This window comes from Colias croceus, chromosome 12 (assembly GCF_905220415.1).
Source record: "Colias croceus chromosome 12, ilColCroc2.1".
Classification (NCBI taxonomy): Eukaryota; Metazoa; Arthropoda; class Insecta; order Lepidoptera; family Pieridae; genus Colias; species Colias croceus.
In genome coordinates this window covers 950547-1005956 of record NC_059548.1, presented here as the reverse complement: position 1 = coordinate 1005956, position 55410 = coordinate 950547, and the positions used below count along the sequence as shown (strand labels likewise).

The window sequence follows — 55410 nt, the reverse complement described above, 5'->3', positions numbered from 1 at the left end:
CATTGATGCAGAAACAAATAAAGCTATATTACTCAATCAATCATATATATTTTTATATTATGTTTAAATAAAACAATTCGGTGAAATAATTTCCAAGTAAATTATAATAATTTAGATATAACCAAGCAAACAAAGGAAACATTAATTCGAGAAAATTAACCTAAGATTGCATGCGCCAGACAAATTAACGTGATACGGCAAGTACACGTTAATCTTACAGTCTGTATGACTGGAAATTATTCCAGTTAGGTACATATTATCCACTAAATTAAATTAGTAGATATTAATATACTAGGTATTTAATTTAGTGTAGCCTGAAATTATACATTAAAATCTAATAGAACTGATTAGTATATTAATACAAATTTAATTAAGTGTAGCGTGAAATTAGATAATAAAAATATAATGGAACTAATTTATAAGTTGCATGCATAAGTAAGTATACAAACTTAAAGTAAGTAAGTTTATGTGAAAATTAAGAATTTCATTACTTAAAAATTACTATCACAATTTAACAAAAATATTTTTTTTATGTATGTAGATAACAACAAAATAATAATACATGAAAAGCAGACCAATTTATTTTCTGTTTAATATTTAAATACTTTAACTTAAGTAATAACTAAGATTAATTGACATAGAATTAATAATAGATTCCAAATTTTTACAAGTAGACACAAAAAGAATAGCCTAGTTCAGCATAGTATTTTCAAGTGTTTGATTTTACGCAAGTATTATACATTTAGAAATTAAAGACTTTTAACGGATTTTAAAGTCGATTTATTCATTATATTATTTTCCCGACGTCTCCCCGTGACCACGCTCGCCGTAAAGTGTTCGACGAAACGTCGGGAAAATAATATAATTAATAAATCGCGTTTACAATCCGTTAAAAAGTCTTTAATTTCTTATCTAGTTCAGGTAAAAAAAAATTAATAGAAATTACACAACCTGGATAGTTTTATTTTTCTTTCATCGCAGTAATTAACGTTACAAATCCAAAGCACTTTGCCACTTTATAAAGTGCACCAATCAATTGCAAGACTCAATTTTTCACAGCGTATGTGGAAGTATCAATTAGAGAAAATTCTTTCACACAGTAAAGTAGTTAATAACGACATTTCTCTGTAAGGATTTAATTTCTAAGTCTTATGATATTATGCCCTTTAGGCAATGCATTTTTATTTTCAACTAGTGTTGATAAATATGACTAGCATAATATATTTTTAGAAATCTTGTATTACATCTATACCTACATATAATAAATCTGTAGAAGGGTCAATTCTGTACATTGAAAATATTGAAAAAATAAATACCAGGGGGTGTTACTGGATCGATACCAAACCCAAATATGTGATTAAAAAATTTTTTGTCTGTCTGTCTGTCTGTATGTGAAGGCATCACGTGAAAACTAACGGTTCGATTTCGATGAAACTTGGTATAATTATACCTTATTATCCTGGGCGTAAAATAGGATACTTTTTATGCTGGAAAAATACGGAGAAAAAAATTAATCTTAATTTTTCAGTTTTATCCATAGACGTTGTTCTGTAGAACCGCGAACACACGTTGCGTATTATTATAGGCCTAGCCTTGGCCTAGCCGTATTTGGGTCCAATAGATATTTATAAGATGTCATTGTCAGAGTTACTCAAAATGGAGAAATAAACCATCCACGCGAAGACCAACATCCGCGCGGACGGAGTCGCGGGCGGAAGCTAGTAAATAACATATTTTCATCATATTATAATAGTATCATACCACAGAACCAATCTAAAGACTACACCATATAAATAGATTCATTTATTACTTATGTATTTATTATATTAATTATATAGCATATAAAGATATGTACAAACATCATGGATAACCATAAATTTTTATTATATCTATTCCTTTCCTCACGATCTTTTCACACTCATATATTAATTTCGAAAGCTTAACTTTGAAAATACTAAACAGACTTTATTCATAGTATTTTTCTCAGTTTAGATCCCAAGATAAAGATGCAAGTAGAAAATATAGCATTCACTATGGACCGAGTAAATTTAAAGTTAGTGTTTGCGCCGTGAAAAATTATTTTCTAAAGTGAGAAAAATTGTGTTGTTGCTTAAAAGAAATTGTTTCATTTTTTCAATTTCATTTTTATAATTTAATTTATTTTATGGTTTGTTAGTTTTTTGATTTGATTAATACTTTTCTCTTATCAATAAACTACTAAACGAATTTCAGTGAAATTCCATGTACTAATCATATATTAAAATTCCAGCCCAAAGTAAGTTCGTAAGACCAAATCAATTATTGTATCAGAATTCTGAACTTTTCTTTTTAACATTATTAAAGATTAATCTTTAACTTATACGTACGTTTATAAAAAGAAGAAAGTTTTAAAAGAAGATATTATTTGATCATGTTTTTTAAACACCATTTTTTAACCATCGCATGAAATTGAAGAGATCCCGGGGAAAAAGCTAGTTCATAAAAGCATCCATTGGTTTGGAAAAAGGCTTTTTCGCTTCCCTTTTTATAAGTATTGAGGGATGATATAATTTATTCGGAAAGAGATAGGACGTGACAGGCTATCCATCTTGAATAATTGAAAATAGCGTCTATTGAAGACAGCTACTAAGGGTACAAAATGCAAGTATGTTTGTGTGTTAGATTTGGAAATAACGTTAGGTACACCTATAAATTTTGAAATGAAACTTCTTTAGGCGCGTTGAGAGTAAAATTTCAAGGTCGCGTCATGGCAATACCGTCACGTCATGGAGTAAGGCCACGATTTGGTATCTTTCAATCTTGCCAAAGAAGTTTCACTTCTGACACGTGTGCAATATGTAGTGAAATGAAATGGTTTTATAGTTGATGAAACCTAAATTAGTTTTATTTCTATTATACCTAGGTATAAAGAACCATGAATATTACAAAAAAAAAAACAATTGGCTTGTATCTAATAATAATTCAGTTTTAATTGAAATCTAAATAAACTAAAAATATAAATTGGTTACAAGCAAAGTATCATATTCTTGTTATTTTCAACTAAGATTAAAAACTTAAATATTGTCTTAGCCAAGAATTTATTTTTAAACTAGAACTTTTTTTTTTGCTAATTAGTAAAGAAACGTTCTTTGCGGCGACAGTATCAAAATAAAACTGCATTAATAATTTCAAGATGGCGCAGGGAATATTGTGATGAAGTCACAATCTAGATTATTTCTGTAATTAATTTTTATTATAAGAGTAGGTAGGTACATACTAATATTAATTACAGACTGTACATACAATAACTGAAGTACAATATAATATTTTGGAGGTAAATCATTGATGCCCACTAGAATGCTAAAATTGATGTTTTTATAGTTATGTTTATAAATAAACTGTATTTGGTAAGTACCAAATTAAGTATCTTTTAAAAAAACCCGAGAATTATAATATCACGAGTCTTATTATCGTAGAAAAATATCGATTCACAAACTTTATTACGATTTGGTTTCTTATAGATAAATTAATTTGTTTTACCGATTTGCTCATATTTTAATCAAGGGTTAAAAATAAAAAAAAAAACACATTCACTCGATCTATTTCTATCTGATTTCGTTCTTAACTTCTTATACCATCAATTTCATTGAAATCTTTCATTTCCAACAATAAGAGGGTATTATCACAGAAATATAGGAAAGAATAAATTATCTCAAACATCGGAATTTCATTAGAGCTAAAAGGGTAGCCGTGGGCATTCAAAGCGTTTAATTTTTTAACGGCACTCCATAAAACGCATGTGGTAAATGTTGCTTAACATTTTATGTAGGCGCATAAATTTGTATCATGATTTACAGGTTGAAAATCATGATACACGTGGCAGACATTTTGCAAAATACGCTTTTTGCTCAATCTAAAATCTATAGGATAAAAGATTCGGTTGTTTTAAGATTAATGTTCTGTCTTTTATTTTTAACCGACGTTCCAAGAAAAGAGGTTCATATTTTTCAATTCGTAGCGTATTTTTAATGCAGTGACTAAAATGATAAAGCACAATGCATTATCTTTTATTAGTTTAATTATCAACAAGAAGAAAAATCGTATTACCTAGAATAAAAGATCTGATATATTTCCACTGTAAGTAGATGCATTTAAATTGAATAAAGTATTTTAAGAATCAAATAAAAGTGAAACAACAAGTCTTCACAAAAACAGTTTTACTGCAAAATAAAATATTATCTAGATACATAAGGTCTTAAAACCACCAAGAGAACAACACATTTTTTAACCATCGCGATTAAATTTGACTCGGCTAATCTAAAATTGAATCTTTTATACTTCAAGTGTTTTCATTGGGTCTTAAAACAAGAATTACCTCATTTGAATTTAACTTCTCAGACTTGGATAATGAGATAGCGTGTGTAAGGTATCGGAGGATATTGAACTTTCCCTTTTTTTATAGTGGGGAAATCTTCCAAAGATACCCACGGCCCCCGGGGAAGGAGCCGTGGGTTATGTCGGATTCTTACCGACTAAAACCCCACTGTGTTCCGTCGAGCCGCTTTAATGAGGGGGCCGCGGGTATTTGTTAGAATTCTTCCGCAACCATATTGAACTTTTCCTACTAATTTGATGTTTTATTTTTATAGCATTCAAATGCTTTATTAAGTATAATATACATTTTTAACCAGCCAACATTTTTTTCGTTAACATTTTTCTCGGCCACCCATGATCCCCTCAGAGCAATTCGATTGCTCGGTGATACGGGTGGCCGAGAGGTAATATGGGTTCGAATCCCGCCTCCAGATCGAATTTTTTCTATTGTTTAAAAATGTATATCCCTACCCATATTTTTATAAAAGCGAAAGTCTGTCCGTCTGCGTGTCTCGCGTAAGCCACTTAATCGATTTTAATTTAATTTGATACAAATCTATTTCAGGACCTGAGAAAGGACAGGATAATTTTTATCGTAAATCCTACAGGAACAGGATCGATGCGAATTTCCTTTGGCGAAGACAAAGGGCAAAGCTGCGGGAGGATAGCTAGTAATAAAATTAGTCGTCTATTCATATTATGATTTAAACTCCCAATAGGGAGAGGAAAATAAATATATTTTAAAAACATTCAGAAGGATCTTGAACTAGTTTAATTTCGTCTAGATGTATTTATAAACTCTATTTTCACAGTGATGAACAATGAACATAGGGCAAAATAAACATTGCTATAATTAGCATTCAACAAATGAGAGGATTTTGAACTTACGACGTTAATTTTTGACTGTCAGGTGTATTTATAAACGCTCTTCTATATTATGTACTAGCGGTCCGCCCCAGCTTCTCCCGTGGTACATATTTCGCAATAAAAGGTAGCCTATGTTCTTTCTCAGGGTCTAAAGATTGTCTGTGACAAATTTCATCAAAATCGGTCCAATTGTTTATGCGTGAAAATCATAATTTACAAACCTTTCCTCTTTATAATATTAGTATAGATACGGCAGTACTAGGTATATTGTAATATCAACGTTAATTTTGTTTCGGTTATACAATTCTTTTTTGCTCTTTTTGTCAGAGGCCAAGACTCACTTAGGGTCCCTGCGCCACTCTAGTAAGTAAGTATACAATATTTTGTTATTTAAAGCCGGCTATTCACGTACCTGCAGGGGCAATTGGAAGAATCTCGCTTGCACGTCGCGGCGCGGGCGCGGGCGGTCGGACCAATTTCAGCTGTTCTCTAAATTGCCCCTACTTAGGGTGCAATTCCAATATTGCCCCTGCAGGTGCGTGAGTAGCTGGCTTAATAAAGGCAGTATTTGATATATTTATAGTAATGATGTGGATTTTTATCATAACTGATTTTTCACACTTTCAATTTTACGACATTAGTCGTCGTTTACCGTATATTTACACGCTGAAACACCATATCTTTTTAGCATATCTTATATTTCACAATATTTTCTTTTATTGCATTTGTTATAAAATAACTAAAGATACCAAAAGATAATTGTTATGAATAATTAAATAAACAAACATAAAACACCATATTATGCGCATTGATTTACGCAACATTGTTTTATTATATTTGTTTTATTCTTAAATTGGATTTATCACTGCGTCTGTCTATCTGTTTATTTATTTTGTGCTAAATATTTTTTTTTGAGATAAGTTATTGCTTCCTTATTTATTTTCCTTATAAATATATTTAAGCTACTTCTCTCCAAAATAATTCTTATTATTTATCTCTTTTATTTACACAATGTGCAAATAAAATCAAAAAGTCAAATCTTTCAATAAATATACCTATTGTTTAACGTAAACATAAAGATAATAAATTAGGGAATAATAAACAAATTTTTAAAATAAATAAAATAAACTTTATTGTAAGTATTAAGAGGAACATAGTTTACAATTATCTAAAAGCAAAAACAAATATTTTAAAATCTATTCACTAAACAATCTAAACTCTAAACTACTACTAAACTCTTACCTACTAAAAGGTGAGGTCCCGTGTCCCCGAGTGGGGTAAGTGGCAGATGCATTATGCATATATCTGTTTCACTGACCGATTTTCTTTTAGGGACAAGAAGGTGATCAGCCTTCTGTGTCCTGCCAGACCGAGACATTTTTTTTCTTCGTCTCTATCGGGAATCGAACCCAGCGTCAGTTTTACGCTCACGTGTTAACCACTGTACCAAAGATGCGATCAAACTCTTAATAAACTATAACATAACTCAAGCTACTATCACAGTAAGAACTAATTCCACATTTAACTTAACGTAAACTAACCTACACACAACATTTAACAACTATAATTTCTAGAACAATCTATTTCTTTTCTAATTCCTTGTCCTTCATCATTCTTTCCATTTCTGGTAGATCTTTTTCTTCCTCAGGTTCATTCCAGTCTGCGAGTTCTCCAGTGCCCATGATGACGTAAGCAGCATTTGTTGAAAAGTAAATAATCGCTGCCAGGTAGAACACTTTTCGCCATAGATATTCGTCAGTCTGAAACAATTATTGTAAAACATAATATTATGAAAATAGATCACACAAGAAATGAGACCTCATTATTTAATATGGTAAGTTCTATAGGTTATTCGTGTGAAGAAACGAAAGCCAAAACCAAAACGAAAAAGAAAATCTCACAATTTCAACAGAATCAAAATTAAAAAATTCGATCCTGACCTCTCCGCTACCCATGATTGGTACAAATCACCGGACAAAGATGCAGGTTCGAATCCTGCCTCATTTTTGAATTGATTCTAATTTTTTTAAATATCTCATTTACATAGCAAATGAATGCTACCAAATTTAATTAAATACATATACCACATCTGTTAGAATGAAGCCAGCAACCATAGGTGCGATTGAACCGAAGCAATTCGCCATAAAGTTTGTCATACCCATCATAGTGCCAGAAAAGTTGGGAGATATATCAATGTGATTCACCTAGAAATAAAACATTATAAAGAACAAGTTCAACGTTAATCTGAAATATTTACTTTTAAGCTATTGCATAGCTTCTATCGCGGGCCTTGAGCGCGGGGACCGAGTCGAGAAATTCCGTCACGAAAAATCCTCACGCTCCCCAGTCTACATTCCGACGGGCTCGGAGGTGTGGCTTAAAGGCTTGCTATGCAATAGCTTTACCGCGGCAGTTTCTGAGTGCCACACGTCTTTTTTTAAACTCTATTGTACCACAATAATTACACTATACCATAAAATACGAAGTCAGAGAGAAACAAAATGGTAAAAGTGTTAAAATCTCTGCCAGGTAATCTTTAAGTATAAGACGAGGAAATAAAAATAATAACACCAAAAATACATTACATTAATAAAACAATTTTTTACAAGAAATAACTGATCGGAATTTAAACACAAAGGTGCACAAAGGTCTTTTCAATAAAGGTGCGTTTAATAAATGTGAATACCTACTACTTAAATAAATAAAAAATTAACTATTTAAAGGAACTTACTTGAAAACCAACTGAACAAGCAATTTTGAAAGCGCATATAATACACAGCAATGTCTCTACAATATAAATGTTCCTAGATGTATGCGCCAATATTATAAAAAATATTGATGCTGGTATTGCTCCTGAAAATAAATTATAATAAAACAAAAAAAAAATAGGTAACTATATACGTTAAAAGGCTATCCTATGTCCATAAATGCAATACTGGTTTATTTAAAATTTAAATAGATCATCTATATTTTATGGATTAAAATTTGTAATTATATTTACCTGTAGAATTGGCAAGTTTTCTGGCCACAGTAACGCTAAAAACTTTTCTAACAATAAGCATGTCAGACAGCCAGCTAAAGAAGAAGCTGGCGAACCACATTATGAGAAATGGAAGAGCAGACAGCAAACCATTCTATAAGAAATTTATCAAAATTAGGAATTAGATAATTGCACAAAGGTATTTATTTATCTAAAAGTAATAAAATTCATCTAATGGGTAATTTGTTGTGTTTAGGGATATGATAGAATATATTTTTTATATTCTATCAGTTTTTGAGTAATGGTATCTTTATATTGATTTATTCCCCGACGACAACTTCAAATATTTTTATTTTTAATGCCATGCCCTTAAGATGTTTAATAATAATATGAGTTTATAATTACCGCTTTCACATTAACTCCCATAACTTTGTCCATATAAGCCGGGACTTCCGCGAATAGGGTTACTTGACACCAAGTTTGACCTATATGGGCTAGCATAATAGCATAAAGACCACGACACCGTAAAATCTTTACCCATGGAACAGCTTGCTTTTTCTAAAAAAAAAATCACTATTATAATCGCTATTGCATAGCTTCTATCGCGGGCCTTGAACGCGGGGACTGAATCCAGAAATTCCGTAACGAAAAAACCTCACGCTCCCCACTCCGACGGGTACGGGTGTGGCTAGAAGGCATTCTATGCAATAGCTTTACCGCGGCAGTCCCCGAGTGCCACACGTCTTTTTTTTACGATTTCATTACACCAATTTTATTTTAATACGTCATGCCTACTTATGTTTAATAATTACTTCATTGAAAATAGTATTGAGATTTTTCCAAGTAGTTCTCCATCAAATCAGGAGAGAAAAGTAAGAATCATGCCGATTCTTCTAAAATGACCAGAAATTTCATTAAGTATCTCACCTTTCCCGCATCACCTACTTGACCCAAGGAGGACTCAATGTAATATCTCTCCGCAGCGGATATGTATTTATGCTGAGCTGGACTGTCTGCACTTAGCCACCAGAGAAAACCTCCAACTAGAGTCAGAAGGACACCATAGAAACGGAATATCCCAGGCCAACCCAGGAAACTGGAAGAGATAAATCCCGCAACAGGAAATCCCAATACTGCTCCTAGAGCTTGTCCTAAAATTAAAAAAGGAAATAAACTGTTACTATTCTATATTATCTATCTTCAATCCCGATATGTACGATGTCTATTCTCTTCGAAAAAGCTCTTGCAGTTGTTAAATCTTCATAGTATAAGTATATCTAAGCTTGGGAATGGATCTTGTTATTAACTACCTTACTATTATAAAGAGGAAATATATTTATTTCTTTTTTTCACGAATGAACTGAAAAGATTTGACCATTTGAAAGCTACATTTACATCGAGTATTAGACTATATTTTTTTTATCAAAAACCAGACGCGGAAGATTCAGGGTAACAGTTAGTAAAATATAATAAATAAATATTATTCAATGATTACCATACCACTATATGCAAAAGCAGTCATTCTTCCTCTTTCTTCTAGTGGCGCCCATTTGCCAAACATAGTGTGCATTCCTGGTATTATACAGGCTTGGGCCAGTCCTTGCACAAATCTAAAAATTCCAGTTAATATCCATCCTCCCTGAGAAAATAATGTTTAAATTAAGCTGAAATTTTCTGTTACTTTAAACATTAAATTAAAAACATCACTATATGATTTAATGGATATATTTTCATAGTACTTTTAATTTACGAAATTAATTAATTATCGTACACAAAGGTAAAGATTAAATATAAAAAATATAGAGGAATGTCAATTGGAATTAAATACAAATGGTACTAAGCACCCTTAACAAGAATCAGAATCGTTAAAAATTCCACTTATTTGTGTTTTAATTAAGAAATAATTATTATAATAGTGTTATAACTTTTTAACACAATATGCACTCACATAAGACGATGCCCATGGCAAACAAAAGGATAAAACACCGTTGATCAGCATGGCTCCAGTCAACAAATATTTGGCGCCAAAATGATGGGCAATGGTGCCTGCGGGAATCTGAGTGAGCATGTAGCCCCAGAAGAAAGAGGACTGCACGGTGTCCTGGATCTTCTTGTTCCATTTGAAGGTTGGGTACTGAAAGATAATATGATACATAGGTATGCGTAGGAAAAGCTTTATGACTAGTTGAAAATTAACATGACATTATCAATTGAAAATGATGACTTGGGGGATCAGTATGTGGGACATGCCATGTCTTATTATTAATTAAAATCCACCACAACTACGACACAAGTAGAATTAAAGTTAATTTTCAAAGTATTAAAGAATATACATTTTCGAAAATTATCCATACTTAATATTATAAGTGCGAAAGTAACTCTGTCTGTCTGTCTGTTACTCAATCACGCCTTAACTACTGAACCAATTTGCATGAAATTTGGTATAGAAATATTTTGATACCCGAGAAAGGTTATAGGCTACTTTTTACCCCGGGACATGGGATAGGTTTTATTCCGGAAATCCCACGGAACGGGAACTATGTGGGTTTTTCTTTGACTGCGCGGACGATTCCGCGGGTGGAAAGCTAGTAAATTATAAATTTAAAATATTGGAAACGAAAAATGCGTTTCCAATTATATTCTAATTGTGTAAATAAGACCGCGGTAGAAAAACAAATTAATCCTCAACACATATTACTTACCGGAGGTATCAAAAGTAGACTATGTAAAAAGCTGGTTTCATTTACAACTCCAACATTGGTGTCATTAATCTCGTAATCTAAATTGCTTGTATTTAAATTAAGCATTGAAATATTACTGTCATTTATACTACGTTTTAAAGCAGAAGTATTAGATGTATTGATAGGTTCTATGTCCGTCATGACCACTAGAGCCATACCCATGCATGTCCTCATGCTGTAAGCACTTGTTAAAGCCAAAAATAGTAGAATGCATTGTTTATGTCTGTATCCCCAATCTGAAACTATTTTGAAAAAAAAAAACAATTTTATTACCCTTAAAGTAATACCAAGAAATACACAGAAATCATCAATACTTTACAATCCATACTAATATTATAAATGCGAAAGTAACTCTGTCTGTCTGTCTGTTACTCAATCACGCCTAAACTACTGAACCAATTTTCATGAAATTTGGTATGGAGATATTTTGATACCCGAGATAGGACATAGGCTATTTTTTATCCCGGGAAAATAACGCAATCCCGGAAATCCCACGGGAACGGGAACTTTGCGGGTTTTTCTTTGACTGCGCGGGCGAAGCCGCGGGCGGAAAGCTAGTACTTAATAAAATTGGTTCCTTTTGACTTCGTATCTCATGGGAATCTCATTAAAACTATAGCTATTGTTTTTTTTTTATCAGATAAATAAACAATAATAAACACAAGTTCAGTAAGATTATTAGATAAGATAATATCATTCATTAACACTGATTTACACATACAAAATATTGTTTTAAGGATAAAAATGCGGTTGAAAGCGTGTATTTGTGTGATTCCTGGTGCATAATTAGTTCAGGATACATCGCCCATTTTTGCAAGTGACTACTATCAAGCTAATTTTCCGTTTGTAGCTTTATTTTGATGAGACGCCCGATAATTTCGTGTACGAAAGTCTCGATTGTGGTAGCTAACAGAGATAACAAGGATAAAAATTTTTGATTTGATGGTTCTCAAAAATGGGCGATGTATCCTGAACTATTTATCTTTATGATGTCGCAAAATCTGACAAAAGGACATTTCCAGAAGGCGGGCTGCATCATTTTCCTTGCCATTACCAACCAAACAAGGTTTGATTAGTTCAGAAGAAGAAGAACCTTCAAAAAAAATAACACCACTAGTTGTCCCACCTCCAGATTAAAACTTATGCTTATCTTCGGTCATATTTTTTTGTTTGTATGACTGTGTAGATTTCTGCCCTAATAACAAAGAATGCAGTAATCGACATTTTTGGGATTTTTACTTTTTGCAAGAAATGGGATCCCAAGGGGTTTATTAACATGAAAAAAAAAAATAATTTCATAAAAAAAGTACCCGGAAGTATGTTTTTTAGCGAACGATTTTTGCAGTACTTACATGAAAACTATATCAATGATAAGAAAAAGCGCCGTATTAAACATATTGTGCTAAAAAATAATGCAGTTCTTGTTAAGATACCCTAAAACAAAGTGCAGTAATAGCCATTACTGTAGCATTTTATTCTAGTGTCTGTAGACCAATTGCTACGTCAAAACGCAGTTCTCCACATTACTGCATTTGTGTGTAGTAAAAGCACAGGTAAAAGTTCGCGAGATCGTAACCGTACGATACAGTGCTGCGTTTTGTTGAAGCAAATCTCTGCGTCGTCGTCGTTCGGTGAAGTGAGACGTGCGGCACGTGTGCTGCTCCTGCGCGCTGTTTGTTTTTTAAGTCATGTACATGTCAGTTTAACTGATGTTAAAATAAATGTTGTCTTAATAAAACTTAATTTTCTTCTACAAATTGTTTAATTTTAATATCCCCGCAGTAGGTTTCAACCGTAGAACATTTTTTTTAAATCTGTGTAAAAGTGAGAAGATATTATGTGTACATCTACTTAGCCCCGGACATTAAAAACCTGTATCAAATACTAAAAAATAACGCAGTAATCAACATGCGCTAGAACATAATGCAGTAATGAGCGCAAGTACTGTATTTAGACTTAGTGTCCTGTGATTTTCACATGGCCTGATGCTAAACCTCAACGCAATAATACGCATTATTAATGGATATACTAATTTATGAAATATAAGATAATTATCTTTGTAAAGCTTGTATTTTTTCCAATTTTATTGATAGATTTCAAGGGCTATAAAATATAAACATCTTCCTCAAATATGTAAAAATGTCTTTCCCGCGTTTATCTCAAAACCGCCATTTTGCGATTACTGCATTCTTAGTTATCGCGGCAGATTTATTTATTGCCCTATAGATTTTTGCTTGAACATTCTCTCACAGTTCAATAAAAACTTACCTTTACAGTCGTCAATTATAATTTCACTTTTATCTTGCACTGATTCCATGTTATCTTTTCCGTTTTGCATTTTGATATTACATGAAACTAATTATTTAGAATATACGCTGATAACTGATGCGAAACAATATAAAGACTTCTTGTTATCTTGGACAAACAGCTTTTATTTTATTGTTTTAGGACTTGGGCCATTAAGGCCGTAAGGCCATTTTGATTTGTGAATAGTTAAGCGGTTTTGACGTTATTATAATCAATGTTTGGAACATTGTAAAGCTATAAATTACAACACTTCTTCAAACAAGGCGTTTTATCGGCAAAAATTTATTTAAATGAAATTACTATAGCTAATTTAATTAAATTAAAACATCCAACATGCACATTATATTATTTTTATCAGTCAGTAATAGAGAAAAGGGCCAACAAGCAACAGAAGAGAAGTAAAAGAAAGTCTTTTAGAAGTCAAGTGCAATAGGTGATCGAATTCCTACTACATGTTATCAGTTCTTTCTCGGCCAGTATTCATGATGCATCTCATTTTTTGAGGAATACAGAGTTGCAAACACATTGTATTATGCTAAGACCCGGTGGATAACAATCCTATCTATCTATCTTTCTTTGCAAGTCAACGGCTCCCATTCCCAACCTAATCTAAATAATTACACCATGAGCCTATTTCAAAATTTAATGGCTTCCCATCGAAAAATTAAAATCTCATATAGGTAATTAAATGCGTGAAATGTGAACAATCACAATTTTTCGACGAATTGCAATTTGCAATCATGCAAGACAGTTTATTAAAGTGAAACTTTTATTACATCGTCTCAAACTTTTTGGTCTGTGTAGCGCACGTCGCGTGACGCACGATACGTACGATAATTATCGTACAAATACGATAATTTTTAGTTAAATGTCTATAGTGTGAAAAAAAGTTTCACTTTTGCCGTGGTTTCATAAAACCACACAACATTTTTTATCTAATGGTGTTTCATTGACATTGACAAGAAATGAAAGCGCCTACCTGTATTTTATCAAAACCATCTTAAAAGTTAGGATCTGAGTAACTTTATCAGAATAAAATTTTCAACTCTCCTCGTATATTATTATGTCGTATTAGGTATGTAAATTGAACGTAATTTGTTCTGTTATTTGAGCGTATAAATGAGAAAACAACAAGCTATATTGACAGATCAGACTGATCATTATCCATACCTTATACTTAATATTATAAATGCGAAAGTAACTCTGTCTGTTTGTCTGTTACTCAATCACGCCTTAACTACGGAACCAATTTGCATGAAATTTGGTATAGAGATATTTTGATACCCAAGAAAGGACATAGGATACGTTTTATCCCGGAAATCCCACGGGAACGGGAATTATGCGGGTTTCTCTTTGACCGCGCGGGCGATGCCGCGGGTGGAAAGCTAGTATCTTATAAATAATAATAGGTCAGAAATGAAAGTCAAAATTTAATATAAGAAATATACTATACTCATAAAATTGTATAATACACCAAGTTTATTCAGAGCAATCTAAGGAACATTTGTATTATTAAAAATCTAGTACTAACACTACTATCACAGCAAGAACTAAGTTTCTATAATTCTTACATCATTACAGACAAACATACATCTACTACTAACAATAAATATTTTATTTCATACAGAACAATCTATTTCAGAAATTATTAAGGAATAGAAAAAAAACAATCACGAGGCCGGATTCAAATTTGTGTTTCGCAGAACCGTGGCAAAAGTTGTCTACCCAAAATCCAACAAAGCAATCGAATCTCTTCTACCCTTTCGGTTCTATGTACCTAAGGCACACTCCTACCTATTCCTTATCTAATTCCTTTTCCTTCATCATTCTTTCCATTTCTGGTAGATCTTTTTCTTCCTCAGGTTCATTCCATTCTGCGAGTTCTCCAGTGCCCATGATGACGTAAGCAGCATTTGTTGAAAAATAAATAATCGCTGCCAGGTAGAATACTTTTCTCCATAAATATTCGTCAGTCTGAAATAAAGGTGTATTTGTATTATAATTAAATTAGGTAACGAAGTTAGTGCCTTGTCACTACATAGTATAAAACAAAGTCGCTTTCTCTGTCCCTATTTCCCTTTGTCCCAAGCGGCCCGATGGGTTCCAGACACAATAAATTTTCTATTATGTCTGTGGATCCGGGGCCTGAGTTCTCTTAGGTATCTTTAAAACTACGCAACGGATTTTGATGCGGTTTTTTTTTATAGATAGAGTGATTCAAGAGGAAGGTTTTAGTATATAATTTATTAGATTTTAGATAAAGCGGGCGAAGCCGCGGGCGGTAAGCTAGTCTTCTTATAAAGTAGTTCCTTTGGTGTCACAGAATATAAATTATAGAGACTGTGAATTAATAGTAAGAAAGAAATAATGATTTCTTTAAGCACAATTATTACTATTATTTTCATTCCATCACAACTTAAAAAGTGGCAGTTAAAATATTTGATATGGAACAAATATTATATCGAAAGAAAATGAAAGCAACATACCACATCTGTCAAGATGAAGCCAGCTACCAACGGTGCAACTGAACCAAATAAATTTGCAACAAAATTTGTCATGCCCATCATCGTTCCCGAAAAGTTGGGAGATATATCAATATGATTCACCTGAAAATAGCATGCTCATCATTAATTTGAAATATTTCATCATCATCATCACCCCATATTATATAATATTTCCACTGAAAGAACATGAAACTCCTATGAGGGTTAATATTATTTACTATTATTATAAAAGAAAAAAGAAATTATTAAATATAAACCATAGTTTATCGATAGGTTAAGTGTCGTTAGATTTTTTCTAACTAAGTAATAGTTACTTACTTGAAATCCAACTGTGCAAGCAATTTTGAATGAGCAGATGATACACAATAACGCCTCTACAGCATAAATGTCCTTTGAAGAATGCGCTAATAACACAAAACATATTGACGCTGGTATTGCTCCTAAAATAAATACACATTTGGATACAATAAAATCATCAGTATACAAGGGGAACGCCTTGCATTTGAACAATTCAAAATATTATGTAAATATTATGTAAGTAAGACAGACTGATCAAGTGATCAAGGAAATTGTAATTACCTGTACAATTAGCGACTTTCCTGGCAACAGTAACGCTAAAAACTTTTTTGACGATAAGCATATCAGACAACCAGCTAAAGAAAAAGTTGGTGAACCACATAAGTAGGAATGGTAAAGCAGAGAGTAATCCATTCTGAAAATAATAATGCATAATATTATAAATCATGAGTTGGATAATTACGAAAAGGCAATTCTTTTAGCTTTTTCCTACTTTAATTTGTTTAAAGTTTCAACTCATTTTAATCCTGTACGTTTTATTGAGCGATTGATTTTATGATAAATAAAAGCATTTGATTTCTTATTAGTCTTTATTCACTTTGCTATGAATGTCCTAGCGTTGTTACATCACACGTCTAACATTTGAAGTGTTACATAATAATGATTATAATCTATAATTACCGCTTTTATATTGACTCCCATAACTTTGTCCATGTAAGCCGGAACTTCTGTAAAAAGTGTTAACTGACACCAAGTCTGACCAATATGGGCTAGCATAATCGCATAAAGACCACGACAGCGTAGAATCTTCGACCATGGAACCGCTTGCTTTTTCTGAAAACATAAATAAGCAATATTTACGTAACTTACATAAAAAAGCCTTCTCGAAGCAGTTCTATGTAAATTCACAAGATTCTAAAGACTTTTCTAAAGATTCTAAGGACTCGAAAAAGATCTACGTAAGTCCTTATATTTCAATTGTTCCACATAACAACAATAATTAATGATCTAACCTTTCCCGCATCTCCAACTTGGCCCAAAGACGTTTCTATATAATGCCTCTCTGCAGCAGATATATATTTATGTTTAGCTGGACTATCAGCTCCGAGCCACCAAAGCAAACCTCCAACCAAACCCACAAGCAATCCATAAAAACGGAAAATACCAGGCCAACCGAGAAAAGTGGATGAAATAAAACCGGTAACAGGGAATCCTAATACTGCTCCCAGCGCTTGACCTAAAATTCGAAAGCCAGTCATAATAGTGATATTAATAAGTTGAGCAATGTATTTAAAATATTTTTATTGTCTACTAGATTACCCGTGGTTTTTACTCGAGTGGTTCAAGACGGTTAAGCCTCCTAGTTTCCTTCAGAAACTAAAATCATAACATAAAATTACGTTACAAAGTACAAAATGAGACAAACACACTTTCGGATCTATAATATCACTAATTGTCTCTCCTAGTTTTTAAGTTTTCATAGAACAAGCTTTTCTTGACTTAGAAGTGGATCGCGTAACGTCGTCAAACTGTAGTGAAATTTAATATTGTAATAACATACCGCCATAAGCAAAAGCAGCCATTCTTCCTCTCTCTTCAAGAGGCGCCCATTTACCGAACATTGTATGCATTCCTGGTATTATGCAGGCTTGGCTAAGTCCTTGCACAAATCTAAAAATTCCTGTTAAGACCCATCCTCCCTGAAATATAGTGTTAAAAGTACAAATAAACAAAAACACTATCTAGTGATTTGTCCTTATAGAAATTAAGAAACTACGTAACAATTCGTAAATTGTAAGGAAAATAAAATAAGAGGTAGCTTGTTTAGGGTCTCATAATTGACTCAGGGCTATTTATGTATTTGAATCATTAAAAGGTTTCAAAATTGAATACCAGATTCATTAAATTCTTGTTTGAAGGAAACTATGTTTAATTCAAAAAAAAAAAAAAAAAAAACTAGTAACTTTGCTGGGCTAAATCACAAGAAAGTAATACACATCTTATGCATACTGAGATGGGAAAATTAAATGCACCATAGACTTACATAAAGCGCTGCCCACGGCAAACAAAACGATATAACACCATTTATCAATAAAGCTGCAGTCAACAAATATTTGGCGCCAAAATGATGAGCAAGTGTGCCAGCAGGTATCTGAGTGAGCATGTAACCCCAGAAGAACGAGGACTGTACGGTGTCCTGGATCTTCTTGTTCCATTGGAAGGTTGGGTACTGAAAGGTAATAGAGAAACTTATGAGTAAACTGAAGTTTTCTTTGACACGCCATCTATTCAAAATTTTAGGCATATTATCATTTAGTAAAATTAAATTTAACATCTATAAGACTAGGCATTGCTCCGGTTTGGTTATCGTGATCAAACTTTTTCTATTCTTTAAAAATTTATAGAAATGTAAATGTTGGTTTTTTGAATCAACAAATATTTAAAATTCCAAGATAACGCAACTTCTGAGTATGTAATAATATAAACAAACAAAATTTTTGTAAAGGTTAGTAATTATGTTAATATTTATAATAATAATATAAAAATACAAAAGAACCCATCAAATTTTCAGATAAAGATACATTGAATGAAATAATTGAATGACTACTGAATTAACATTGTATAAATAAAACGTTATCAAAATTATCTGATAACATTCGTGGTAATTTAAACTAGGCAACATGGTACTTAATTTAAAACATCTGCTTAATATGATTCATAATAAATTATTAACAGCTATACTTACTGGTGGTATTAGTAGTAGACTATGCAAAAAGCCATTTCCTTTACCATTTTCAACATTTGTGTCATTAATTGTAGAATCTATGTCACTTATATTTAATATTGCACCAACACTGTCATTAATACTTCGTTTTGAAGCTGAAGAATTAGATATATTAGGAGGTTCTATGTCTGTCATAACCACAAGAGCCATGCCCATACATGCCCTCATGCTGTAAGCAGTTGTTAAAGCCAAGAAAAGTAGAATGCATTGCTTATGCCTGTATCCCCAATCTGAAACTGAAATAATATCAAATATGTTACATCTTAAAAAGGAAGTAGAAGAAATAGATGACGATAAAGAGGGACACAGGCATATAGATATGGTGTAAACTAATAACAATAATCTTTTAATAGAATCTTTATTGATCTTTTAATAGAGTCTCTATTAATTTTGAGGCATATGGGAGGTTTATTAATACAAACATAATGACGTTTCTTTATCAGATATTAAAAAGGTTTAGTGAGAATAAAGATAAGATAATAATATTTAATTCTTTACAAACCTTGTCGTTCTAAGAATAAAAATTCTACTAAGCATCTGATCTCAATCATATTAAACGTTATGTATCAAAATAACTATGCATCATTTTAGTCATGACGTTTCACTGTGGGCTTCGGGTTTCATAGATTTAGAGATTTAAAATTTTGACGATCGTTTTTTGTTTGAAATCGCTTATGCTAACAATAACTTATATGACACGCAAATTGATTTTGTATAAAAATGAACGACTCAGAATTTTTTCTCGAAAAATTTGTATGTTGGTGACAAGTAAGTTTCGATTATCTTTGGAACCGCAAAAAGGGCCGTAATAATATTATCCTAATTGATAGTTATAGTACTAATTTTTCTTGATTTATTTATGTACTTCACGTAACTGTACCATTAGTAGATTTAAATCTACTATCTATTAGGATCGTTATCTTGGGTATTTCTACATGGCATTCCTTAATTGCTTAGCTGCCTTTAGTTAAAATTTAATTTATGAGTTGATTCTCACTGTAAGAAACTTTTTAGAAATTATTACTGCTTGTAAAGTACACAAAATTGACACCCCTGAAGAATTCAGGAAAGTAGGCTAAATGCAATTAAAATTCCTATATAAATAAAAACTGACCTTTAAATTTAGAGTCCTCAACTATAAATTCACCTTTCTCTTGCACTGATTTCGGTTCCTCTTTTGCAGTTTGCATTTTAGGTTTATTTGAAACTAATCATTTAGAATATGCGTTGATAAGTAATGCGACAGAATTTAAAGACATCCTCTTATCTTGGACAAACAGCTGCCGTTTATTTTATTGTTTTAGTACTAAGGGTAACGTAAACGTAGTCAAAGTTTTGATTAATAATTTTTTTTTATACTGCGTTGTATTTTGTACATTGCGTCAAAAAAGGACAATCTGTTTAAAGTAAATAATGAAATCTAGTATTTATTAATAATAATAGAATTAGTATTATGTATTTTTTGAAATAGGTAAAAACAATTAAACAGCTTGTTTCTCTTGAAACTCCTTTAAAAATGTTGTAGAAGATATTTACTCATCTGTTTAATATGTATTTTGATTTTGAGTTTGGACAAATGTACACATAAGTTTCTGTTAGATCTCGAATCACATGAGCATACAAATCGATTTGAAAAGGGCCGAGACAAACGTCAAAACGCAAAGGAATAGAATCTGCTATCGATACAAATTGACATAAGCATATTATGAAGTTTTGCTAAGGGTTTGTTCATCCTAAATTTTCATCGAATCGATAATTAAGATGGTTCACAATATCTAAGACACCTACCATGAGTCAGTGTTTTTCTTGCGTTCACTTACTGCAATAGATAGCTATTAAACGAGGTTCGAATAGTATTAGCTAAAACCATATTACGAGATATTATATGCATTAGTTTCCATCTCTTTATAAATAAGTTTGAAGAAAGTTTACCTACCTATTACATGCCCCTAAAGAAAGGCAATCAGTGAAACACTCCTTACAAAGCATGGGACTAGTATGCTATTTCAAATTGAATACATTTATTTCCAGTTTCAGAGTGAACTTTTAAAGAATGGAATTGTAAATTTCAATGTCCATTTGACTTATCGACTTTTCCATTAAGGAATACAGTAAGAATACATCGTCAGCATTAATTTAAAATTCTAAAAGCAATTCAGGTACTGAAATAGTTCTCTCCAAGGTTTTCTCGAATGCATAACAAAATATCGTAGGGAAATTGACATTTGATATTGGTTTAGATTAGGATGAAAATTTGATTATAGCTTGACTAGCTTTCCACCCGCGGCATCGCCTGCGCAGTCAAAGAAAAACCCGCATTATTTCCGTTCCCGTGGAATTTCCGGGATAAAACCTATCCTTTCTCGGGTATCAAAATATCTCTATACCAAATTTCATGCAAATTAGTTCAGTTTCTTTCGCATTTATAATATTAGTATGGATTATATCTAAACTGGCGAATGTTTCTGAGATTATTACGAATCTACATTTTTCTGTTCTTATGAATATTAAAAGTGTATTTAATTACTGTGTCAAAACTTTCTAGTGGATTGGAAATAAACGGGCATTTTATTTTTATTTTATTTATTTATTAACATACATAATTGAATTTTAACATCGTCCTGAGTAAAATGTATGTGTACTGATTTGAAAAGTATAATGACATAAAATAACAATGAATTTGTTTTCTTGTTCCATATTCCTAATAAACTTATTACCATACTAGCTTTCCGCCCGCGGCATCACCCGCGTTTTCAAAGGAAACCCGCATAGTTCCTTCTTGTGTTAATCCAAGTTACCCTCTATATTTGTGCTAAATTTCATTGTAATTGGTTCAGTAGCTTGTGCGTCAAAACCGTATACACGTTATACATGCATACAAACCTTTCCTCTTTATAATAATAGTATATATTATAGAAGTATTGATTATAATATTATATTTCATATCTTAGGAAATAGCACTGGCTCAAAATTAATTGCTAATATTATAAAGCTAAAGAGTATAATTATATAGGCTATATATTATCATCACCCTATGACCAACAGAAGCGGAGCAATGCGGGTGAAACCGCGGGGCACAGCTAGTTATTAATAAACACATAAATTATTACACACGGCGAAGTTTATTTATATTAAGGTTAATTGTAGGTGTAAGGCTATTGGTAGAATGAAACAAAAATTAAATATTTACAGATATATATTTTCCTAATTACTTAAAACTATTTAACTAAAGTTTTCAGTCCATCCTTTTCTGTTTGCAGTTTAATTTCTTCCGGTTCTGAAAATAATCATTTGTATTGTAAATAAGTATAAAATAATATTATTATAAGACGGGCGAGAAGTTTTCTACGAAGTAAAAAATGGAATTGAATTTGATCTAGCTCAAGAAGCTTATACCTATCTAATAGGTACACTGGAGATTGCACTATGAACGTTGACTTGTCACGGGAAGGTCCCTTTCACACCAACTTGCCAAGTTAGGTGTGAAAGGGACAAAAAACAACCAGGCGTCATTCAAGGTCATACATACCTTCCCGTGACAAGTCAACGTTCATAGTGCAATCTCCAGTGTATTAGATATAAGCTTCTTGATCTAGCTCACAAGAAGTAAAAAAAAGACATGTGGCACTCGGGGACTGCCGCGGTAAAGCTATTGCATGCGCCTTCAAGCCACACCTCTGCCCGTCGGAGTGGGGAGCGTGAGGTTTTTTCGTTACGGAATTTCTCGATTCGGTCCCCGCGCTCAAGGCCCGCGATAGAAGCTATGCAATAGCTTAATAATATTATTATAAGGTGGTAAGCGAGAAGTTTTCTACGAAGTAAAAAATGGAAGAATTAATGTTATATTGTGTATTGTCAAAACAAGTAAAAAAATTACAAAAATATCCACCCACTCCACCTCTGAGTAGGTATGTAAAGAATCGTATCATAGCAATTGAGAAAAATACTAATTTTTACCCGCGCTTTGCTCACCCTCTCAACAAATTATGTTTTATTTTTAAACCCTAACTAGTCTATGTCGTGCTTTATTTCTGTTCAAAGTTTTATCAAAATCGTTTCAGTATGAAAGAGAAGTTAACATTCATATAGATAAAAGTTTATCGCGCATATGTACCTACTTATTAATATAAATAAGGGTTTTTTACACTTAATTTACCTTTATTATGGTCATCATTCCATGGCTGTACGTCAGTTGATGAAAATAAGAAAAATATCGTATTGCCAAGCAAGTTGAAACCGGCCATGATAAACATCATCATCCTCCATTGAACTGCGTCTGTCTGTGAACATAAAATAAATAATAATTAAATAAAAATTCCAAAATATTTTTAACATAATTTCACATAAGTAAATCCCTGGTGAACCCACTAAGTAAATCTTTATAATTGTGTATCCATACCTAATATGTATTATAAATGCGAAAGTAACTCTGTCTGTCTGTCTGTTACTCAATCACGCCTAAACTACGGAACCAATTTTCATGAAATTTGGTATGGAGATTTGATACCCGAGAAAGGACATAGGCTACTTTTTATCCCGAGAAAATGACGCAATCCCGGAAATCCCCCGGGAACGGGAACTATGCGGGTATGCTTTGACTGCGCGGGCGAAGCCGCGGGCGGGAACCTAGTCTACTATAAACAGAAAGTTTTGTTGAAAAACAGTCTATGAAATAATTAGAAAGAATGGAGCTTCCTCACGAGGGAGTGTTTTCAAAATCGGTTCAGTAGTTTTGGGGCTTATTAAGTAATAGACTAACGGGAGCAGTCGCCTTTATCTGGATTAGGTTAGGTAACAAAATCTAATATTAAGGATTTAAGTACCTATGTACTGGTGAATTTTTTTTAGAAATAGCTTATGGCGAAACTTTAAGCTCCAAAGGTTAAAAAAACTAACATCCTCTTAATTATATTCATAAAATAAAATAAAAATCGTTTATTTGGAAACAATTCATAAATACAAAACAATTTAGACACGACGATCGCCTCAACTAGGAATATACCCGTGCTAGAGACGATAGAAGCCTTCCTCTCCAGACTTATCCATATTGTTTAGTTATCTTATATATTATATACTAGTTATTACATATACTAATTACTAGCTCACCGCCCGCGGCTTCGCCCGCTTTGTCTAAAACCTAATAAATTATATACTTAAACCTTCCTCTTGAATTACTCTATCTATTAAAATAACCGCATCAAAATCCGTAGTTTGAAAGATTTAAGCATACAAAGGGACATAGGGACAGAGAAAGTGACTTTGCTTTATACTATATAGTGATAAGGAACAAATTGAGTGATTTTAAATAAGGTTAATAATAACATTTTGGGCATGCAGTTTGTGTGGGTGTGTGTGTGTGTAAGTGTGGTATTAGTTTAGATTAATAAAAATGTTCTAATCTACTTACCACATCTTTCACTATAAAGGAGATAAAAGTAGATAGCACCAACACGAATCCGTTGCCCATCCCGTTTCCTATCGCCATCAGAACACCACTGTAGTTTGGTGACAGGTCTATGTAATTTACCTAAAAATAAAACGTTCATAGTTCTTAATTTACTTGTATTACTTACAAAGGGTATTAAAACAGAGTCTTAAGGCTTTTTTTTGTAACAATTTTTCGGAGTATCGTGATTGTATTTTTCAATCAATTATATTTTAATTACATTACATCTTTCGGTGAATTATTAATCTAATGGGCTATAGACCATCAATTTTGTTAAAATATAATGTAATAATTTTCCTGATAATAATATATTTTTCATAAAATCCACTTATTTCGACAAGCTTCATTGTTGAATATCATTCCATCTTTGTTTTTTCTCTATTTAAAAATTGATTAGCCAATTATGTATGGCACTGAATATTTACCCTCCTTTCTTCTAGTTTCTTTATTTTACCAATTTTAAATAAATTATTTGTCAACTTACCACCCAACCGCTATGTACAGCAGCATGGCTTCCCACGGCGGTCACAAAGCATATAACAGCAACTGTTACATTGGTTGTATATGATACTAGACCTAGGCATATAGCTGGGACCACTGAACCTGAAAACATTAAAATATATATGTAAGATATTTGTAAAGACAACACATATAAATTTATAAAGAATAGAAAAAAATCGATCACGAGGCGGGACTCGAATGCAGATCCTTTCGAGCCAATCCGGGGCGGACGCTTGACCAACTCAGCCACTCGTGACCCGCCAGAGCGATCGAATTTATTCTATTCTTTCAGTTTTATGTGTCTAAGTGACTAAGTTTATATTTATAAAGCATTTAAATGCCATAAAACCAAAAAATATCAAATTCAAGACACCACATACTTTTGCTTTTATAATTAACAACTTCTTGAACTATGTGAAATTATTTTTGATCATTTTTTTTGTATACAAATGCATGAACGCTATAATCAAGCGTGGGTATATTTTTGTAGGAATTAAAAATACTAATAAGAAATGTTGTAGCTTACCAATACTATTTGAAAATCGTCTCGCATTCCTCATGCTTATTAAATTTCTATTTATTAAAAAGTCACTCAAAAATCCAAAGAAGATACAAGAGAAAAATGCGAACACATACGGTAGAGATGAGAATAGACCACTCTGAAAGAAAACAAAATTGGAGTAAGTACTTAAACAATTTGCAAAATTTTATTTTAATCGTAGACTACCAAATTTAATTCAAAATATTGGGACGTATTTGAAGCTATCTAATACGAAATAGATATTGCAATACCGTTTATCGTCAAAACACAAAACATTTTTTTTGCTATATTAAAGTTTCGTATAAGAAATGTATAAAACATTCAACCTGACCGGTTGGCTTGGTTGGTAGTGGTCCAAGCCAGAGGTCGTGGGTTCGATTCCCACCCAGGGAAAATATTTGTGTGATGAACATAGATGTTTGCTCTGTGTCTGGGTGTTAATTATCAATATGTATTTATTTAAAATTATATATGTATGTTTATCAGCTATCTATCTGGTTTCCATAACACATGCGAAAGCTTAGTATGGGATCACATCGTGACGTGTGTGAAAATTGTCATAAAACATTAATTAGCAAAAATACTTACATTTTTAATATTCACTTTCAATATCGCATACAAATATGTGGGTACTTGTATAAAGAAGAACACATACGTAGAAGCGCTACTTATGTGCGTGATAAACGTTGCCCATGTGTGTTTTGATGTCATGATCGCTTTCCATGGCACTCTTGGTTGCTGTAAAAATATACAACAGTATTAGTCACCGCGCAATGTATATTACTTTGATGATTACCTCAATTTTAAGGGGTCTATATGCTTAAAAAGGTTAACAATGTATAAAAGGCGGCCTTATCGCTGGACCTATCTCTACCAGGCAACCCAGAAATGACGAAGAAAATAATAAATCATGGTACCTAGTGCATAGTAATTGTTGACGATGATGATTTTATTTAAAAATGTCTTTCCGCACGCGGCTTTGCCCGCTTGTCTACAACTTAACAATTTTATGTCTTAGAATTTTTTTAGAAAAAACTCTTTGTATTAAAAAAATGCATTAAAATATTTTGCGTAGTTCAAATGATTTGAGAATATAATATCTATATATATAGGGACAGATAGAAGGGACTTTATTTTCTACTGTGTAGTGATAAACTATTGTGGTAAAATAAATATAGAAATAATAATATTAAAGTGACTTGTTTAATTTATTATCGATAGCAAATTTCTAAAGACAACAATTTTGTCCAATTAAGAAACAAATACAATAGGTATCCTCTCTTGGGATTATCCTAGATTACGAATCTAGATTATTTGTCGCTTAATTAATGTCGTTAGAGATTTATTATAAACCGATTAATTACTTATAATGAAGTAATAAATCTGTTGAGGAACAATAATTTATAAATATAGTTATGTAAGTAATCCTACTAATATTATAAATGCGAATGTTTGTGAGGATGTGTGTATGTGTGTTTGTTACTCTTTCACGCAAATACTACTGAACCGATTACAATGAAATTTAGCACACTAAACTATGCGGGTTTTCCTTTGAAAACGCGGGCGAAGCCGCGGGCGGAAATCTAGTAATTTATAACAGTAATAATGAAAGTATTAAATCGATAGACGGAAAAGTTAGTTTGCGGTGACTCAGTTGTAAGAAGGTCAGATATTTTAAAAGTTTGAGGGTTCCAATCGTAATTTTCACAATATTAAAATAACTACTGTTCAAATCGTTAACACAAATCATTGTGAGGTAACAGTACGACATGTGACATTTTCTAACCCGCACGAACCCAGTGTGATGGTAAGATATGTTATAAGTTGTTAAGTGTATAAGTTGGTATGGATGTTATGCCCCATACATACATACAAGCCTTTATCCCTGCTGTGGGAACAAATATAGACTGAAGATATTGTAATGTAAACCTGAATGAGTAAGAACACATATCCATACTAATATTAAAAATGCGAAAGTAACTCTGTCTGTCTGTCTGTTACTCAATTTTCATGAAATTCGCTATGGAGATATTTTGATACCCGAGAAAGGACATAGGATACTTTTTATCCCGGGACAATGACGCAATCCCGGAAATCCCACAGGAACGGGAACTATGCGGGTTTTTCTTTGACTGCGCGGGCGAAGCCGCGGGCGGAATCCTAGTAGGCTATAATAATAACAATATACATAGGATTATAATAATAACAAAATGTAGGTGAATCTAACAATTTGTCACTTACCGTATGTGTTCCTTCCCCAGAAGCTCCAATGATAAACAATTTATCACTTACCGTATGTGTTCCTTCCCCAGAAGCTCCAATAATATAATCTTTTTCAGCCTGTGATATCGTCTTATGATCATCTGGTGTGGCAGCACCAAATACGGTGACCAGGACAAAACCAACCAGGCAAAAGATGCCAACCCCCCAGAACGGCGATGGCCAGCCCAGACTGCTGGTGGCAAGGACACCACTGAATTGGAAACCTACAACTGTACCGAAGCCTGAACCTGTGGAATTGTAATATTTTTGAGTAAGTAATTAAATACTAAAAAATATATTATAAAATGTGGAGGAAGGAAGGTGGAATTCCTCCACCGAAAAAGGGTGGATCCTTGATCAGTCTACTCGACTGGCCAGCCGTTAAGGCCCCGATGGATGATGTCGGAAAGTTGCTTAAATTATGCTCTGTAACGAAAACATTTCGCTTGCGCGATTCAGAGCAAGGTGTCGCTACAAAAATACTAAAAATGTGAAAATCTCATTCGTCGACAAAAGGCATTGTGGTCACAGTAAAAGAACCACAACACGAAATTCATGTTGTAGCTCTATCGAAAACGCCTAAAACGTCTTATGGCAATAAACATATGCCATGCAGCGTTCTTCATGCGTATTTTTTGCAAAAAAAATCATCACGCAAAAGCGCTTATTTTAACATGAATACTTCTATCTTTTCCTTCGTTCTTATCTATACAAATTTATAACTAGCATTGCTATAATTATAATTTATTTTTAATTTGATACTAGTTTACACGTGAACGTAACCTCGTTGAAGTTAGTAAGCATTTGACGGTGCATTTACATCAAACGAGCGAATGCTCCTTCTAATCCCACTATGTCAAATTATTTTAGTGTAAGCAGGTGTAGAGCTTTCTATAATCGTTGTTCTGAGTGCGTTCAAAAATATTCCATCGAATGTTGTATACTGAACAATTATACTGAATACGAGTTTTCGTTTACACTAAAATATCACGAAAGAATTCTCTTGATCTAGCTCTAGGTTCGTTTGATGTAAATGCACCGCGTAGCAAATAATTCATAACGATTTTACAAAACTTTTTGCAGCAAAATTTTAAGACTTCAGCAAATTATTCTAGGTCTTGGACAGAGGAAGCAATTAATTACTTTGTTTTTGCCGTGAAAATAAACTTCCCTCTACAATTATTTGAATAAACTATAGCAAAGCTAGCTCAGAAATGTTTTATTACAACACCGCTGCAAAATCCTTATTTATTTTAACGCAAAAGATAAATCAACAAATCACAAATAAAGAAGTAGTTTTTTGCATGCCTTTATAAATTCTCTTTCTACTTGGTCTTTTTTTAATCATTATTTTAAAATGCTTTTTATTTCAAACTTTGTTGGTATTTGAATAAAAATATCAACTGAAGATAAATAATATATTATTAAGTAATAGCTTTCTCGTTACAGCTCGGTTTTTATTTAAGTTATGAGCTTGTAATTATGTATTTCCTTAAATTATAATTCATGTGCATGCCATTGTTTTTAATAATTCGGTAACACGCAAGGCAAATAATAAATATTGTAATAAACGCGATCAACAAATGATTTAATAAACTGTTGATATACTTTATTTGTTAATCAATAAGGTAATAATATTATACGATATGCTATTATCCGTATAAAAAAATAATTTAAAAGAGCTTGCTCTTAAATTAACGAATTCTTATTCTGTTTCATAACCCACAACGCTATGCTGCCATTCATCAAAATCAATTCTATATTTTTGGCGTATTTAATCAACAAACCAGTAAATAACAACATAATAATATATTCAACATACCTGTAAAGACGTAGCTACTGAGCGTTCCTCGTTCACTCAGAGGCACCCAATTTGCCAATATTGTATGTAAGCTCGGAAGCAATCCCCCTTGAGATAATCCTTGCAATATACGACAGAAGCAGAGAGCCTTCCAACCACCCTGGGAATCATTTGATTATATTATAATGGATATACGTATACATAATATATACGTGATACATAGTACATAATATGGTGATGAACGAGACATAGTAAACATTGAATATGTAACAAAACTTATACGATAATGTAAACTAATAGAAAATGAGGGAGAATTAATAGGTAAAAATTTCGGTTATGGTTGCTTAATAAAATATGTAAAATTTAGTTTTGTAAATATAGGTGTTCATAATGAACCTCAGTTTAATTGTTAGTAGAATTGTACACTACTTTTAGTTTAAAGCGTAACGTTTTCAAGCCGAGTTGTCGCAGCATTAGATTAGAGATCTAACTTGCTATGATGAATGATAGTTTACGATACGCATCAACAATTGTATGACTATGACACTTATACGCATTACAATACGCGTGTATACGTTGGTTGGTTGGTTGGTCTAGCTATGAAGTATGAACGGTTTTATGAATTTCCATACATATGACAAACGCGACTGACGTACGCACTGATGGTCGGTCAAGCTCTGCAACCAGCCTTAGATTAGAATATAAATAATAATTAACTTCAAACTCACCCACGCCACGACCCACGGTGACAGAATAGACACAATCCCATTAACGAGCATGGCAATTTGGAGTTGGATCTTCCCACCCCATCGCTGGCAGATGGGACCACTGAGGAACGTCATGATGGCGTATCCAACGAAAAACGAGCTGAGGACCATTTCCTGGGTTGGCTTCGACCAGTGGTATTGCTGTAAAGTATAAAGAGCATGATATTGACTGGCAGCATTGAGTATTATTACTACGTATAGAGAGGACACCACGAACAAAATCTGTGCGACAAGCGCGGCGGCGTGGGGCGGCTAGTGAGTCATACACTTTGTAGATATTCTGCCTCCTATTACTTATATAAATTAAAACCAATTAATATAATAAATAAATATTGTTTATCTTATTAAAAAATATGAATAAACTTATCAATTAAAACCAATTAATGTAACAAAAAAAATAGTTTGAGACGATTGACTCTAACTGTTACAAAGAGTGTAGTAGCGATGTCCTCTCTAGTACGTAGTACATAGTAACTCAATGACTGGCAGGGGTTTTTTATTATTGTTGTTGCTAAACCATGTTTAATTTAGAAATGTGCGTATTTAAGAAGTATAGGAAACAATATTTTTATATCGATCTTTTTTTTAGATTTTTATCATATTCCTTCTCTTGTATCTCTTGGTCAGCTTTATATAATGTAGTTTTGTTTATCACTACACAGTATAAAATAAAGTCGCTTTCTCTGTCCCTATGTACCTTTGTATGCTCAAATCTTTAAAGCTACGCAACGGACTTTGATACGGTTTTTTTAATAGATAGAGTGATTCAAGAGGAAGGTTTTAGTATATGGTTTATTAGGTTTTAGACAAAGCGTGCGAAGCCTCGGGCGGTAAGCTATTTTTTTTTTAATAAAACTGAATTTTCTGGCGATTGATTACTCTATCTCTATTATATTGATATCTATACTAATATTATAAAGCTGAAGAGTTTGTTTGTTTGTTTGTTTGAACGCACTAATCTCGGGAACTACAGGTCCGATTTGAAAAATTCTTTCGGTGTTAGATAGCCCATTTATTGAGGAAGGTTATAGGCTATATTTCATCACGCTACGGGCAACAGGAGTGGAGCCACGGGGGTGAAACCGCGCTGAGCAGCTAGTTATTAATAATTATAGCACAACTCGCTGACCCGAAAGACTGTTTTGCTGTCTTCGCGGAAACTATCTAATACAAAGTTTAAACTGTGGTTAAAATGACCATTCAGTTTTTCTAATTATTATTCGCACTACTTGCTTCATTCCTGACAATAACAAATACAACAAAAAAAATTGTAAACGAAATCAGTGCATCTGCTCACGCGTGATGCCGTGACCAAGGGGAATAGGGATTCTCTTTTATTTATAGAGATGTTACATTTATGAACTGTTTTGGTATATTTGGTTTCCTTAACCCCAAGATTGTTATTAATGTTAGCGCTGTTGGAGTTGTTATTATTATAGCTCCCTTGATGCTCTGAATAGCGTCTGTTATAACCTAGAGATACTGGATTAGATTTAGGAGACTAATAAATGTTATGTTTGACATTGCTGTGATCCTAGTGGTTGATTTGAATTAAATTTATAGGATATTATAATTAGAAAACTGGCGACATTGTAACCTAGGTAGGTAACTAAAAAATTAGCTTATTAATAACTAGCTGTGCTACGCGGTTTTACCCGCAGTGCACCCCTCCTGTTGGTCTAAGCGAGATGATAATATATAGCCTATAGCCTTCCTCGATAAATGGGATATAGAACACTGAAATAATTTTTCAAATCGGACCAGTAGTTCCTGAGATTAGCGCGTTCAAATAAACAAACAAACTCTGAAGAGTTTAGTCTAAAGCTGAAGCTTTATAATATTAGTGCTACCCAGAGTTCTAGTAGGTAAATTTTAAAACATATTTTAAAATTAAGCTACTTACAAATATTGGCATGGTGGAAAATGATACTAGACCCCTATCAAAATAAATTTACATATTATGGGATTAAACGAAGAATAATGTTACCATTTCAGTTCAATTATTATTAATTGAATTAATTTTGTGGCTGTTTGAATACATCTCTTGTTTAATTCGCTAATGGACGTATGGAAATGAGATAGGGTTGCCACCCACTAATTTTAAAGTCATTATCAAACCCGGAAGTTATAAATCATGTAACTTAGACACCCGACATTGAAGATTTATATATTTTTTCTTTATTCTAACTCGTTAATGGAAGAATAATTGAGCTAGGGTTGACACGTTCTAATTTCAAAATGATTACCATAAAATACATGTGCGTCTTTACACTGTTATTTGCTACTTCATATTATAGTTACTCAGTTAATAATTTTAATGTACATAGATTATCTATATTGTTAGTTGATATAATATCATTATCAGAATATACGGGGCTGGGGCAAAATGAGCTACTGTAATTATGTAATAAATTTAGCTCCAATCGGTAAATCGGATACAAAATATCTCATAGGTAAAAAATATTATTCAAGACATATTTGATATCAAAGAAAACAGCAAAGCAGATACAGCTTCTCATTACTACAAGATCACTTCGATCCATAAAACTACAAAGGGCCCTACCTTCCTATACAATACACCCAAGGGATGGGCCAAACGGTTCATTGAATTTACTGCTAAAGCGCGTCACACACGGTGAAGATACTATATATAATATTTTATGTTAAGATACTCTAATATAAAACGTTATAGTATCTTAAGGTATCCGGTATCAGCGTTCTGACCATCATTTTTCTTTTTGTCATTGCGTACTAAGACCCCTGTAGAACCGCGATCCTGTTACAAATGACCCGAAATTTTGTGGGTCATGATGGTCCGAACGCTGATACCGGATACCTTAAGATACTATAACGTTTTACCTATATTAAAGTATCTTAACATAAAATATTATAGTATCTTCACCGTGTGTGACGCGCTTTATTCGTATGCAAATACGTGTATATTTACCGCGCTAGGCTTTAATTTACCACATGAAAACAACATGAACTAGCATTAAACCAATGTCTGGTTTTAATAGATTAAATCAGTATCAAATCACATATGAATTTCGTTTAAAATCGTCGGAGATATATTTTTACTTATCGTCAAAATCCGTTTTTAGATTGGCACAAATATTTCTACCTAAGTATTTTAACTCACAATTAGGCCCGAAACCTTAAGTTTCTTCTGGACTTGACTTGAAATAAAAAAGGCAATAATGAACTACTTATTTAATGCAGACAAGAATCTTTTGAACTATCGCCTAAATATCAATTACTTGAACATTATTACTACGAAAGTGATGTTGCTTTACATTTCAAATTCTGTAGTCTATCTACCGCTTTGCTAAATCACCCTATTGTTGTAATTTTACATTGTTTTTCATGCCTCTGAACTATTGAATTCATGAATTCTGTATCAAGTTAAATTAAAAGTCATACCTGATAAATATTCCAAATGCTGTCATCACTAACGCTAACATTAGTTACACTATCGTTGGCTGCATCTATTTCATTTACTATTGTACTATTTATTAATTCAGTAATATCAGTGTTATTTAGTGTAGATTTAAGTGCTAATTTTGTAGAAGAATCGGCATCATTCGTCATGGCTACTATAGTGACACCAAGGTGGCTTCTTGCTATGTAACCGATGGCATATGCTGTGAAAATGATTAATGCTTGCACGTGTCTTACTCCGAATCCATATTTAGGCGGGTCTGGTTTCTTTTCTGGAAGGAAATTTATTATTTGTAACAATTAACACTTGGCTAGCGTGGCGGATTATGATCTGTACCCTCATAGGAAGCCCGTGTCCCAGCAGTGGGAAAGTATATGGGCTGATGATGATGATGATGATTGTGGAGTAAATCCCTGAGTTATAATTTGGTTGATTTCTGGTTCTTCCTTAATAATAAGTGTAAAAATGTATTTCTATCATGGAATGGTACAATTTTCAATATACAAATTTGAGATAGAGAGGAGTCTTGAGAATGACATAGATTACTTTTTACAATGGTGAAACACCTCACTTTCATGGGAAATTCCTACGCAGGTGAAGCCGGGAGTTAAAATCTGATATCAAATTAAAACGGTGCTGGTGTAAGCGGTGTGTAAAAAGAAAGCTGATTATTGTTGAAAACATTTAGCGAAACAGTTAATACGTTATGTTTTCCTAATCGAACAAAAACTATCGAATAAAAATATGATACAAATTAAGTACCTTATTGAGAAATGAACAACATCACATAGGTACCTACAGGGAGCTATAAGATAATACCTTATTTATTATCCTTTTAACTTTAGATAATATTATTGTTATTACATACACAATAAGACAATATAATCAACAAATTTTGATTTATTCTGCCATAGACGCTTATGACCTTCTAAATCTTACACAAAACTCACACCAAAAACATTAAACAACTTACCGAAACCACTTTCGAATTCCTTAGTAGGAATTTTTGTATATTCCTTTTCAACCATTTTCACTTATTAGACGATGAGCCATAAAATCCAAATAAGAAATATTTAAATTTCACTGATATTTATTATATTTCAACACAAACAATACGTAAGTATTTTGCTATATTTAATAAGACTACCTTAAAATTGTCGCGGAATCGGTGCAAAGATTATTAAATTTTACAGATGTGACAAGATAATAAATAATTCATTATTTTAGTTATAAGTTAAACGAGTGTAAGTGATTGAATAACCGATTATGAAATATTAAGGAAAAATATTATTTTATTATATTATGAGTAAACCTCCTGTTATTGGAAACGAAAATATCAACATCAATATTTCACGCTTCATTAATTTTCTTAACGCAAGTAATTCAATATTGGAGATCCTACCAAAATAATAATCACCAAGAATTTTGTTATTAAAAAAATGTTTGCTCCTAAAACAATATTTCCGCTATTTTTGCTCACATATCTATTATTTTTGGAGCATTATTTATATTTTCCTTACCTATTTACTATGTAACATACTTAGTTGTTCATTTAATATGCCTGGAATTAAACTCACGTTTTCAATAGATTGTTTTGTTATAAGGTAGGTATATAAATATATATTATAAGAAACCGAAAGAGTAGAAGAAATTGGATTCCTTATATACAACACGTTGCCCCGGTATAACAAAAGAGGCAGCCTTCAATACCACATCAGGATCGATTAAATGTGAAAAATATATTATATGTTTTAAAAATTAAAATACAATTTTATATTTTTAGTTCACATTGTCGTATCTACATTCTTCATATTTCATAATCTATGTATTCAACTATCTAACTTAAATAAAGTTATCAATGAACTAACAACATCTTATAACATAACACCTTATATTAATAATTGTTGCCGTATATTTGCTTAATTTTCATCTAATTCAACAGTTTGATGATAATAAATGTTATATTATCATGAAATTATAAAAATAAAAACAAATAAATACAGATGGTATAATTTATTGCTTGAGAACTTTGGCCCCTCTTTACTAGGGCCCCGCTTGGAAATTGCGTGTAAAAGTTGAGAGCATTCATGCATGGTTTACCAATTAATGAATGAAAACTTTATGTACACACCAAATTATAGAAATAACAAAAAATAAATCGATAATTTAAAAATTATAACACTGAAAAGTTTTTTGTTTGTTTGTTTGAACGCGCTAATCTCAGGAACTACTGATCCGATTTGAAAAAATATTTCGTAGTTAGATAGCCCATTGATCGAGGAAGGCTATAGGCTATATATCATCACGCTTTGACTAACAGGAGCAGAGCAATGCGGGTGAAACCGTGGAGCACAGCTGTCTAAACACATTGCATAATAGGCGACCTTATGGCTGCAGAGCCTTCTCTTCCAGGTAGCACAACCAATGAAAATAGAAACGAAGAACGAATACATGTAAGTAGGTGTTGCAAACTAAATCAATGAAGCAATAATAATAATTTAGTAATACCAAGACATATAAATAATAATGCAGATGGTACGGATGGAACTAGTTTTTACGGCGGCTTGTCCGATGTTGGAACTATGCGGCTGGTGAAAGTAAGATTTCAATCCGTTATTCTTTCCTCCTTATCTGTTTAAAATTCGACATATTAGCCGTATGTGTTTTTATTTTTAACCGACTTCAAAAAAAGGAAGAGGTTATCAATGTTATGTATGTACACCGATTACTCCGAGGTTTCTGAACCGATTTACGTGATTCTTTTTTTATTCGATGCGAGATGGTGTCGAATTGGTCTCATAAAAATTTTATTCGGATAGGCCCAGTGGTTTTTGTAAATCTTGCAAGTGCAAGTTTAAAGTCGGTTGTTTTTAACGCAGTTATCACTTGTCTTGAACTGTTAAAGTTCAACTTTAAAGGATCACTTTGTTATCTGTCAGTCTGTCAAGTCAAGTCAACGCGTGGAGGTATCAAGCTGAAATATTTATTGAATACTCAAGTATATTGTTCCCTTGAAGCTATAAAAAATCGAACTTATAAGCCAACGCAAGCCAAACGATGCATCCATCCGCTTATGCTGCAAATTTTTGCAATTTGCAAAGGAATCAAAACCTTCAGGATACTTCCCGTTAACACAGAATCCTGAAACTTGTTACGAAGCAACGTCTTATAGCGTAGATAAAGGAATAATTGTGAAAATTATAAATTTACAATTACAAAAAATAAAATATAAAGCTTTATACGGAACCGTCGGTGCGCGATTCCAAAACGCACTTGGCCGGTTTTTATAAATAGTAAAGCTTCAGGAAAATTAGTTTCATTGTTGCCGGATAAATCTCTTTGTAAATATAGATATCTATTTTAATGTCTCCTATTTCCGTAAAAGATATTGTGAAATTTCGTTAAAAATGGTGAAAATTTTTCTTAATCTTCTCGCACACTTTGCAGCGGGTGTGCTCCCCGTGACCACGCTCGCTGCAGTGTGCGAAACGTCGAAAAAATAATAAAAATATGAATAAATCGCGTTTAAAATCCGTTAAAATTCATTAATTTCTAATTGTATAATACTCGCGTAAAATCAAACACTAGAAAATACTAACCTTTTCATTACTAAATTTATGTTTTAATTTGTTACTTTCCTAAAAATTTAGTTTCGAGAAATGGTGATTTTTTAAATATTAATAATCCTCAAATCAATATTATAATATAATACATTCAAAAATTATCCTCCAATAAGTAGAAACACAGTTCTTCAGAAAATTGATTCGCAAAGCGATGATGAATTGTCAAAGGGGTTTCGGTAAAGTTGGCTTCGTTATGAACTTTCACGACCAGTGATGAAACTCGGATATTTTAAAAGAACAATATGTTGTGAGCAAAAGTTATTATGAACATAGATATCTAAACGTATTAGGAACAGAGATATTTGGTTATATTCATTTCATTACATCTGCTTCGTGCGCACGGAAGCCTCGCAAACTTTGGAAAATTTAATCAAAAGTGACTTTGAAAATCCGCCGGCATTCAAAACTAATTTCTAATGAAGCTCTAAACATTAAGTTTGAGTTGGAAATAAATAGTCTTGTTGCAAATAGTTAAATTGCTTTACTATTGCGGATTCGCGTATTTTTCAATCGTTTATGTCATCGAGTATTGTGCAATCGTTTATAAATCTAAAAAGAATACATTTTTTCTCGCAGTATAATATCGACCTTAAAAAATAATCACTACAAAAAAAGTCGCTTTCTTTGTCCCTTTGTATGCTTAAATCTTTTAAAACTACGCAACGGATATTGATGTGTTTTTTTAATAGATAGACTCTATCTAAAACCTTCCTATTGAATTACTCTATCTGATAGAGTAATTCAATAAGTAGGAAGGTTTTAGTATATAATTTATTAGGTTTTAGACAAAGCGGGCGAAGCCGCGGGCGGTAAGCTAGTGTTTTATAAAGAAACATTCTAATTCCTTCGTGTTTCCTTAATTGATAAATTACTTGTTTAAGGGCTGATTTTTCAATCCTTGGTTAAAACTTATTCATCGAATAACGTATTAAACTGCCATTTCAAAAACATATTCTAATTGTCCGTATTTGACAGTTTACAGGTGACATTTTAAAATGTTCGTGTAATACTTTATTGGACGGATAAATTTTAACCAAGGATTGAAAAATCGCCCCTAATTCGAAAAGTTTTTATAAGTATACCTTATATGTATATTACCTCGTGTGTTCATAAGTTTTGAGACGAAATAAAAGTTGCATATCTTTTGTTATATTTAACTTATAATTCTAAAATTTATACAGCATATTAAGTGAGTAATAACAAATAATAAACTTTCATTATTACTCAAAATGTCCACCCTTATTTTTTATACAGGCCCTCAGACGATTTGGCCAGTCATCTATAGCGGCACGAATCTTTTCCAATGGAATTCGCTTTGCTTCTCGGACAAGAGTTCGCTTCAGTGACTCCAAGTTTCGGTGGGACTTTCGGCAGGCCCTGAGCTCTAATTCAGTCCATAAAGGATAATCCAGCGGGTTGAAGTCGGGGCTGGAGGAGGGCCATTCGTTAGCCGCAATGAAGGCCGGCAAATTCTCCTTCAACCAAGCTTGGGTGGTTTTTGCCTTATGAGATGGCGCTGAGTCTTGCGGGAAAACTCAATCCTTGTTGTGAAATAAAGCATGAGACATGGGTTTCACAACAGGCTCTAAAATATCACTTTGATAATTCTTGGCTTTCACCTTGTCACCTTGTTGGCAGAAATGCAGCGGAGTGACACCTTCATACGAAACTCCCCACCATACCATGACACTAGCCGGATGATGAGTACGCAAGACATTCCGTGCTGAAGGTGGGACGTCATGGCTACTTTTGGCATACACTTTATTGTTTTGTCGGTTGAACTTTTCTTCGACAGTAAAGATTTTCTCATCAGTAAAGAGTATCTTCCTCGCATCGTGTCTCCTAAGCAGAATTGGACAACGTTCGCGTCGCAATTTACGAAGGCGGTCGTTTAAAAAGTGAATTTTCCTACGGCTGTACGCCTTTACCTTAAGATCATATTTCAGTATTCTGTTGATTGATACCCGCGAAATATCAGTCTGCAGTGCGAGTTTTTTCTGAGTGCGACATGGATTTCGGCGAAGTCGCTCTCTGATGATTTTGATGTTCGCAGGCGTCCTCACAGAGCGTGGCCGGCCACTTCTTTGGCGATCTTGCAAAGAATTAGTCTCCCTGTATGGTTTGATAGTGTAATACACGAAGTTACGGCTCACACCAAAAATTTTCACCTCACGGAAAATCTCCGTCGGTTTTTTCCCCGCCTTAAACAGCGAAATCACGGTCGCACGTAATTCTTTAGTTCCCTCCATCACGAGAAAATTGAAAGATATAAATTTGAAAATCAAAGGAATTAAAAGTAAACATTCCAAATTCAAAATTGGAAAAAGAAATAAATATCAGCCAGTGATATTTTATCTTATTTTTTAACTACAAAGTTCGTCTCAAAACTTATGAACACACGAGGTATATACCCCTATAAGTATACCTGTTATTTTAGAAATTAATGACGTGACTATGCTCTCTATAAAGTGTTCGAAATGTGGAATTAATTACAATATAATATATTAAATTGAAAGAATTCGTTAAATAGTTTTTAATATCTAATTGGAATAGGTAAATTCAATTATTATACTCGCAGCAGTTTTTAAGCTATTGCATAGCTTCTACCGCGGGCCTTGAGCGCGGGGACCGAGTCGAGAAATTCCGTAACGAAAAAACCTCACGCTCCCCACTCTTACCGCGGCAGTCCGCGAGTGCCACACGTCTTTTTAAAAATATTCTATATTGTCGTATCGAGTGAAGAATAGGTATTCTGAAAGAAAGCATCCATTTTATTTATGAGATACGATACATATTAGAATATACATTAATCTAATCTACAATAAATAACCCGACAGCAGATGTATTGTAACAAATAACATAACATAGCGTGAAATGTCTAGAGCACAGTATTTTATCCATAAGCACCAGATTATTAAAACTTATAATATTTTCTAAATCACGTCATGATTACTAAGCGGTGTCTCCTACAAAAAGCACATCACATCAAATACCTAAATATAGTTTAAAAAACTAAAAAACATGCTTTCAAGATAAATACCGCTAAAAAGTAAAAAATAATTATTACTCTAGGAATGAAACAATAATCAATACATAGTATAATAGTGAAAAAAGCGTGCGGTGCAATGTATAATTAGCTCTTGAAAAGCGCCCCACGCATTACACGCATACATCATTTTGTAATTAAGTAGTTAGATAAAATAATATATAAATATTGTGTATCAGAAATAAACATTATTTATTAGTTATTTATGTTTTAGGTCCTCTGTAAACAAAACCAAGGACGGAAAGCTAGTCAAATCACACAAGATTAGACAACGGTATGTCGCAGAAATGTAGGCGTGGACAATAGCGTCTTCTCTTATCAGCAAAAAATCACCTCATAATGATACACGTACATCACAGACAAACACGGCTTACTGTATCAAACAATTATCTGCGTCATGTGGAAAATTACGATTCATCTGGTATGAATTAAACCAGAGTTAAAGGTAAAACGTAAAACGGTTCGAGAAAAGGTTGGTAGTGCCCGTCCGCTGTTGTGAAACTAATTTGACCTAAGTAACTCAAACTCAAACATTTATTTTTTTATATAAGTTTCTATAATATAAAAATGAATCGCAAAATGTGTTGGTAAGCGCATAACTCGAGAACAACTGAACCGATTTCGTTAATTCTTTTTTTATTACATTTCTTGAAGTACGAGGATGGTTCTTATGGAGAGAAAACGTAAAAATGTACCACGGGCGAAGCCGGGGCGGACCGCTAGTTTATTAAATAAATAAAATAAATATATATTTTTTATAATTTATTTTTGAAATGGTTGTTTAATACGATATTCGACGAATATGTATTAACCAATGATTGAAAAAACAGCCCTTAGTATTTTCTAATGATATTTAGCACGTAATTGACAAATAAAGGTCATTGCCGTTCCTATTATGAGTTGTTATAGTACTATAGAACAATGTTTAAATTAATTGAATTGGTAAGTGGTGTGAACATTCTTGGGGAACAATTTGAGGCTTTGATATTACATTACGTGTGTTAAAGGCAGAATAGGGGTTGTTTATAATGGAAGGTCGGCTACCTACTTGACATCAATGGGTCTAATGTATTTTATATAAAACTAGCGGTCCGCCCTGGCTTTGCCCGTGGTACATTTTTATGTTTTGTTTTCCATAAGAACCATAATTCTCGTACTTCAATATTATAAAAAAAATAATTATCGAAAACAGTCAACCCGCTCACGCGTGATGCCGTGACCAAGGAAAATGGGTTTCACTTTTATATATATAGGTACCTAGACGTAATGATGATTTAATAATATTATGTATAAGCATTCTTTCTATTCACACATTCCGGTGAATAACTTATATATTAGCTTCCCGCCCGCGGCTTCGCCCGCGGCTTCGCCCGCTAACCTAATACATTACATACTAAAACCTTTCTCTTGAATCTCTCTATCTATTAAAAAAACCGCATCAAAATCCGTTGCTTAGTTATAAAGATTTAAGCAACATAGGGACATAGAGACAGAGAAAGCGACTTTGTTTTATAATATGTAGTGATGATATATTTTGATTTAAGCTTCCTTCAGCATTTAAATGGTTTAAAAAAATTAAAATTCTTAAAGCGCGTTTAGAGTAACATTTCAAGGTCATGTCATGGCAATACCGTCACGTCAGGGAGTAAGGCGACGATTTTGGTATCTTTGAATGTTGCCAATGAAGTTTCATTTCTGACACGTGTGCTTTTTTATACTTTGCTATGATATTAAATCATAGACATTATTCTATGATATAATATTTTGTATAATGACACCAATAATTTAAAGTAAATATTTTCATAACCAAAATAGCCTTCGTTAAAAATAAACGAATAAACCGAGTTTAGAGATAGTAAATTGCGTATGTTTGTTTTTCATTTTAGAGTCACGAGCCTGTAATTTATAACAGCTATATACAAATATTGTTTGTTCTAATGTACCTACATATAATCAACTTTAATGATTGCTTTTTATTTTTTATTTTTCTTTCCTCATATCTAATTTTATTTTAATATGGAAAGAGATTACTAACATCATGGAGTTTTGTAGACGTAATGCCTTATCAAATTAGTTCCAAGCTTTTAAAGGGAAAATGACAAAGACAGGATTGCAGGAAAAAATGATTTTGAGATCAAATTAAGTTGTGTATTACAATAATTGATGATGATAATATTAATAGTACGTTAGTCTTCTCACTACTAAATTATCAAAACATCTATAAGGAAGTTGCAGTAATTTGGTACATAATACATATGTATTATGTAATGAAAGATATCCATTGATCTATCATTAATAGGTCCAAAAATAAGTTCCAACATTAAAAAGCAATGTATAGGTACGAATAATTTATTATCTTCATCATTCATCCGTTTGCTATTTTTCTTAAAGCTTTTATTTTAGGAATGCATTATCGAATTATTTACAATAGAAACTACAAAATTTAAAAAGCTGAAGATATTTTGTTTTTAGAAAACATCTGTGAAAAAACAAAGTCGAATGTTTATTTGTTTGCCCTTAGATCTGTAATAATAATAATTAGGTGGGTGAATAACATAGGCTACTTTTCACTGTAGTGAAATTCTTAAATTCCGTGGCAATTTCTATTTTCCACAGAACATACGGGCAAAGTCGTAGCCGGCAAGCTAGTTTTAAAATAAAAATATACTCTAACTGCAACTTTAACTGAAGCATGTGCTACAGATGTTGCAAATAGACAAAACCGCAGGCGAAAGTTAGTTAATAGTTCACAATTTCCAACAAAGTTATCCGTTCCTGACCCCTGGCTCGCTAACATTATTTTGCTGATCTAAAATAAATTTACAAGGGAATAATTACAATCAAATTAAAATTGTTTCGATGTAAAATTGCATCAAGTACCTAACACAAAGTATGTATTTTTGTTACGTAATTTATAAATTTTTGTTATAGTGTTATAAAAAATAATATTTACAAAAATAGCACAAGCACTAATCCTCATAATCACAGTAATTACTTCAACAAAATATACGAACGTTGACCTAAAAGACTTTGCCTAGTGTACCTAAAGGTATACATTGACAAATGGTACCCTCATTACGTAGGCTTACACCAAGGCTTCACGCGTAGCCTAGATAATCTATGTATTCACTTAAACTTATGAAAGATTTATCAATATTATTATTCGCTGTAGCCACCATGTTCTATTAAAAAGGTATGTTTTAGGAATGACCTCAAAATGCCTCTTTTTATTTCAACGTTTAATTTTGCTAATAAAAATATTGTTCATTAATTTATAAATGTACTGATCAGAACAAGACATTTATTTTTAAGCTATTGCATAGCTTCTATCGCGAGCTTTGAGCGCGGGGACCAAATCCGTAACGAAAAAACCTCACGCTCCCCACTCCGACGGGCGGAGGTGTGGCTTGAAGGCATAGCATGCAATAGCTTTACCGCGGCAGTCTCCGAGTGACACACGTCGTTTTTTTTAAATAGTTACGTTGATTAAAATACAGGCACCAAAGTATTGTTTATTACCCATTTTCAGGAAAAGTTTTTAGACTTATTGTTATAAAAATATACGCTAGGATGAAACTCCTCCTATCTTGAAGTTATAAATATAAAAGATAATAGTATCTATAGTCGGTAGGTACAATCAATAAAACAAGGATTTGCCTTATAAATTATTATTTATTTCATGCTATATTGTCACATTGTCGAATCGAGTACATTTTCTGTGTGTTTGTGTCTCATTGTTCCAAGTTCCTCCAACTCTAAATTACTTGCATCTGAAATTAATAAAAAGTTTCGTTTATGGAAATAGCCAATATTGTTTATAATATTATAGTGGTTAGAAAAATAATAATCAAACCGGTATTGTAGCTCTACATGAACAACGTAGCATATTATTTTATGACTAGCTGTGCCGCGCGGTTTCACCCGCGTGGCTCCGCTCCTGTTGGTCTTAGCGTGATAATAATAATATATTAGTCTATATTACTCGTGGATAATGTAGCTTTCGGATGGTGAAAGAATTTTTAAAATCGGTCCAGTAGTTTATGAGCCTATTCATTACAATCAAACAAACAAAGTTTTCCTCTTTATAATATTAGTGTAGATTTAGCAGATGAGACTGTAGTCTATGTATATAATCTATTCGGATTTCCCGAAATTCTTGCGGGAACGGGGAAAAACGGGGATACACGTACAAAGTCGTGGGCGGAAGCTAGTATAACCATATGAATAACGATTAAATTTAAATATGTATGTAGCTAAAAATATTTAAGTTATTTTAAACAAAAATAAAGAATTAAAATTACTATTTATTATTTACTCTTAAACTACTCTTTCCTTCAAACTCATTAGATATTAAGGTCCATCACAAATTAAAATTTACCATTTGTGTACCCAAACTTCGTATTCGGCAAGTCATCCCAAATTTGTCGATCGCTGCTTCCAAAAACCGTGTAAAAAACGTTACAAAACACAGAGAAGCCACTCAATGTGAAAAAGATTAACCTCCAACGACTTGTATCCGTCTGAAAATAAAAAAAAAATTTATTAGTTTGAACAAAGCACACATTAGCCTAATTTGGAAATATTCCTTATTATCCTTCCTTGATAAAGTTGTTTTAGTTTGTAGATATTTTAATAAAGAACATGGATTAAAGTTTTCTTTTTAGATTTATTAAAGAAATGGGCAATCACACAAAATAATATTTTAAACTTATTTATTTTAAATTAAATAACGACTGAAAAACAATCATTAAGCGAACCTACATATGGAAATTTAGAATTTTTTTTAGAAAAAACTTAGAAATATATAACAAAGTAAATTCATAGCAAGATTTCGTAATATAAAATAATATTAACGGGTCAAACAACCAAAAATTCCCGCTCTTTTTGAGTGCAGTATAAAAAAAAACTTTTTATGTTTCGGTTGTTAAAAAACCATAACAACTTCCTGTATTTAAACACGAATGTACCATTTTTATAATGGAATCCATTCATTTAGCAACTTGAAATTAACCATAATACTGGAGTTTATTTATATTCCTTGGCTTTCAAACTTGCTTAATGCTTAAGTAATTTCGTAAAACATAAAAGCTTATCTTTTTAAATGAATATACACCAAAAGACTGTACAGCCATAAACTTTCACTGTTTTGAGAAAGTTGTACGTTAATTAAAATGTTTATGAAAAAAAGCATTTTTGAGCCCCTTGAAAATTACTTAAGAAAAGTTTCATGGAAAAGTTCCATGCGGTAATTAAATGCTCTATAAGTACGTCACGCGTCTCCGTCATATTGTATTTTCTTTAAAAAAAATCATACTCTTAATGTGTTTTTAGGTTAATGTAGTTACAGACATAAAAAATCAAGCTGCTTATTGATTTTTAAAGTATAGAAAACACTCGATTACGCGGCGGGATTCGAGGATTTGGACCCGCATTTCGCCTTGCCGAGGCGACGCGGACGTCTGATCTTTCGGCCAGCCAAGATCAGGCATGGCAATCGAATTTATTCTATTCTTTCGGTTTTATGTGTCTTAGTTAAGCCCTTGAAATAAACCAATATAAATAGGTAAACTTACTATATCATCTCCTACAATGATTCCCGTGACAAGCGGTACGAGGGCCCCCACAAAACTCGATATCACGCTCGTCATGACTAGTAATGTACCAGCAAAGTTTTGAGTCATATCTTTTATGCTTTCCTGGAAATAATAATTATTTATAAGGACTATGGAATGTCTGGCAGGTTCTATGATGGCATTTAGAATAATAAAAAAATAAATTGAATAATAAAAATCTGCGGTAGTTTTCAAGTAAATTGAGCATTCAAATATTTTTGTAAGCAATGGATTATCTGCATTTGGCGAAGAATAATACTATTATCTGTACAAAAAATAGATTTGTTGAGGTAAGTTAAACTTCCTTAGGTGTGTTTAGAGTCAAATTTAGCGTCATGGCAATGCCGTCACGACATGGAGGAATTCGACGATTTCGGTATCTTTCAGTATTTCCAAAGAAGTTTCACTTCTGACAGGAGTGCTCAGCATACTCACTCTTTGTATAACTACATGTATTTCTTATTTTCTATTTTTTTGTTGGATCACAGATGATATATTATGTAATATTGTCATAGTAAGACATCCTCTAACAGGCGTAATTTGACATCGACGGTATTTCCTCGTATTTTTTGAGGAATAATTCCACAATACTGTTTTATTACATCTCAAGGGGATTAGCAGCGTTTCCAATGAAAGATCCCAGTTGGCTTTACTTTTTCCGACATCTTTCTACATACCTTTTTCATTAATAATTCTGCTATAGACATTAAAAAAAATCAACAATATGAAGAATTATTCAATAAATTTATAAATAATTATTGCGAAGAGAGTGTTAACTCAATATTATTATAAAAAATATCAAACAATATTCTTGTAAGTAACACTAGAATTAAAACTGCCCCAAGACATCATGGTAACTGATCGGATTTAGTCGGACATCAAAAACTTACAAGGAATCCACAAAATTGAAAGGCTACAAATCCCAGTGTGGCCATAAGGATGACGTCACCGAGGCGATCCCATAGCGAATAAGAAGAGAGAATTATTAATCCCGTAATTGGTCCTAAAGCTCCTGTGGAAATAAATAATCTTTAGTATACAGGGTGACTATTTTTATTTAATACGGAGTTTTACAATTTACAATGCCATTTTATTGTACAAGAAGCTTGGGCAGATGTCTTGTTTCTTTTTTTATTGAACCTATACTCATCAATATTATAAAGCTGAAGAGTTTGTTTGTTTTAACGCGCTATCTCAGGAACTACTGGTCCGATTTAATGAATTCTTTCGGTGTTAGATAGCCCATATATAGATGGATATCATCACACTAAGCCCAATAGGAGCGGAGCAATGCGGATAAAACCGCGAGGCATAGCTAGTTGAATATAAAATAAATAAACTTTTTCCGAAACCTCTCATTCCAGAAACCCTTGAAATCTTTGAATTTGACACCGAAAAACTTTGATTGAGGCGAGTCCTTATACAGCTCGTCTGTCTGAGTTTTTCATAATTATAATTATTATTGTTTATTTTAATTGTAATATAATTTTTAGGAACCTGTATTTTTATATATTGTGCATATTATGTTGTACACTAATAATAGGTATATACCTATATTTTATTTTCCAAAGATATTTTCTGAATGAGTTTGGACTTTCCAATATATTTGACAAAAATAAACTATAATATTTAGATACAAAATTTAGAAAATTTCGAAAACTGTCAAGTGTAGAAAACCAAAACTCACCGAGACCATTGATAATCTTCCTAAAGTACTTGATATTGAAGAAATGGTCAATAAGCCCGATCCGATAAGCCCAGTCGAAAGTTGGAGCGGTTAAAGTATACACTAACCATAGTGAAGTGAATGAGAATGCCACTTGGGTGGTTACCTGAAAGGGTTACGATTATTAGATTACTAGCTGCTCCGCGCGGTTTCACCCCCGTGGCTCCTCTCCTGTTGGTTGTAGCGTGATGATATATAGCCGATAGCCTTCCTCAATAAATGAGCTATCCAACACCGAAATAATTTTTCAAATCGGACCAGTAGTTCCCGAGATTAGCGCGTTCAAACAAACAAACAAACAAACTCTTCATCTTTATAATATTAGTATAGAAACAGTAATAATCTATACTTATATTATAAAGCTGAAGAGTTTGTTTGTTTGTTTGTTAATAAATGGGCTTTCTAACACCGAAAGAATTTTTCAAAACGAACCAGTAGTTTCTGAGATGAAGAGTTTGTTTGTTTGTTTGAACGCGCTAATCTCAGAAACTACTGGTCCGATTTAAAAACTTCTTTCGGTGTTAGAAAGCCCATTTATCGAGGAAGTCTATAGGCTATATATCATCACGCTAAGACCAACAGGAGCGGAGCAATGCGGGTGAAACCGCGGGGAACAGCTAGTTATAAATAAAATAATGAATCTAGCTGTAATTAATGCAATATGGATGTTGGAGGATGGAGCGGTGGTAAATTCGATTCTACTAATGTTCACCTGCGTCCCCTTGCACGTATGTTATTAAGCTCTAGCATAAAGAGGGATAAAAGTTAAATAATACATTTGTAGTAGCTTACGAATGTCTGCAAAAAAATGGTCTTTATTTTTCAAACTACGGAACCATATTTGATAAATTATTTTTGTTTGCAAAGTGAAAATAAATGTCATATTGATTAAATAAATAGACTTACAATGTTATTATTGAAGTATATAGGCATTATTAACAAATACTTACATTTGGCAATGATACTTGAAACGTTTTCAAATAAGCCGGCATATCAGCCAGGAAAAATATGAAAATTGCGTTAGTTGAGGCGTGAACGGCAGCAATGGACCAAAACTGACTAGTCCTTACGATTAGTCTCCAAGGCTTCTTCGTTTTTTTCTGAAAGTAACAATTGTTCATTAAGAAGTTTTAAAATGTAAAGTACATAATAATATTATCTTTTGTTTATTGGGATTTGTGAAGTAAGAACAAAATTATTAAGATTAAGTTTCAAGGAGAGTAATCTCATATACCTCAAAATCAAAAAAATATTATATCAAGAGAGATATAAAAATGAACATACTCGTATATAATCAACATTATTTTATTATATAATATCCAAATAAAAACAACGCGTTCACTCGATCTAATATGATGTCAAAAAACTAATCTGAATTATTACTGACTCTACATTCTACAATTCCTTTTTTAGTTAAGTATTCCAATTATTTTTATACTACATAGATACCCAATCTCGATTAAACGCGTTTATAATATCTCTCAGTGATGTACCTATAATCTCAGCGATGTAATGTTTTTATGTGATTTGAAACACTGACAACTAATTTGTGTGTCAAAAATTATCATCCTTTTTGGAATATTGTAATGTCTGGCTATTTCTATAAAAAAAAAAAAACTTCAAGTATCATAAATCTTTCTTAATATATATAAATCTCGTGTCACAATGTTTGTCCTTAATGGACTCCTAAACCACTTAACCGATTATAATAAAATTTGCACACCATGTGCAGTTCGATCCAACTTGAGAGATAGGATATTTTAAAAATGTAGGTACCACGGGCGAAGCCGGGGCGGACCTCTAGTAGAAGTATAAAACTTACCGCACGATAACACCTAATAGCCTCTCTAATAAACTCCCCTTCCGAGTCTCCAACCGCTTTATGTTTCTCCGGGGAACTAGCAGTCAGGAGACCCCACACAGCCGCCATAGAGAAGGTGATCATCGCCTGGGAGTAGAAGATCAGCTCCCAGCCAAGTCTGGTTTCGAAGAACAGCCCAGATAGGGGTAGCGCTATTATGATACCGAGGAGTAAGCCTGTAAAATAAAATTATTGAGAACATCATCGGCGCTTAAAATAATATTTTGTTTCGTTTCTGTAACCTCTGAGTGATACTTCGCTGTTGGTCGTTGCGTTATGTTAATATTATCTGTCTTTTTTAAATGAACATAAAAATATTTTGTCATTTCGAGCAGTAAACAATTTCTTCAACTTGATATCTACACTAATTTATTATTATAAAGAGGAAAACTTTGTTTGTTTGATTGTAATGAATAGGCTCATAAACTACTGGACCGATTTTAAAAATTCTTTCACCATTTGAAAGCTACATTAATTCTAATTATCCACGAGTAATATAGGCTATATATTATCACGCTAAGACCAACAGGAGCGGAGCCACGCGTGTGAAACCGTGCGGCGCAGCTAGTCTCTTAATATATAATTATAATAAATCTCGTGTCACAATGTTTGTCCTCAATGGACTCCTAAACCACAACTCCTAACCGATTATAATAAAATACGAACACAAGAAATAAGAACACAGTTTCTGTCCCCATCCTTATACAAAAACTTGAAGAAATTGGAGTGAGGGGATGCCCACTACAGATTTTTGCTGATTACCTATCAAATAGGGTCCAATGTGTTAAAATTGATGAGCACTTAAGTGACGATGTGCCTATTACCTATGGCGTGCCACAAGGCAGTATACTTGGACCTACACTTTTTCAAATATATATAAATAAACTGTGCCAAATTAAACTTCAGAACTGCAATATATTTACATATGCAGACGATACTGCACTTGTAATTTGGGACTCAGACTGGTCAAAGCTTCAATACAGGGCTGAAAATTGTTTAAGAATTGTTATGTCATGGCTATCTTCTAATTTGTTGACTGTCAATGTTGTGAAAACTAAATTTATTCCATTTTATATAAATAACCGGGGAGCGCCACCATTAAGTTTTAAAATAAATGTTCATTCGTGTGATACAACTGAAACTGTCTCATGTGGCTGTCCTTCCTTATCGCGTGTAGTAACTTACAAATACCTAGGTGTTACCATAGATGATCGACTAAAATGGCATCCACAAATTAATGTTATCGCAGCACGAATAAGATTACTTACATTTATTTTTAAAAAGTTGCGTAACTCGGCTAGCTTTGATATTATGAAATTAGTCTACTCTAGTTTATGTCAATCGGTGTTAAGCTACTGCATACCGGCCTGGGGTGGTGCTTGTAAGAGTATAATGCTTATTGCAGAAAAAGCACAACGTTCTGTGCTTAAAGTTATGTCTCACAAACCATTCAGGTTTCCAACAAACGAACTCTACGCTCACTGTGAAGTCCTCACGGTAAGACAGCTTTACATTCTGCGAACTATTATCAAAAAACATCCAAAAGTTCACTTCACGTGACCCAGCCAAACGGAGTTCTAGAGATATTTGTCCCTTAGTACCCCACAGGACAAGCTTTGCCAAGCATCAGTACCGCGTTTTGAGTTCATTGATTTACAATAAAATAAATCGCCGCACTTTGATTTTTGATCTTAACAAACATGACTTAAAAAAAAAGTTAACAAAAATATTACAAACATTTGACTATTTGGAGACAGAGAAAATTACAACTTTTAAAAAAATATAGTAAGAACTGAGGGAAATAAGTACACGCTCTGCACTCACACACACACAACACACACACACGCTAACACACATTCACTCACGCTCACACACACACACACACACTCACGCTCACACACACACACACACTCACGCTCACGCTCTCACATACATATTATGCATATTATATATATTTTTTTTTATTTTTTTTTATTTAAACTTTTTGTAATTAAACCGAATTTTTGTTTTGCTTAAAAATGTACTTATGTAGTTGTATTTATAAGGAGGAACGCTGGCTCTTGAGACACAGAGTTACTCTAGTTCAAGAGTCAGCGCACATATTTTTGTAAAGTTAATGTTTTTGGCAAAATAAAGATTTATTTATTATTTATTATTATTAATTCGCACACCATATGCAATTCAATCCAACTTGAGAGATAGGATAGTTTAAATCTCAAATCGTTTCAGAGAAAACGGGCGAAGGCGCGGGCGTTAAGCTAGTTATTATAGTAAAAATGAATCGCCAAATGAGTTTACGATAACGACTGGGCCAATTCAGCTAATAATTTATATAACGTTTTTGTTAAGGTACAAGGAATTTTCTTATGCAAGAAAACCCGAAAAAGGGTAATAGGGCAGAACACCAGTGGCCTGGTCAGCAATATTATCAACAAATCTGTTTTAGTCCAATGCGTTAGACGTAAGCCTAGACGAGCAATCTAATTAATATCAAATTAGTCTGTAGTAAATTTCAATTCCTCCCTTACCTCCCTGTACAAGCTGATTGAAAGACCTCCTCTCGTGTGGCGGCAACCAATTAGCAATAAGCTTTTGATTGACAGGAGTAACACATGCTTGTGTCAAGCCTAGTAAGAACTGAGCATTGCAGGTTGCTACCCAACCACCCTGTAAAGAAATATATTTGTATGAATTGTATTTATTGCACAGTTTATAATATGATTTTTTTTTAATGTCGATAGGGAAGCGCTTGACCACAATCTCGCCTAATGTTAAGCTCAGATGTGGTCTAAGATGGTACTCGCTTCCCTAGAAGGTACCTGTTCACTCTACGCTTAAAGAATCTATAGTAATATTATAAAGCTGAAAAGTTTGTTTGTTTGAACGCGCTAATCTCAAGAACTACTGGTTCAATTTGAAAATTTCTTTCAGTGTTAGATAGCCCAATTATCGAGGAAGACTATACGTTATATCATCACGCTCAGACCGGAGCAGATAAAACCGCGGGACACGGCTAGTATTGAATATGTGAACGACTTAAATATTGATGTAGAGGTGTTATTTCAATTTAAGAACAAACGGTAATAGTTGTTTAAAAAGACTGCATTATCTATTTAAAGTATTTCTTCTTGCGTATCGCTAATATTACATGATTGTGTAAATATTTAAAAATTATTATTGACCTCATATTGTAGACGTGATTTATATAAGAATTTTGTTTAGCAAAATATTTTGTAAGGGTATAAATTTCTTAGCATGAACTTAAGCAAGAAATTTAATTTTAATTTACAAATACTAAATACTAAGAAAATTCTTAGCGTTTATCTCTTAAATCCGAGTCAGATTTGAAGGCCTCTTAAAGTTTCCAACAGCACGCAAAAATTTAGCAGTTAAAGTATGCTCGAAATAAAATTTCAAGTGCTTACTCGATTCCTGAGGACCGTGAATTTATAAGTGGTAAATGGTAATACAGATGAAGTTGTTTTAAAGGTAAAATAACGGATCTAATATCTATACGAATAATTAATAAATAAAATAGGGATGTTTGATTATGTATTAAAAAGCTCTACAAATTTAAAAAGGACTTGTACGGGCAGAATGAGAATCACTACATAGTATAAAACAAAGTTGCTTTCTTTGTACCTGCTAAAATGCTTAAATTTTTAAACTACGCAAAGGATTAAAGGATTTTGATGTGTTTCTTTTAAAAGATAGAGTGATTCAAGAGGAAGGTTTTAGTATATAATTTATTAGGTTTTAGACGAAGAGAGCGAAGCCACGGGTGGAAAGCTAGTAAATAATAAAATCATTTTATTAGGTTCACCACATACAGCTCTGCCAATTATGTAGATATTTATTTATAGTAATAGTAGTTATCATCAAAATCTTTTTGTCGTTTTTTTCTGGAAAGGGTAACAAACTAAACTTTCGTTCGCTAATAATATTAGTTTTATGTTCATATACCTTATTAACAATAGTAGGCATAGCAGCAGATAGCGCTCCATTGATCAACAACACAGACGTCAAAACAAACTTTTCCCCAACTTGAGTCAAGTATTTCTCTGCTGGTATTATCATGAAGGCATATCCGAAGAAATACCACGATAAAATGGTGCCTTGGATTCTTCGGTTCCAGTGCTGGGTCTAAAAAAGAAAAAAAAAATACATTTGAACTAATATTTATCAGAAGTGTTAGTTAGCGATTGTACAATAAATTACAAAAAGTCCTTATTATTATTATTGTTATGTATATTTATACCTTAGAACCTTCATTATTAATTAAATTGTTAAACAACACAAACAATTTCCTAATTATCAGTCATGTCTGTTTGTCAACAAATTCAGAGCTCTGCGTTACAGAGTCTGCGTTATGGACAACAACAAATTACGACATCTACATTATCTTGTTTACTATTTTCCACTTACCTCAACATAAGAATTTCCATTTATCTCTGATATAGCATAAATGCCAACACTAGTACTGCCTCTCATCATGCCCATAACAACTGACGCGACGAACATGTACACTATTTGCAGGTGCCGTATGCCAAGTTTGAATTCTGAAAAATATTAATAATTTATTTCAAAGTAGTGTCTTTCTTATTCAAACTCAAACATTTATTTATTCAATTAGTCTTATTTTAGAAGCACTTTCGAATCGTCATTACATATTTTAATATTTACCACCGATTCGGAAAGTAGTATCTATGGAGAAGAACCGGCAAGAAACTCCATAGTTGCTCTTTTATTAGGTGAAAACTTCTTGTATATGGTTAAAGACAAATTAAAGAATCCATTCTTAAATTTGCTAAACTCTTTCGTCTCTCTTTTTTTTCCTTTTGGTGAAACATTTTGAAGTATTAGACAAAACAATGAAATCATCATTTTCAGAAAAGGGTTTTCTGTTTAAAAATAACCCAATAAAAAATAATAACTTGGTACATTAAATGAAATTAATTAAAACAACCCAAGAAGTATTATAGCGTTTGCAATCTGAAATATAATTGGCATCGGAAAGTTTTCTGCTTGAAAAGTTGTTTATGAATGAAGCACTATAAAGGCATTGCCTTATTAACTATTATTTCGATTAACATTAAGCAATATCCATTCAAGGGCATATCGATATTTTCTAACACATAAATCCTAAGACATTTATTTACAAATTCAACAAACTTTGTTCTATCATAGTTCATCATAGAAACAATTGTATTTATATACATTCCCATATTTATCAATGTTTACTTACTCGTTTTAGTAATAACACCATCATGGCTATCCTCAAACTTATATCTCAAGAAATCGGTATCCATTTGACTTTCTTACAAATAACCATTTTCTTCTAGTAATTCTGTACACTAATCGTAGAATGGAAACAACAATTAAACAAAACCACTATCAATGAGACGAGATATTATATCCTTGCATACATTTGCTTTGTCAACTTTAATTTCATTATTTGCATTACTCGATTCACTGTTAACACTAGATTCATCAATTTCGATCTTATCATCAATAGATAGGATAGGTTTTTCTGTATCTGCGAGAGATAAATCTAATTTTGTCCGGTGTCTGAAGACGTCATGTGGTGGCATTAAATTGAGTTCTACAGAAGGTTTCTCTGCTTATCTGATAATGATCACGTACTGAGATAAAATGTTTGGCGTCTGTAGACTTTTTTTTAAAGTACGATCGACATCGTAATTCTGTTCATTTATTGGTAGGATTAGTCATACCTATTTAACAAATGAATGTAAAGAAACAATAACATCTAACAGATTCCTACAATTCTTAAAAATAATGCTACAAGATTGTACGAAGATCAAAAATAGTTAAATCTAAAAATGTTCTATGTACTTACATAAAATATAATTTATTTTAAGTATATATAATTTTATTATAATATATAGGTAATGATGATATAAATGGCTATAAATATTGCTTCAATCACTTGT

General features: G+C 32.7%; 4 protein-coding genes across 4 annotated transcripts; all 4 read right to left on the bottom strand.

Moving 5' to 3' along the window:
- Positions 1-6774: 6774 nt before the first annotated feature.
- Positions 6775-13279, bottom strand: LOC123696198 (putative inorganic phosphate cotransporter). Its single transcript, XM_045642258.1, has 10 exons — positions 13210-13279; positions 10903-11183; positions 10149-10334; positions 9701-9839; positions 9128-9351; positions 8606-8758; positions 8222-8354; positions 7952-8073; positions 7305-7424; positions 6775-6980 (listed from the first exon to the last, which is right to left on the bottom strand). Exons 1-10 carry the CDS (start codon positions 13277-13279, stop codon positions 6801-6803), a joined length of 1608 nt encoding a protein of 535 aa, XP_045498214.1. The 3' UTR covers positions 6775-6800.
- Positions 13280-14727: 1448 nt separating this feature from the next.
- On the bottom strand, positions 14728-34695 carry LOC123696197. Its single transcript, XM_045642257.1, has 20 exons — positions 34565-34695; positions 33573-33862; positions 30114-30293; positions 29407-29545; positions 27615-27832; positions 25911-26060; positions 25308-25440; positions 24765-24883; positions 24242-24361; positions 22991-23114; positions 19949-20041; positions 18796-19070; positions 18094-18279; positions 17611-17749; positions 17063-17286; positions 16731-16883; positions 16332-16464; positions 16071-16192; positions 15735-15854; positions 14728-15222 (listed from the first exon to the last, which is right to left on the bottom strand). The coding sequence occupies exons 1-20, from the start codon at positions 34617-34619 to the stop codon at positions 15043-15045; spliced, it is 3153 nt and encodes a 1050-aa protein (XP_045498213.1). The 5' UTR covers positions 34620-34695; the 3' UTR covers positions 14728-15042.
- A 3991-nt stretch (positions 34696-38686) lies between these two features.
- On the bottom strand, positions 38687-39610 carry LOC123696170. Its single transcript, XM_045642227.1, has one exon. The coding sequence runs from the start codon at positions 39461-39463 to the stop codon at positions 38750-38752; it is 714 nt and encodes a 237-aa protein (XP_045498183.1). The 5' UTR covers positions 39464-39610; the 3' UTR covers positions 38687-38749.
- A 4302-nt stretch (positions 39611-43912) lies between these two features.
- LOC123696172 (putative inorganic phosphate cotransporter) lies at positions 43913-54870 on the bottom strand. Its single transcript, XM_045642229.1, has 11 exons — positions 54705-54870; positions 53885-54018; positions 53423-53602; positions 51988-52126; positions 49421-49635; positions 48549-48698; positions 47560-47704; positions 46763-46884; positions 45834-45956; positions 44639-44780; positions 43913-44030 (listed from the first exon to the last, which is right to left on the bottom strand). Exons 1-11 carry the CDS (start codon positions 54766-54768, stop codon positions 43951-43953), a joined length of 1494 nt encoding a protein of 497 aa, XP_045498185.1. The 5' UTR covers positions 54769-54870; the 3' UTR covers positions 43913-43950.
- Between the last annotated feature and the right edge of the window lie 540 nt (positions 54871-55410).

Excerpts from the sequence above, each read along its gene's own strand:
- LOC123696198 (XM_045642258.1), bottom strand. The coding sequence starts at position 13,279 with ATGCAAAACGGAAAAGATAACATGGAATCAGTGCAAGATAAAAGTGAA. Across the intron at positions 9,352-9,700 it reads GACTGCTTTTGCATATAGTG|GACAAGCTCTAGGAGCAGTA; the intron begins GTATGGTAATCA and ends TTTTAATTTTAG. Across the intron at positions 8,355-8,605 it reads TGGGAGTTAATGTGAAAGCG|AATGGTTTGCTGTCTGCTCT; the intron begins GTAATTATAAAC and ends AATTTCTTATAG.
- LOC123696197 (XM_045642257.1), bottom strand. The coding sequence starts at position 34,619 with ATGGTTGAAAAGGAATATACAAAAATTCCTACTAAGGAATTCGAAAGT. Across the intron at positions 24,884-25,307 it reads ACGATTTTCAAATAGTATTG|GTTCAGTGGTCCCAGCTATA; the intron begins GTAAGCTACAAC and ends TAATGTTTTCAG. Across the intron at positions 24,362-24,764 it reads CTGTACATAGCGGTTGGGTG|GTAAATTACATAGACCTGTC; the intron begins GTAAGTTGACAA and ends TTTTATTTTTAG.
- LOC123696170 (XM_045642227.1), bottom strand. The coding sequence starts at position 39,463 with ATGGAGGGAACTAAAGAATTACGTGCGACCGTGATTTCGCTGTTTAAG.
- LOC123696172 (XM_045642229.1), bottom strand. The coding sequence starts at position 54,768 with ATGGATACCGATTTCTTGAGATATAAGTTTGAGGATAGCCATGATGGT. Across the intron at positions 49,636-51,987 it reads CAATCAGCTTGTACAGGGAG|GCTTACTCCTCGGTATCATA; the intron begins GTAAGGGAGGAA and ends TTTATTTTACAG. Across the intron at positions 45,957-46,762 it reads TTCAATTTTGTGGATTCCTT|GAAAGCATAAAAGATATGAC; the intron begins GTAAGTTTTTGA and ends TATTATTTCCAG.